Source organism: Notolepis coatsorum, assembly GCF_963971535.1.
Source record: "Notolepis coatsorum genome assembly, chromosome: 2".
NCBI classification, from domain to species: Eukaryota; Metazoa; Chordata; class Actinopteri; order Aulopiformes; family Paralepididae; genus Notolepis; species Notolepis coatsorum.
In genome coordinates, this window is record NC_140166.1 from 16,730,692 (window position 1) to 16,802,780 (window position 72,089).

The 72,089-nt window shown below is 44.2% G+C and overlaps 1 protein-coding gene across 1 annotated transcript; it reads left to right on the forward strand.

The window, feature by feature from the left end:
- The first annotated feature begins 5,428 nt into the window (after positions 1–5,428).
- Positions 5,429–56,998, forward strand: LOC311222665 (surfeit locus protein 4-like). The gene is made up of 6 exons (XM_084307260.1): positions 5,429–5,634; positions 41,716–41,902; positions 43,133–43,209; positions 47,057–47,100; positions 49,802–49,988; positions 52,320–56,998. Exons 1-6 carry the CDS (start codon positions 5,587–5,589, stop codon positions 52,584–52,586), a joined length of 810 nt encoding a protein of 269 aa, XP_084163386.1. The 5' UTR covers positions 5,429–5,586; the 3' UTR covers positions 52,587–56,998.
- Positions 56,999–72,089: the final 15,091 nt, after the last annotated feature.

The following is a 72,089-nucleotide window of genomic DNA, read 5'->3' on the forward strand; positions in this document are numbered from 1 at the left end:
AGATGCCAACTTCATTTAACTGTCATTTAATCTGTCTGTACTTGCACTTGTGCAATGACAATACATTTAATCGAATCTAACCTAATCTAGTTCCACTATTCCTTGACTTTGTACCTTAAATCTTCTACTAACGTTCCAATAACTAACATGAAACAGGAGAGGACTGTCTTCTTATAAAGAAAGAAGGCAGAGCTCTAGTGACCTCTTGTGGCCGGTCACATAACTGTGTGTTATGTTGTGCTGTGTCGTGCTGTGCTGTATTTATGTATTTATTGTGTCATGTTGTGCTGTATTATGTATCCATTGCTGGGAAGGGGGGGGGGGGGGGTAAATGTATCTATGTTCCAGTTTTATGTACTGTAGAGCTTAATACACTCTGTACCGATCACAAATACCACCAACCTGGTTGTGTGGCAATAAAGGAATCTTGTATCTTGCAAATGTACACGAGAAGCCATGAGAATACCTCAGTATTTAAAGGACCAGTCTTTTTGACATGCGTATTCCAAGTCATTCTTGCTTTGATACACAAATTAGGTTGTACTTCTTTTTTCATAATCTTGTGTTAAACACCTCATAAACCCATAAGCCCATCAAATCCTGCATCACCTACAAAACCCTCCTGATCACTTACATGTGCAAGTCCCTCCATGCTCTGGCACGTCAGTACCTCACTGACCTCCTCCACCCCCACACTCAGTCACGGTCCCTGCAATCCTCAGACACTGGTCAGCTCTCCATTCCCCGAACCAGACTGCGGACCTTTGGGGACAGAGCTTTCATCGTGGCAGCTCCCACCCTCTGGAACTCCCTCCCTGCAGAACTCTGCAACGCCCCAACTCTGGACTCCTTAAAAAAACTCCTTAAGGTGCGGCTGAGTGGCGCAGTGGGCAAGGCGCTCGCCACTAACGCAGGAGATGCTGGTATCGAGCCCAGCTCTCTGCGTTGCTACCGGCTTGGCCGGCCGTCATACTAACACAATTGGCAGTGTTAGAGGGTGGGAAAGCCGGTGGGTGGGGATTGGACATTGTGGACAGCGACTCCTACAGGTCGGTTGGGTGACGCCGGTACGGCGGAAACAGGAAGTATCGGGGGCAGCGTGAGCCTCCCACGCGTTACTCCTCGCCACTGAGAGTTCGAGCTGTTGCGGTGAAAAGATGCGACAGGCTGCCTCCTCGTGTACCGGAGGGGACACGTGATGCAAGGCTTCTATCCTCACTACAGCCGACCAGTGGGAGGCATAGTCTAGCAACGTTCAAGACATGGGAGGGAAGAATTGGAAATACGAAATTGGGATGGGAGAAAAATAGAAAATAAGGAGAAAAAGTGGATAAATAAATATATATAAAACTCCTTAAAACTCACCTCTTCAACGTGGCCTTTGACCCCTAAACCTCCTACATTGAATGTTGTGTGTCTGTCTACCATGTTTGTTATTGTTGTTTGTTGTTGTGTAAAGCGACCTTGGGTTTTATGAAAGGCGCTACAAAAAAATTATTATTATAATTATTATTATTAAAGGGGAATGCCTGTTCCTGCGCCCCAGGACAGTTCAGTCAGTATTTGTGAACATGCACCACTGTCCTAAAGCTACAAATCATCACTTGGATGTAAAATCTGCGGCTGCTCCATAGACAATGAATGAATGGCTGACTTTATTAGGCCATAAAATGTTTGTGTGAGCCATTACAATGAGGTTTATATTCTCGCTAGAAGGTCTGAGCCAGAATTAAAGCCTAATTTGTGTGTAAGAGCTACCAAACATTTCAGTAGTGATAGCTTTTTATTTTATTTTTTATATCAAGATGAGAATGACTTGGAACCCACATGTCAAAAAGAGGGGGGGGGGGTCGTTATTGCTGGCTGCCAATTACTAATAAGATGATAGGATAGCTACACAGTATCGAACTGTGTGAGTATCAAGCAGGAAGAAAGACTGTCAGGTTTTTTAAACTCTGTGGGGGGCCCAGGCCTAGAACTGCGCCCTAAGAGGGAGGTTCGAACTACAGTAATTCAGAACTACACTATTACATCATTTTACTCTGTCCATTCTATATTACAGGTTCTAAACTGTCAGGTTAAACTGTGTGGGGATCAAGCAAGAAGAAAGACTGTCAGGTTTTTAAAACTGTGTGGGGGACCGAGGCCTAGAACTGCGCGTGGGAGGTTCGAAGGGTCAAAATGGGTATCAAACAGGAGGGAAGACTGTCAGGTTTTAAACTGTGGATACCAAACAGAGAAGGTAAAGACGACTTTAAACTGTTAAACAGTAATCCAGAACTATTTTATTGCACTGTAAAAAAATATTTGATTTTATGTCTGCACTTTATGTGCTAATTTTATGTCTATTCTATTCTACTATTTTATTGCACTGCACTATTGTACTATTTTACTCTGTCTATTCTATCTTACTCTTTTTATTATTGTCTATTTTTAAAACTGAATCAAACCATAAAACCATAATCAAACAATTTGCACTTTATGATTATGTGCTCATTTTATGCCTGTTTATGTCTTTTTCTGTTGTGAAGCACTTTGAGCTGACATTTTTGTATGAAAGGTGCTATACAAATAAAGTTTATTATTATTATTATTATTATTATTATATAATTGTAGTCCATTTACCATTTACAAACTAGGCGTTGCAGATCAAATATGAATTAAGATCCATCAATTGCATATCCTATTTCTCGCCTAGAATGAGTCAGAAACATATTGTAGTGAACTGTTTAGGTGAAAAAATAGAATGTTTATGAGCTAGCCGCCATCTCGAAAAATGGATACACACACGTCAAAGACCACCCATTGTCTAATCTTTATAAACACGGGGAGGTGTGGCTTAAGGCAGAGGCAGGGCCAGTGGCACCCAAAACAAAGAGTGCTCAGATAACAACACACACAGAGGCTGTTACTCCACTATACCTTTACATAGCAAATAGTTGTTTAGTTGTTTTTTGTGAAAAATCTGAAATAGTTCTCCTTTAACACACATCATCTGAACCATCAGTCTGTTTAATCTGGTTAAATCTCAGGACACAAGGCGTTGTTAATCAAAAGGCAAACTCACACACACACAACAGAAAGCAAAGGCAGGGGAGTTTGCCTTTTGATTAACAACGCCTTGTGCCCTGAGCCCCTCCTCTACTCCCTGTACACTCATGACAGTGTAGCCACGCACAGCTCCAACATGGTGATTCAGTTTGCCGATGACACAACAGTGATAGGCTTAATCACCAACAACAACGAAGAAGCCTACAGGAAAGAGGTTGACAACCTGGTACAGTGGTGCTGAGTGAATAACCTCTCCCTCAGCGTTGACAACACCAAGGAGCTGGCCGTGGTCTACAGGAGAGGGGGAGAAAGGCTTGACCCCATCATGTGTTGTAGTCGAGTCACTAAATCTCGAGTCCGAGTCGAGTCTCGAGTCCCCATTACCCTAGTCTGAGTCCAAGTCATCAAGGTTGAGTCCACTCCACTCTGGCAGTCAAAGAGCTGACATACAAATAAAAAAAGGTCTACATTAAACATAAATGACACAGCGGTCACCATTTCAAATGGAGTTTATTTACTTTGTGACACAATAGCCCAACAAATGCACTAGTCATCAATATCTTATGCCAAATGATTATTAAATTTTTTTTTTAAATAAATAAAAAACTGTATTTATTGCCTTCCGAGTCTGAATGCAGTCAATGCTCGATTCCAAGTCCAAGTCAGAGTCACGAGTCCTGAAAATCAGTCCAGGAATCGAACTCGGGTCCGAGTCCTGGACTCGAGTACTCCAACACTGACCCCATCAACATCAACGGGTCTGCTGTGGAGAGTCAGCAGCTTCAAGTTCCTCTGTGTTCACATCAACATCAACAGGTCTGCTGTGGAGAGTCAGCAGCTTCAAGTTCCTCTGTGTTCACATCAACATCAACAGGTCTGCTGTGGAGAGTCAGCAGCTTCAAGTTCCTCTGTGTTCACATCAACATCAACAGGTCTGCTGTGGAGAGTCAGCAGCTTCAAGTTCCTCTGTGTTCACATCAACATCAACAGGTCTGCTGTGGAGAGTCAGCAGCTTCAAGTTCCTCTGTGTTCACATCAACATCAACAGGTCTGCTGTGGAGAGTCAGCAGCTTCAAGTTCCTCTGTGTTCACATCAACATCAACGGGTCTGCTGTGGAGAGTCAGCAGCTTCAAGTTCCTCTGTGTTCACATCACTGAGGACCTCACCTGGGACGAGCACACCGGCCAGGTGGTGAAGAAAACACAACAACGCCTCTTTCACCTCAGCTGAAGAAATGTGGCATTTGTCCCCAGATTCTACGGGCTTCTACAGAGACACAACCAAGAGCCTCCTGACTGGATGCATCACCACCTGGTGTGTGCGAACAAACATCCCAGAACAACTGTGGTTGTGAGCTTCCCTCCATACAATGGATACAGTGTGTCAGCTATGCCAACCATGAACTGTTTCAGCTTCAAGGCCCGGACCAGCAGACTCCAGACCAGCAGCCTCAAGGCCCGGACCAGCAGACTCCAGACCAGCAGCCTCAAGGCCCGGACCAGCAGACTCCAGACCAGCAGCCTCAAGGCCCGGACCAGCAGACTCCAGACCAGCAGCCTCAAGGCCCGGACCAGCAGACTCCAGACCAGCAGCCTCAAGGCCCGGACCAGCAGACTCCAGACCAGCAGCCTCAAGGCCCAGACCAGCAGACTCCAGACCAGCAGCTTCAAGGCCCGGACCAGCAGACTCCAGACCAGCAGCCTCAAGGCCCGGACCAGCAGACTCCAGACCAGCAGCCTCAAGGCCCGGACCAGCAGACTCCAGACCAGCAGCTTCAAGGCCCGGACCAGCAGACTCCAGACCAGCAGCCTCAAGGCCCGGACCAGCAGACTCCAGACCAGCAGCCTCTAGTCCCAGACCAGCAGACTCCAGGACAGTTTTTCCCCCAAACAGTCAGACGCCCTGTGATTGAGGGGAAACAGTGCTACCTTATAGCTGTCACTGCTACTGATATGCACACATTACTGACTTGCACACAATACTGACCTGCACATGACATACCATTGATTTTCACACAGTGCACGTAATATTGATATTTAATATCTGCTATATTTGCTATTTTTTTGTACACAGTACACATCTAATTTATGTTTTATATTATATTTGTTATTACTATGTTGCTAATTTAAATAGTTGTTATTGTTTACTGTTCTTATCGGCTGTACTACTGTGTGGTGTTGCTGCTAGGAGGCTGAGAAAATAATTTCACTCCTCTGCTATAAAAAGTCAGAGATGTGATGTGACTAATAAACTTGAAATTTGAAACTTTTGAAACACGCACACACACACACGCACACGCAGAGCGCCACTAGTCTACGTGGCATGTCTTCCCCTCCCAGCCCTGCAGGGGGCGCACTTCCACTTCCCTGCTCGGAGGATTATGGGGCGGAGGTAGTAGCAGCGAGAGAAATCCTTACCAGACTTTTGACAAAGACAGAAGAAGCGCCCACCGCTGGACAGTCCTCCCCAGCTGGATCCCCTTTCCACGGACAGAACCGGACAGCACAGCAGCGCGTTACCAGCGGACAGCAGAGATGGGACAGGACGACCTCATGGGCCAGGCGGAGGATGTGGCAGACCAGGTGAGCCCCGGCAGACAGACACGGAGCACCGGGGGGAGAGAGGGCTGGACCCGGGGAAGGAGAGCCGTGGTTGCGCGGCAGATGCGTTGTTTTTTTTCTCTCTGAAAGAATGATCTCCAAAGTAGGCCTAGATTCGTTTCGGAACACGTCGGTTCACTACTTATATTGTTGCCGTTAACCTCTCTGCCATTCCGAAGATGACTTTTTCCAAAGCGGAAACAAGTCGTATCTGAGAAGTTGAGCTGCTTGTTGTACTCTTTGTGATCCATCATCATCATCACAGTCACAGACTACTCTGAGAGTCCTCACAATGCAACCCTCACCCGAGAGTCGTTACAATGACATCATAATCCTTGTGCATTTACTACACTGTTGTTGCATTTATCCACATTACATAACTTCTGCTCTCGGGTGGCGTGCTGTGTTTGTATAATTGTCGTGGTGCGTGTGCGTGGTGTATCTCTGTCAGTTTTGATAACATGTGGCAAATGGCAATAGAGCATGGCTAGACAGTAGACACTATAAACAGCTCATTACATGCTATAATATGACCTTGTTAAATCCAACTAGGGACTGTATGCTAATTAATACCATAATTTATGTTTATATATGTTTTGTCTCGTCAGCAGTTAGGTCATGACTGCCACATACACACTTCCTCTAGTAGTCAATCAGTCAACCCTTAGGCTTAAGCCTACAGGCAAACATTCTAACGATCTAGGTTAACATTTTAATAAATCTACACAGTTAAGCCTACAAATTAATTATAAATGGTTCTGGGGAGATTACGATCTTCACTTCATTCAACCAGGGAGGCTGAGGTCACCATGGCTGCCACACACACACACACACACACACACACACACACGGCTCGATCCTCATCAGATCATACTGACAGAGAGACAACCGTATGAGTATAACTGTTTAGGCCTTTGTTGTAATTATCTGCACCTGGTTCCTTGGTCAGATGGCATGAACAGACAGGGCAAAAGTGTATCTGCATCCTCCAGGCTTTGAGTTCAATCAGATATTTGTTGCAGGTGTTTTCTCTATTCTCTAGCACCTGATATCCTCCCATCGTTAAACCTATGGGCCTACAACCAGGTGAACCATGTTACATGTGGAGCCACATCGTTAAACCTATGGGCCTACAACCAGGTGAACCATGTTACATGTGGAGCCACATCGTTAAACCTATGGGCCTACAACCAGGTGAACCATGTTACATGTGGAGCCACGTCAAATGCGAATCCGTTACCTGGAGGATATTATACTGCTGGCAAGTCAAGGACTGCTGGGTTTGAGACAGGAGAAAGATTCCCATTGAGATGAAAATACAGTCTTAGCAAGCATCAACGACACCTGTTGTTGTTGTTGTTGTTGTTGTTGTTGTTGTTGTTGTTGTTATCATCATTGTGGTAGTAGTAGTAGTAATAGTAGTAGCAATAATAGTAGTGTAGTAGTAGTAGTAGTAGTGTGTCACAGTGTCCTTGAGCGAAGTGTCCTTGAGCAAGACACTTAACCCTTAACACATTGACCGCCAATAACGTTGTACGACGGGTTTGCTGGTCATGCGAATTCCGCCAAGCCACGGCGTACGACGTTATTGAGATCATATTTAATTTTTTCGCCATGGTATTCATAATTCCGCCACCCAGCCTCTGCTGAGACAGTGGGACTCTGCACAACCGTGCAACGCTTCAATACCGCTGCCTGGTGGATGATCGGGCGAGTTACAACCGGAAATGGATCTCTGGTGATCTCGGTGCATCTGGGAAATCCGTCCGGCAGTCACATATTGTTGCGGGACTCTAGACACACATCCGTGTATATGGATCGCTGCCATAACTCAATAATCAATATGATTTGGGCGTTTATTGCGCCATACAAACCGGAAATGGATCTAGTCAATCGACGTCAAATAAGTGGGATCTTTTTCCTCCAGTCTCATCGGCGAACGGTAAGAGGACAGTAACGTTACTTTCAGCTTGATTGTTTATTTTTTTCAATGCAAACCGCTCTGATCAATATATCACCCATACTACATAAAGCATTTTACTGACGATCACGGAATTATAAACGACCCCCCCCTTTCATCCGCGCATGATGAGTCATAACGTTTAGGATCGTATTCAGTTGGATTTTTAAATATAGCGTGTATCGTGAATAAACTGCAATCGATAATCTATATTATGCGTTTAGGCTTATAACTAGCGTTCTAGGAATTACTGCAGAAAACGATAAAAACGTACTTATATTCTAGACGGTATTTTCGTATGAATCTATGAATGAAAAAGTATAACGTTCCTACATCCTGAACGATAGATAGTCGATGTTGAATGGGCCATAGTAATGTCAATTTAGCAATACAATTTAAAAAGTTATAGCCCTGCAAAGAAGGTGAACATCTCCATAGGCTTAGACTGGTGGCAGTGATCATTGATGGATAGAAGCGTGGCAGTCAATGTGTTAACTGCTCCCGATTAGCAGGTTGGTACCTTGAGTGAACGGGTGAATTAATATGAGGCATAAGTTGTAATGCTCTTTGGATAAAAGTGCTATATAAATGCAGTCCATTTACCGTAGTAGTAGCAGTAGCAGTAGTAGTAACAGTGTTTCCCACAGGATTTTCAGAGACTATGGGGGGTGAACCTCCGACTCTCTAGGGGGGTCCGGGGGCGTGCCCCCCCGGGTTTTTTTTTTTGTGTGTACATTTTAAAGTTAAATGCATCAATCTGGTGCACTTTGAGAGCAAAATAAAGAGGCTAGATCTATGATGAACTTTGTGCTCAAAACACAAAATCGACTAGAGCTTCCAAGTTCCCAATCATCTCCTCGAAGCACCCCAGCCGTTCAATGTATTTGTTAAATTCCACCACCAGCACACCTGATTCAACTTAACTAACCCTTTATTAGTTGAATCAGGTGTGCTGGTAGTGGAATTTAACAAATACATGGAACGGCTGGGGTACCTCGAGGAGAGGTTTGGGAACCACTGTACTAGAGCATACATTTGAGCCATCAAAGAAATGAAGCAAAAGTGGTTACCTGTGTTTAACTGGTTTATTTTTTAGAAAATAAAAAAATATAGTGGATTACTATTACGACTACTACCACTGCCAAATTACTACTGATACATCCCTATTGGCAAACTTTATATTTATTAAAAAAAATTGTAAAAGTATACAACTGTGGCGGGACTTTGATTGATTGATTGAAAACTTTATTAACAGATTGCAGAATGGGTACAATACAGTACAGCTCAATACACACAATTGTTAAGGGGATGCAGATCAGAGAAAGACTTTTGTCTTGTTTACATCAGGGTCCCCCATTTTCAATTCATCAGCGGGCCGCCACAGTATAGGACTCTAGGTAATTAATGGGAAACCCTGAGTAATAGTAATAGTAGTAGTAATAATAATAATAATAATAATAATAATAGTAGTAGTAGTAACAGTAGTAGTAGTATAATAGTAGTAGTCGTAGTAGTAGTGGCAGTAGTAGTAATAGTGGTGATGGTAGTAGCAGCAGCAGTAGTAGTAGTAGTAGTAGTGGTGGTAGTAGTAGTAGGAGGAGTAACAGTAGTAGATGCAGTAGTACTAGTAGCAGCAGTAGTAGTAGTAGTAGTTATAGTAGCACCAGCAGTAGGGCTGGGCGATATAGCCAAAAACGTTATCGCGATAAAATTATAAAATTATTTTCATATAACTCCATATCGATAATTATCGTCGATATAATGTCTGTCAAGTTTAATTAACTTATTATGCCCGGCGCCGATGGACTTGTTTTTCTGCTGCGAATGTCTCGAGTTGATGTCTCGAGTTGATGTCGTCATCAGTCCGCGCACGTTAGCAGTTAGCCAGAGCGAGACAATCCCATGACAATGTACTAGTAAATATCCCTAAAATACTCTGTTCCGCCCCAATAAATTGCAACGACGTCCACCGTATACCACACACTACTATAACGTGGCATCAGAATTCACGCCACATACATACTCTGCACGTAAATATATAAAATCGCGCCGTGCAAGCTAATTATCCTAGCCACGCATGTATCCAAATGTCCTAAATATCCCTAAAATACTCTGTTCCGCCAGAATACATTGCAACGACGTCCACCGTATACCACACACTACTATAACCGTGGCATCAGAATTCACGTCACACGCATACACGGCACGTAAATATATAACATAGAGCTGTGCAAGCTAATTATCCTAGCGCCAGCCTTGAGTCCTAAACCAAAACAGTGGCGCATCTGGAGCTGTGGTGCGTAAGCACGTCACGTCATCACGTAAAGCACGTTATGTCATCACGTAACGTTGGTTGTTGTTAGTGAGTGTGTTGAGCCGAGGCTGAGCGGAGCCAAACTTGGAAAATCGATATATCGAAACTTTGCGACCACGTTTCATGTTTATTTCGAGGAAATAATTTATCGCGATATTTATCGTTATCATTTTATCGCCCAGCCCTAACCAGCAGTAGTAGTAGTAATAGTAGTAGTGGTAGTAGTAGTAGTTGTGCTGGTGGTGGTAGTAGTAGTGGAAGTAGCTGTAGTAGTAGTAGTAGTAGTAGTAGTAGTAGTAGTAGTAGTAGTAGTAGTAGTAGTAAGAAGAAGAAGTCTTTAATTGTCATGCAGATTAACACAAACACATGCAAGATGAGCGACCCACAGGAACACACACATGCACTGAGTCGCCGATGAAATGTCTCTCTGCACTCTTCCCATCCCGTCTTCCTTCCCCCCAAGGGCAACCGGGAGCAGACAAGCCCGGGGACCAATCCAAGTGCTCCTGTCTGTCTTCGTTAGGGATGCGACAGTGATCTGTTCTACATGTTTTTCTATTGGGTTTATCTTATCAGGAGGGGAAACCCTTGCTAGCACGGGGAGAGAACATACTAACTCCACACAGAAAGGCCAGAGAGATACCCCACCTTAGTGGGTAACTGGCAACGCGGCAACAGAGTCGAACCCAGGACCTTCTAGCTGTGAGGTGACAGTGTTAACCACTACACCACTGTGCATAGTAGTGGTAGTAGTGGTAGTGGTGGTAGTAGTGGTAGTGGTGGTAGTAGTAGTAGTAGTAGTAGTAGTAGTAGTAGTAGTAGTAGTAGTAGTAGTAGTAGTAGTAGTTAGGGGTGGGAATCACCAGTTTCATCATGATACGATACGATATCGATTCTTTGGACAACGATACGATATTTGCCGATATCACAAAGTCTCTCACGATACAATACGATACGATTAGATTCAGGTGCCTGCGATCGATATGAGATGATATCATATGCCCATTTAACACAATCAGTAACATTTAGATCAACAAAAAAAAGGTAATGAAAATATCATTTGACATTTGTATTTTTGAGCTCTTCCAGACATTTAAAGGAAAATCAATCTATTGTTTTGAATACAAATAGACCTCCTGTTCACTGTAAAGTGCCACGTTTTTATATATTGAGCTTTAAACTTTAAGCTAAATTTTTTGGAACTTAAAACTCACAACCTCCCTCTCCCAAACCGTTCCTACAACAATTTGTTGATGTTGCATGATCATGTATAGGCCTACATTTATTATGTATTATATTGTTTATGTTTAAATAACATTTAAACATCAAACTCCTCTGACCTCATCTGGTCTTTCCAAAGACGCGCGCACACACACACACACAGAAAGGGAGAATGCTATGCTGTAACATCTACACACACGGAGCTACTGCTGTTGTTCTTGGGCGGATATGAGACTCGCCACAGGATTTTCAAAATAAGAGTATCGATATGAATCGATCTTATTACATCGCATCGATCCGATTCGATTGTTGATAATTACATCGATGTATCGATCTGGATCGATGTATCGTCCCACCCCTAGTAGTAGTAGTAGTAGTAGTAGTAGTAGTAGTAGTACAGTAGTGGTGGTGGTAGTGGTAGTAGTAATAGTAGTAATAATAGTAGTAGTAGTAGTAGTAGTGGTGGTGGTGGTGGTGGATGTGGTGGTGGTAGTAGTAGTAATAGTAGTAGTAGTAGTGGTAGTGGTAGTAGTAAATACAAATACATGAATAAATAAAAATAAAGGAAAACCATTAAGGGAAAGCTGTGATGTAGGCAATTTTTTCTTTAAGCAGAACTATTCAATTACTAAGCATATCTTACTTACATTTAAATGGTTTTACTAACATTAATACTGTATACTTGAAGTGTGCTGCTAGGAAAATACAGATATTGGAACTCAGTGTCTGCGGATACTCAATATGAATATCAGTTGGAGGGTATTTAACTCTGAGTGACAGATGTACACTTATCTTTAGGTAGTGAAGTGGAGGGTATTTAACTCAGGAGTGATGTGCACTAGGGCTGGGCGATTAATCGATTTTATCGATTCATTCGAATTCATGATTTAGGACGATTTTCAAAAATATATATATTCTTTTTTTCAAGAGTCACCTTTTATTTTACAAAAAGTGATGTTTGGTGAAAGTTAGATGTGCACTTTATTAATCCCAATAGGGAAATTCATTCTTGTTTGATGATCAAGAGGCACCTTTTATTTGTTTTAAGTGAAGTTTGGGGAAAAAGCAAGTTATTGCACTATTAATCCCAACATTCATCTTTGTTTGATCAAGAGTAACCTTTTATATAATTATATATATTATTATATATTTTTTAAGTTGTTCTCTGTAGGTAGTGAAGTGGAGGGTATTTAACTCAGGAGTTATAGATGTACACTTCTCTTTAGGTAGTGAAGTGGAGGGTATTTAACTCAGGAGTTATAGATGTACACTTCTCTTTAGGTAGTGAAGTGGAGGGTATTTAACTCAGGAGTTATAGATGTACACTTCTCTTAGGTAGTGAAGTGGAGGGTATTTAACTCTGAGTGATAGATGTGCACTTCTCTTTAGGTAGTGAAGTGGAGGGTGTTTAACTCAGGAGTGATATGTGCACTTCTCTGAAGTGGAGGGTATTTAACTCGGGAGTGATAATCACAATACATCACAATATCGTCATGTTACAATATCGTGACTAGTATTGTGATAATATTGTATCGTGGGGCCTCTGGTGATTCCCAGTCCTACTGAACAGGCGCCAATAGGACCAGTAGGAGTCGCTGTTGCAACGACCAGGACTCGTACCCCACCGGCTTCCCACTCGCCAACACTGACATCACGCAAACATACTGTTGCTTGTAACGTTCTGGGTTCTTGGCTTAGGAACCCAGCTGTCATTCTGGAGTTATTTCACCTGGTGGTTGGTATTTGCACTTTGTTTGTCACGGCCCCATTCCCGATGTGTCACTGATTGAAACTTCACCACTGGTTGCTGTCATGAGCTGTCAATTAGCTGTCACTGATAATTGATTGGAATGTTTGGTATTTGTGACTATTTATTCACTCTCTGTTCCTTTGTATTTTGAAACCCTGCATATATCGGTTGATATCGGTATCGGAAATTAAGAGTTGGACAATATCGGTATATCGGTATCGGTAAAAAAGCCAATATCGAGCATCCCTAATTATAATGGTATCAACACAGTATTTCGTTTTCCAGTACATATTACTTTTTTCTTTTTGTTTTCTTATTTTAGTTCAAAATGACCTTTTCTCATCCAATTTCCATCACAAATTGTTTACAATAATGCTGCAGTCTGCAATTTCTATATATATATACTGAATACTGTATATGGTTTAGAAATATTATGTATATTGTTGATGGCGGTATTGTAAAAAATACATACTCTATTTTATGTAAAGCACTTAAGGACAATAAACTTGTCTTGACTGACTTGCCTTGATTTAGGCCTTATGATGCACATACTGTACATCTCTCTCTCTCCCTCTCTCTCTTTCTCTCCCTCTCTAATGCACTAGCAGCTAAGATAAGATATTCCTTCATTGATCCCCTTGGAGAAATTCAGGCATCATAGCAGCATGGGGGAGGGGGGGGGGGGGTACAGGTACATGGTAATAGTAGAAGACATGATACAGGTCATACAATTATAGTACAGTGTAAACAATCTAACAATATAATTAACTGAGTATGCACATATGAGCAAGTAGGCAGTGTAAATCAAGGTGCAGATGAGGGTCTGAATGCCCTCTCAGTTATATTTGCATTACAATAAATCTAGTTACAATAGACAGTACACTATAATCTAAATCGGGCGACTGTCATGCGTCTCCATAGCAACCCTCCTGCTCTGTCTTTTATGGTGCATTGACCAGTCCGTGTCAACTGGTAGAGTCGTAAATCTGTCATGTGACCAAATGGTATATATCAGGTGATACTGTTCAAGTGGGCTAGTTAGGCAAAGTAAAATATATTGTTGGTTTCCTGTTGGTTGTCAGTTTGGCCATGGGTAGGTAGGGAATTTATTTTATTTTATTTTTTTATTTTATTCTTTCCCACGGCGACTATGGATAGGGAATTTCTTTATTTAATTAAAATGTTCACAACAACATGGATGCATGTACTCTGCCAGCATGTTTAATATCCATAATACTAAATGTTTGACTAAGATTTCTATGAAACTTTAAAATCGGATTTTTTTCTTTTTTTTTAATAATTTTTTTAAAAAACTCATAAAATATATTGGGTCGCACCTAAATCGGCAGGGTCGGTCGGCAACCGGAAACCAACTATTAATTTTGTTAGGCCTTAGATCACACAGTCAGGACTCAGGATCAATCAGATCCAAGGCAGCAGATTCAGTCAGATTATGCAGCCTTTCTTTCTTTCTTTCTTTCTTGAGATCAACCTTTAGGAATTCAAGATTTCAAGATTCAAGAGTTTTATTTATCACATACATACCAGGGCATACAGTGAAATGCGGTTGGCCATGCCCGCTATGATTGTGCAATAGAACAATAGTAATAGTAATAATAATAAAAAGATAACTAGAATAGACATGGTAAATAGACATGTTAATAAATCGCTTAGAGGCACTGGATCCTATGTACATTCCCATAGTGTGCAGTTTTTCTTCTATGTCCCTATGCTATACTTGCTTTTACTAACTACAGTATACAAACAACAGTCACAACAAGTTATTTTCTTAAAGTGTCCTTTTCCTTCCTTTAAAGTGTCCTTTTCTTGTGTGTTTAAAGTGACCTGTGGTGTGTTTGTGTGTGTGCGAGTGCAGCATGTTGTGTTGTGTGTGTGTATGTGTGTATTCATGTGTGCTTGTGTGTGGAGAGATCAGTGTTCAGTGTTCTGATGGCCTGAGGGAAGAAGCTGAGCCTTAGTCTCTCTGTTCTTCTTGCGTGTATACGGAGGCGCTTGCCTGACTGCAGCAGCTTGAACAGGCTGTTATTGGGGTGGTGAGGGTCCTTCATTATTCTGCAGGCTCTGGATTTGCACCTCCTATTGTATAAGTCCTGCAGGGGTGGTAGTGCAATTAATACCCGTAGTACGCTCTGCTGAGCGCACCACTCTCCGTAGGGCCTTCCTATCCTGGGCCGTGCTGTTTCCAAACCAGGCAGTGATGTTCCCAGTCAGAATGCTCTCTACAGCCCCGGAATAGAAGGAGTGGAGTATCTTCCCTGATACTCTGAACTTCCTTAATTACCGCAGGTGGTAGAGGCGCTGTTTCGCCTTTTTTACCACAGTGGGCTATGTGAGTTGACCATGTCAGGTCCTCTGTGATGTGAACTCCCAGGTACTTATAACTGCTAACCCTGTCTACGATTATCCACAGTGGCTTGTGTGTCCCCTCTGCTGTATTCTCCTAAAATCCACGATCAGCTCTTTGGTTTTACCAATGTTCAGGAGTAGGCTGTTATCCCGGCACCAACATGCCAGTACATCAACCTCCTCCCGGTAGGCCTTCTCGTCATTGTTAGAGATCAGCCCCACCACCACTATGGGGAAAGCCCTGAAATTATGTACCGTATATTATACATTTGCTGTAATTTCCTGCAACTTAAAAACATAATTTTTATCAAATAGAAAACACAAGGGTATGTTCCAAATAGGTTATTTAAGTACAATGTATAAGGTTGCACAATAGTTAAACGTTGAACATGAATCCCAGCATGTCAACATCATATTTCTGATGATGTCTCTCTCATGATACTCTGTTCATAATGAAGTGTGTTCGCACCATAGGGCGTTCCCCAGGATTTAACCCTTTCACTACCACACTACAGACGGTTAACCTTTCACTACCACACTACAGACGGTTAACCTTCTGTAGTGTGGTTGTGAAAGGGTTAACCCTTCGTTGTGAGTGAAATGGTTAACCTTCTGTATTGTGGCAGTGAAAGGGTTAACCATTTGGTGGTGTGGTAGTGAAAGGGTTCAAATTAAATGGTCCTGAGTCCCAACTAGGGGGTGGTCCTGACTCCTGAGGGGGGGGGGGGGGGGGGGGGGGCCGGGTGGCAAAGAAATTATATACCGTATATTATACATTTGCTGTAAATAATTTCCTGCAACTTAAAGACATAATTTCAATAAAATAGAAAACACAAGGGTATGTTCCAAAGTACAATGTATAAGGTTGCACAATAGTTAAATGTTGAACATGAAAACACACACACACACACTAAGGCTGAGCCCGAACCCTGTTTTTAGGGTTCGAACGTTCGCCAGGGTTTATCGAACGAACGTTCGTTTTTTTTAAATTTTTTAATAAAACTTTTTTTTCATTTTTTTTTCATTTTTTTTAATAATAATATTTTTTTTATTGTATTATTATAGATCCTACGGAGGGCGGCATTGCATAGTCTATTGGTGAAAAACATGTTTACAGTGGTGGCTGTTCGTGTAAACATGTAATTAAACAAAGCACTCAGAAGAAAATAAACAAGCTACTGAATCAAAGTTACTATGATAAACAATAGCCCTTGCAGTCACGTAAGGGGCTAGATAAACAACGGCATTCGTTTTGTGGCATTAACGTTATATAGTTAGTGTTACACGTTCAATAACAGGTATTCACTCTTGGTCGACGGGGAGGGGAGCCGGGAGGAGAGGCGCACGCTCCTCAACAGACCCGTCCACCGTCTACCTCGGAACGGCCGGGCTCCCAACACGCCTGCCGCCCGTCCGCCCTACCACCGTTCCGAGGTAGACGGTGGACGGGTCTGTCCACCGTGCGCCTGCTGTTGTTCCCAACGCAACCACCTCCCGCCATGAAGCTCGCGCTCCGTGGCCGAAAAAGGCTGGTATTCATTAATGATCCTTCTGCAGGTTCACCTACGGAAACCTTGTTACCGATTACTTCCTCGGCGGGGAGCTAACTACGGCTCCCCGGTAGCTACGGTAAGTCTGTTGAGGCTTCAAGCAAGCAGATCAATGGCGGCGTTGCCTGAAGTAAAAAACGAATAAACGCTTGCCGATTGGTGGTAACAGCAGAGGCGGGTGCAAGCGGTGTGACGTAATTGGCAGAATCGCCTGTCAATCAAAATAGAGCTCTGGTTGAGAAATAGTATCCCGCTGCAGCCCGGCAGACCATACTGGTTGAGCCGAGCGCCTGACGTGCCGCTTCACATCACCTCAACCCCGTGCGCATCCTTTATTTTTTTTTCACCGAACGTTCAAACCTATTAATTAAAGTCTGAATGTCAGCGTAACGAACGAACGTTCGAACGTTCGAACGTTCGGGCTCAGCCTTAACACACACACACACACACAGAGGACAGAGCAATCACATATTAGACAAGCTGGTGCGTTGTCATAGTGGCGCTGCCCCCCATACCATTATTGAGGGAAAGCCCTGCACCACAAAAGGTGAAAGGTCACCCTATACATCACAACTCGTAAACTCTGGTACCGTGGAACTTGCCTGAGTCGTTCGGCTGGTCAAGTGCAACTTCCTGGTGGTGAAGAGGTTGGCGAGCGCCTGTCAAGCGCATGGTAAGACTGAGTGTAGTGACCTGTTGGATGGTGATTGGCTGAGATGCCCTGATAGTGCTGATGTGGCTGACAGGGGGGCGGGGCTAAGCAGGGGAAGCTGACTCATTAAATGAAATACTAATAGAGGGTGTTAGGAGCGAGAGTGTGTGATGATGACAGTGTTTAGTGACGGGAAGAGAGGTGGTACAGGCTGCTGGTTCAACCAACCCTGCTGTCTGTGGCCCTCTGCCACTAGCCTGGAACCAAACTCTGTCCCAGCAAGTTATTAAACCACACACACACAGCCTCTGGGCTCAGCTAACGCACGGCAAACGCAATGAGGGTAGATACACATACACACACAGACATACACACACACACACACACACACACACACACACACACACACACACACAGCCACACACACAGCCTCTGGGCTCAGCTAACGCAATGATGGTGGCGATACACATGCACACACACACAGCCTCTGGGCTCAGCTAACGCAATGAGGGTGGATATACACATACACACACAAACACAAACACACACACACACACAGCCACACACACAGCCTCTGGGCTCAGCTAACGCAATACGGGTAGACATACACACCCACACCCACACACACACACACACACACTCAGGAAGTGTGGTTATAGACTTCCTATGCAGACAGGGAACAAAATAAGTACCCGCCAACCGCCAATGGCGGGCAGATTTAAGGTTTGGCGACTAACAATGAGAGGTCTGCCCGCCACCTGTGCGGGTCTCATTTCCGCCCCAAGCGCAGCTCCAGCTATAATATCTATGGCTCCGTCAGCTAGCAACGTTCGGTTCATATGATACTCTTATTTTGAAAAAACCCGTGGCAACTCCACGAGTCATATCCGCCCAGTCCGTGCTTCTGCTCGCATTAAAGCAGAGCAGGGCTACACAGCAGTGCGCCTATTTTGCGAGCCGAAATAAGTCTGTGGTGTTTTTTTTTTCTCACAACGGGTCAAATGCATCTAACATGCGTTGCATCGTCGCCATTCCTTTATGCCCACATCGCCCGAAATGAACATTACGTTAGCGTAAGCTAACAAGCTAATCCTGATCAGCGGCAGAGCCATAGAGAACAGCAGACAGTGTGGACTGGGGAAAGGGAAATGGGGGGGGGGGGCACTCTCCCTTTCTCTGTGTGTGTGCATGCGTTTGGAAAGACGATGAATCACTAGTCAGGACTCAGGACAGGACTCGAGTATATTATAGTAAACTGAGGATTACTGAGGATGGACAGATAATGTTGATATTTCAAATATAAAAAAGTTTCGAGAGGAGTGGAAGTTTGAAGACAGACTAGACTACATTATGATGCGGGGGTGGTGAGTTGAAACAGTGTGTGTGTGTCCCTACCCCACTTCTATGTTTCAATAAATTATTTGCATTTAAAACAATTAACGCTAACTCATTCCTTCAGTCCACTCAAAATTATGCTAATATTCCTTATGTTGTTTATGATATTAATTGAAAATAGCATATGAGAGTATTATATAGTAATAATAACACATGGCGATATACTAAAAAGCTATTTATAATTTTTGGCTGGCAAAAAATCTGCCTGGCTGGTAGTTTTTAAAATGGCTGGTAAGTCAAAAAGTGAATTTTAAAGGTTTGTATGTCATGTCAAAAAAAAATAAAAAAATTTGTTCAATTTTTTTTTAATTTTGTTCCCTGTTTAATGCAGATAGATGATCTAAGAGGCCTCAGTCATACGGAGGAGTTGGTCCTAATTGATTCTAAGATGAGATTCATTGTCTGTGAAATTTGTTTTCACAGAGGTCTAGGATTTCAAGATGGAATTCTGAAAACTTTCCAAAAAGAACTCCTGCCTGAAAGGGATAACGGCGGGCAGTGAGTCAGGATGTCACTGTGTTGTTGTGTTGTTGACTGTTGTGTTGTTGTGTTGTTTACTTGACAGCCAGGGGAACAGCAGGTCTCTGTGTTCTCCTCGCCTCCTCCCCTGTTCACACGTCACCCTCGGCTGCTCTGCCCTCCGATTGGCTGGGCAGGAGAGCTTGAGGGTTAATAATGGCAGGGCGTGTGATGTCACAGCCAGGTGTAATGTGTCTGTATTAACTAGGGATGCTCGATATTGGCTTTTTTACCGATACCGATATTCCGATATTGTCCAACTCTTAATTTCCGATACCGATATCAACCGATATCAACCGATACTGATATATGCAGGGTTTCCCCGTCCAAAAAACTGAATAATTTCAGGTAACTAATAATTTCACTGGATATATATATAACAAATATTGTTATTGTTTTTTTTTGTTTTTAAACCAATACCGATATTTTCCGATATCACATTTTACTGCCGATATCGGCCGATAATATCGGTCGACCGATAATATCGGACATCCCTAGTATTAACACATTGAGTGCCAACAACGAGATTAGTCGTGTTAACTCGCCATGCGTTGAGTGCCAATGACGAGTTCTCGTTTTTTTCTAGTGTTTGCTTTTATTAGCAATATCCATTCATTTTTCATCCATCCAGCCTGACTTTATCATTGGGAATGGGTCTGAGCTCGAAAAGGGCAAATACCGCCACCTATCGTCTCCCAGATGGTATTGCACATCATTGGATTGGATTGGGTGGGCATGTGCATCAGAAAAAAAGTCCGGTCCGGGGTTTTCCCTTCTCTGGCAAGCAGTATCTGTTACCACATTCACTGGGGAGGCTGGGAGCAGCTTTCGATTATGTGTTTTGGACTTTAACGTTGGATCAATAAATGCGATCAATATTTGTAATGGCGATCAGGAATTGGATTAATCTTTTTGCAGAACATCTGATGTGAGGTAAGGACTCTATTTTACCAGTATTGGGTTAATCAGATGTTTTTTTCTCAGCCATCAGCGTGTCTGTGTGTGTGTTTGTGTGTGTGTGTATGTATGACGTTAGTGCTGACCAGGTCATGGATAATAGATTTTTCAGCCCGCTTCTCTAGTGTGCATAAGTACACATATACTATCGATAATCAAGCATTTATTTGAAAACTATTCATAAATCAGCCGAAAAATGACAACGTGTTTTGTGTATTCCACTAAAGAGCTATTATCGCGGAATTTCTCTGGAATTACTAGAACTCTCCAAAACTATACTCGTATTCAAAACGGTATAAAACGGAAATGTACCAAAGAAAAAACAATCCGTTTCGTACATGTTGACTGCAAGCAAGTCATTGATAAGCGAGGGGTGTTTTAGACCCATAGCCATAATTTAAGATATAGTTTAAGCCTTCGCAAATTTCCCAGACCTCCCATTGACTTCCTTATTGGCACTCTAGCCCATATATGGTCAAAGGGGCGTGGCACTGAATGTGTTAATAGTTGATCATTAACCAGACTCTGTGCAGAATAGATACTTCCGCTAGAAACACAGCCGTAGATTAGGGTTAGGGTTAGAATATAAAAAATTTCGAAGTCGTGCCAGTCTCCACATTAAATTTTCATGTCAGAGTCTAATTCTTTTTTATATATATAATAAAAAAATATATATAATAATTATAATAAAAAAAGATTTAATGATGCAAACCATTCTTATTTAATTTATTTTTATATTTAGAGGCAGCCTAATTTTCATAGCCTAATTGATCTAAAAGATGCACATGCTACTGTTTCTGTTTGTTTATTAAAACCGGTTGATAGGCCAATGCAATGCTGTTATTATAGGCTACGATGGTGAATGGTGTCATTTTGATTTATTGTCGGTCAGCTGAGCCGATCAACGTTCTGAAGGATTATCTGAACTTCAGATTCTTTTTTTTTTTTTTTTTTTTTTTTTATTAAAAAAAAAAAAAATGACCTGCAACAGGGCAGTTTTAAAACCAGAGACAGTGGACAGACTTGTCTTTCTTGCCTGCAACTTAAAGTAATGGCTTTGCTTGTCCAAATGACAATACTGACCAAATTGAGATTTATTTTTCTCTTGTCCATTTATTTTGTTTGCTTTCTAATTTAAAATACAGTTTGAAACCGTCTGTACACAGTAGGCTATGTGTGCTAGCAGAACTAGACTCCCAGGGGAGGAAATTAGGCCACTTTACTCGCCAATTGCGAGTATTTTTTACGTTTGGCGAGTAATTCATGAAGAGCACTCGCCAGTCTGGCGAGTACTAGTAATTACAAAACAAAACAAAAAAATCATTCTGCAATCTGCTGATTCGCTCACTGACACAAACCGAACTCTGACTCCCCCCTTGATTCCTCCCATTTGCGCCACATAATAATCAGACCATAACCAATGAACATCATCGTTGTACAGATGCGCTCTAAGCTCCTCCAATGAACACTCGTTTTCTAGAAGATGCCGCCCATCTAGGGGAAGTGGACAGACCACTGCGCGCAGACCTACAAACTCCTGCCACCGGCAGCCGGCTTGACAACGTAGACAAACTTACAAAAACACATGAGTGGATGAAAATAATTGCATGTAGAGTCGTCGCTTTCGGATATCGGTGCGGTCTGACATGGGGGCGAACAACAGCACGCGACGCGTCTCCTTCGAGTCGGATGAGAATGACAAGTCAACCGGCATTAGCCGGCTAGCTACCTAGCATGTAACAAGCTACCATAACGCGCGTTCAACATAGTGGACGACTATACTGAGCGGCTTTGCTTAAATGCAGCCGAGTGACATTTTATTATTACCGGGTTTCCCAGCATATCACCACTCGCCCATATGCCCTTCACAACGGTGATGTTGTCATATTTGGCATTCAGAACACACCTGCTGAACCCCTAGCGTTGTCGATTCGGTTCCAATGTATTGTCATCTTACAGCACAAGTACAGTACAACCAGAATACATTTGGCATACAACCAGAGTGCAAATGTAACAAGTCAAGTTCAAGTTGTTTTATTTAGCTATTACATTACAGTGAAATGCTTGGTTCTTTCACTGCCCAACCCAGTATTGATTGATTGAAAAGTTTATTAACAGATTGCAGAATGGGTACAATACAGTACAGCTCAATACACACAATTGTTAAGGGGATGCAGACCAGAGAAGGACTTTAGTCTTGTTTACATCAGGGTCCCCCATTTCAGTCCTGTTTGCTTAATGCCTTGTCCACTTCCTCCACACTCCAATATGTTATGATGAATTGAAAATGGGGGACCCTGATGTAAACAAGACGAAAGTCTTTCTCTGGTCTGCATCCCCTTAACAATTGTATGTATTGAACTGTACTGTACCCATTCTGCAATCTGTTAATAAACTTTTCAATCAATCCCTTCAACCCTGCTCCTGTCAAACCTGCTCTTTCCATTCCCTCCATCATGTCCCCCCTTTCTGATGAATATTTCCTGCACTTAAGAGTCAGACACACATTCCTAGTAGTTGAGCTGTGATGAATGAAAACTTTATTTAACAGATTGCAGAATGGGTACAGTACAGTACGGCTCAATACATGCAATTGTTAAGGGGATGCAGACCAGAGAAAGACTTTCGTCTTGTTTACATCAGGGTCCCCCATTTTCAATTCATCATTCAGTATAACCTAGACCAGCCCAACCCAGCATCTTTCACTGCCCAGTTCAGCCCAACCCAGTCCAGAATAGTTCCCTCTTTCATGTTAATATGTGATTTAATGATGTAATATTTTGAAGAGTAGAGACAGTGTGATTAATTTACTATGATTGAAAATCAATTTAGACGAAGACGTACAAAGAAGTAATTATCACAATTAGCGATTTTTTTTGTCTGGTAAAAAATCTATTTGGCTGGTAAAAAAAATCAGATACCCGCCAGTTGGCTGGTAAGCCAAAAAGTTAGTTTCCTCCCCTGTAGACTCCAGTCACGAGTCACGGTGCACATGTGCGGTGGTTTGTCCACCAAAAAAGCGCCAAAAGATCGAAAATAAACTAGCAGAGCCAGAACTGTTCAACTCCCCTGTAGACAGGGTCAATTTTCAGAAAATCATAACCCTGAAGGCATTTCGTGTTTATTTTTGGTACACAACATTTCTAGGGGTATTAAGGGGTGCTGAATCCAAATCTGCTGTATACCAAGCTCAAAAATGTCAAATAAGGCCTCAAAATTGAGAAATCCAACATGGCCGCCAGCGCCAGGCTGAAATCTATTTAAGTGCATATCTTTTTTACTAAACAAGGTAGAAACATGAATGAAATGTGTTGGAATTTAAAATCATATCCTGATTTTAGATCAGTTGTGAAAATGTTGCTTGAAACTCATATTTATAGCAGAAACTGTGGTTGTTATTGATGCATAACTCATCAACCAAATAAGAAAGAAAAGCAGGATGATCCCAGGCCATGGATTTATTCATCAAACTCTTTTCTCTTGAATTTTTTTAATCAACATGCCATTTATGCAAATTAGATAGTCCTTAATATGCGTACAGTAGCTTAGGTACAGTAATTTATTGTCAGTCATCAATCGTATTCAGGCAGGTGTCGCAGGTGTCTTGCAGTTGCATGATTCATCCAATGCCACTTTTCCTGAATAGAATAGAATAGATTATAATATAATATAATAAAATAAAAATATTATTTTACCATATCAATATAAGTGAATGTTCAAGTTTCTTTATTAGTTGTCATACAGAATACTTTGCATAAAATGTTTCTTTCTGTGTTGCTCCTGAGAGTGTGCTAGATAATAACAAGATAGTATAAAATAAGTATAATAAGTATAAAATAGAAAGTCAAGTACGTAAACAAGTGTAAACAACAAAATTGTTCAGTGTATCTATATATATACAGTACAGCTGGTACAAGAATGGTGAAGTATAGCTTAGCTTGTGGTGCCACCTTGTAGTGGTGAGGTGCAATAAGGAATGAGAATGATGTGCAATTTCCTTACCAATAATATAAATATAAAGTGTAAAGTGTGTCTAAAGTGGTAAAGTGGGTGCTACAGTGTGTTGTTTATTTAAGTGAGTGTATGTGCGCTGTGGGTGTGTTGATGGTTTGCTTATTGTTAATTGTTCATTCATTGAGCATCCTGATGGTCTGGGGATAGAAGCTCCTTCTGAGTCTCTCTGTGCTTGCCATGAGACTCCGGTATCGCTTGCCTGACCGCAGCAGTTCAAAGAGGCAGTTGTTTGAGTGGCTGGAGTCTTTGATTATTCTCTTAGCCTTGCCCATGCACCGCTTGTTGTAAATGTCTTGGAGAGTGGGAAGCCCACCTTCAATTGTGCGTTCGGCTGAACGGGCCACTCTCTGTAGTCTGCTGCGGTCTTGTGCAGTGCCCAAGTTCCCAAACCAGGAGGTGATATTGCCAGTCAGGATGCTTTCTATTGTGCATGAGTGGAAGTTCTTGAGGATCTTCTGACTCACGTTGAACTTCCTTAAGCACCTAAGGAAGTAGAGGCGTTGTCATGCCTTCTTGATAACACTGTCAATGTGTGTGGTCCATGTCAAGTCCTCGGATATGTGGACTCCGAGGTACTTAAAACTGTTCACTCTCTCAACCGGTGCCCCGTCGATGCTGAGGGGGCTGTAGTCCCTGACCCCGACCTCCTAAAGTCCACAATCATCTCCTTTGTTTTGCTGACGTTCAGGGAGAGGCTGTTCTCTTGACACCATCCCGCTAGAACCTTAACCTCTTCCAGGTAGGCCCTCTCGTCGTTTGCAGAGATCAGGCCCACCACTACTGTGTCGTCAGCAAATTTTATGATTGTGTTGTTGTTCCGCTGTGCCACACAGTCATGTGTGTACAGGGAGTGGAGGAGGGGACTCAGTCAGGACACAGCCCTGGGGGGCCCCTATGTTGAGAGTGATGGATGAGGAGGTGCAGTTGCCTGCTCTCACCACCTGGGGTCTGCCCGTCAGGAAGTCCAAGACCCACTGGCAGAGGTCATAGTTCAAGCCCGGGTCCCTGAGCTTGGCTATGAGTTTGGAGGGGACTATGGTATTGAATGCTGAGCTGTAGTCGATGAATAGCATTCTCACATAGTTCCCCTGCCTCTTGTCCAGGTGTGATGCTGCTGTGTGCAGCACATGGGCTATGGCGTCCTCCGTGGACCTGTTGGGGCGGTATGCAAATTGCAGGGGGTCCATGTTGATGGGGAGGGAGGAACAGATGTAGCATCCGAGGTTGGTGGCAGAGTCTCTTGTGGACGGCCTTTGCAGAATAACTCAGGCACACCATAGATCTTGCAGATGAATCTCTCTGTTGATGTCACAAGATCTTCTGTGAAAGGGCCCTTCCCAAGGCCAGCAAGATCAGTGTGATGGTGCTTGAACACCTGCCAGGCTGTTTTCTTTCCGTGACCACTGAACTGGGACACACTGTCACATCCGGTGAGGGCATGGAAGGCAAGGATTGTGTCCAGTTGATCATTAGTAGCTTTCTAATGTCATGTACTGGAAAATATTTTGGATCCTTCGATGTCCCAGCTTTCATGTAGAGATGCGTACATCGGATTCTGTCATAGTGAGCCAAGAGTAGAAGCAGCACATCTGTGTCACGCGCTGACACAACGATTGTTTCCACTGGAGCCTGGATGAGAAAATCAGACGTGTATCAGCTTCCTCATGGTCAGCACTCAGAGAGGAGACTTCAAGATCTGGATCTGTTGACTTGACAGTTGTCCCTTCAGCAAACCTCTCTGATACTACAACTACAGGTTCATCATCCGGGCTGTGCTCTATCAGGTGGTTTGAGAGTAGTTGAGCGATATCTGATTTGTTGTCTTCAAGGGCCATGAAGCTCGACCAATCGGCAGGAAGTGGAACAGACTTGTTTTTGATTTCACGACGTACTGGCCTGTGGCGCTGTTTGCGTTTCACCCTTGTGCCTGTTTTGATGGATTGGTCATGGTATCTGTCAAAGACATCTACTCTGGTATTTTGCTCCCATCTTCAACACGGTGTCAGTGAACTTGTTGGCATAGTCACCAAATGTTGTAGTGTCAGGTGGCTTTCCGAGTGCCATTACCAGAGCTTGGCCATCAATGACCAGGCAGCTGGGTCCCTGAAGGGTAAGATCTGCAGGGGTTTTAACTTGTTTCGTTGAGTTCTCAATTTGAGAAATCCCGGTTATTATTTGACATTTTTGAGCTTGGTATACAGCAGATTTGGATTCAGCACCCCTTAATACCCCTAGAAATGTTGTGTACCAAAAATAAACACGAAATGCCTTCAGCACTTTATACAAGCACATTTTCTGAAATTCTGCCTAGTCTACTGGAGCCACAGCCAGCAGAGAAGCCGGTTTACTTTAGCTTTTAAACCAGCTGCAGCCTGAGAACTGGAGTGTGAGGGGATGTAACACTAAAGATGGCGGCAATGACAAAGAATTGCTGCAAAATAAAGTATTATTTTTTTTAATACTTATAACAATTCGATAATTATCGATATCGAGAAATATGATAACATTATCATATCGTTATCGCGATATGATTTTTTTCCATATCGCCCAGCCCTAGATGACGTAATCAAAACGTGGCTTCAGTCATTACATGCGCAACGTGAGCTCTTCAGTCCTGCGTTCTGCAGCCTGTGATAACTCCTCTTGGGACCATATAACGCCGTGAATTATGACAATAGTTCAAGTTTCTTTATTAGTTGTCATACAAAAATACAGAGTACTTTTATATAAAATGCTTACTGTAGCCACTACAGTAACATCATTAAGTCTGCTATAAGCTATTCTCCCTCTCATGTGTGCAGATCTTTATGCAGTTTTAAAGCACCTTGGCTTTGTTCTGAATGCACTTTGTTGTAGTTATCCTACAGAGAAAAGAAAATGCACTTGACTTTAATGCACGTTCTGTATCGTTAGGGGCTCAGCTTGGCTTCGCCTTCTGCACTATCTCGCGTACGTGCACGCGTACTGAATAAACCACAAATGTACCTCTAATACCAGTATTAGTCTGACCACACCCCTCATCAGCTTACCTTCATAAGCAGGTGTGTGGTCACCTGCTCTCCTCCTTCTCGCTTTCACCACAAGGAAGTGCCTCGGTAGTACCCCACTTGACGTGTCGTTGATAAGTTGAAAAGAGTTGTGACTAGGTTTACATTGTGCCTAACCTTTTTCTTCTCTCACTTGTTTATATAAGAAAAAGGTTTGGGTCATAATGTATTCCGCGGAGAGTAGACCCGCTAGACCTACTCTTCACCACCGATTCTCCATTCCCGCCTCCGTCGTGCGTTCCGGTGCTGGGCTGTTGCCACTCTCGTGGTTGCCGACCCAGCCCGGGAGACTGCCGGTGGATAGTTTTCCTCACCGACGAGCCGAGGGTTCGGAGCCGTCGCTCCGGCGATGGCCTGATCTCGACTCTGGTTCCTCTGTTTCTGGGGAATCGCCCGTTGATGAACGGGGGATTGTCTTAGAGCCAGGGGATTTGCGACGAAAACTTTTTGCGTCTGCTCGCTCACGTCGTCACATGGTGGCGTGCAGACGCGAACGGCCTGGGTTTGGGGAATTGCTGGAGACCAGCGAGGCCGCGTCCGACTCTGGATTTCTGATGGAAACTGAAGACTTCATGGAGGAGGCGGACGGGTTCTTGTATGATGGTCCCGTGGAGGAGAGTATCCCTCCTCCGGAGACCCCGGGGTGGGGGGAAATGGCTCCACGGGGCGCCTTGTTCGAGGATGTCGGGGAACCACCTTGGCCTCATCAACAGGATGCCCTACTGTCGGCCGCATCGGATTGTGGCTCCTTGACCAGTCGCAGCCTGCTGTATGCGAGGGATGCGGGGTCGGTGGAGGAGGGTCCGCAGGGGGAACTGCGGGCCTTGTTTCCCGAGCTCATGGCGGTAGCCGCCGCTGCAAACGGTGTGCCGCTGCCGCAGCCATTGCCTGCTCCTGTCCCTGATGACCTCATAGGCCATCCCTGGCAGCGTCCCCCGGTGAGAGGGGTGGACGTTGTCTACCCATTTTTCCCATCGATGGGGGCCTATGTTCGTCGGGGCCAGGCGGTCTCCAACATCATGGGACTGACTCCCGCCTACGTACCAGTTACGCGGGTGTCGGGGTTGGTCAAAGGTATGGGGGAGGGCGTACCTCGGCTTGACAATCCGATGGCCGCGCTCCTCTGTCCGGATATGGTGTGGGAGCCCCTATGCAAGCCGGTCCTCCAGGGGAGGTCGGCTAGGCGATTGGCTTATTGGGGTGACCAGTCATTTATCGCCGGTACACAGTCGCTGGCTGCGGCTTCTAACATCGCCCACCTGGCTAGATTTGTATCGGGGATAATGACGGGCGGCGCGGATCTGAACGAGGTGAGGTGCGATCAGATCACCCAGGCTGCGGGAGCTGTGCTGCACCTCTCCCAGGTGCTAGCCATAGCCATGGGTAAAGTGCGCGCCCTGGCCACCCTGGGCCAGCGTCACCTTTGGCTGGAGCAGGCTCGTGTACCTGAGAAGAAGAGAGCCCCTCTTCTGACGGCCGACCTCTCCGACGCTGGCCTGTTCGGGAAGGCCCTGCTATTGATGACCTCAACATGCAGAGAGATGGCAGAGGAGAGATCCATCCTCCAACCCCATTTTCCGCCTCCCGTCCTTGCCGGTGGGGGCAGAAGGCTTCCGCGACGTCGAGCTGTCTCCGTCGCCGCTACCACTGCTCCCGCCGCCGCTGCTGGCCCTGCCAAGAGGGCTAGGAGACGAGGCGACGCTTCAGCCACCGCCGGCCCATCCCAGACCGGAGGAGACGGTAGGGAACGTCGTGTCCAGCAGACTGTAAACTACCGTCCCTCCGGGGCTCCCCGGGGTGGCCAGACTCGAGCGGCGCGAGGTGGCAGGCGCCGCTGAGTGACTTTTCCCCCTCTGTGTCCCCTCCTCTACACCCTCCCCGGCCCCCCTATGATTTTGTGCCTTGATCACATATTATTTATTTAATAAAAAAGTTCTCTGATATAAGGGGGACTGTGGTTGGCCGAACAAACTGTGTGTTTCTTCAATACAAATCATGTGGTGGGGTTGTGTTTTATGAATCTACCCTGTTACGTTGGGGGAATGAGTTGTGTTGTGTTACGAGTTTTTAAGCAAGGTCTGCAACTTACACTCGGTAATAGGTTCTATTAGCTTGATACTCCACATGCAATTAGAACTGGTGATATTCCATTGCTTTAACTAAGTATGTGTTCACAACGCTGTGTTGTTAGTTGCAGTAATGCTCGTACACACTTTTCATGGCCTAGCCATTACTCTCGTTCAACGTCTTCCTATAGCTTAGGCTGCGGGTATGGGATTCACGCACAGGCGACTTGTGTTTTTTGTTGTAATCCCTTTTACACTTTGTGGGTAGCTAACATTGTATTAGCTTATGCTATATGTGTTTTGTTCTACCAGAGGTTTTCAAAATGGCTACGGTTGTTTTCTGTGTGTAGGGATAGAAGGTGTGTTTTTCGGGAGGGGGTGTCGGATAAACCCCTCCTTTACCCACTTGATTGGTTTAGAGGTTGTTGACCCTCCTGCTAAGCCAGTCAGGGCCAAGCCAGTGCTTGGCGGGGGAGGGGGGGGGGGGGGAGGGGTATTCTACCGACTCCTGTTATGACAGGATCCGGTGGGTTTTCCCCCCCCGTTATAGCGTTGTTGCTATGGCGACGCCTTCCATGAGCTGGTGTCGTAAAGATGTCGAGGGTAGAGCGCAGGACTTAACCTGCTGCGCTCGTTTTTGTGTCAAACTTGAGTCTGTTGGTCACGTGTCTCACAGTTTACATATCTTTTTCTTGACCGTGGTCTCATGTGGGAAGGTGTTTCTGGGGGAATCTGGTCTTACACTCTGATTAAGAGGAGTGACTGGATTAAAATCATGTGAAAACACAGGGTTTTTTACTCCCAGCTGTGCAGTTAGGTCATACATGTGATGCCTTTTCTTTATTTTATAAAGAGTTGAATGTTCATTCATGGAGTTGATTGCATCTCGCCCCTCTTGTCGTTTCCCTGGGCGTCTTGGGGATTCAATATGGTGGTCTAGCCGGCCTATTGTTGATGTGGGTATGTCCAAACGCACACATAGTGCTGGCTCAGGATGTGCTTTGGCCGTTGCTGACTGGCGCGCCTCGTTTGCTTTGGTGAAACAGCGTTTTTATGGAGCAATTGGGATGGGGGTTTTTCCTCTTCCGACATCCTGTGTGTTGTCGATGGGTTCCCGTTCATGTCAGGGGATGATGACGGAATGGGTCTGGGCATATGGGAAGGGTCTCACGCCCTAGGGGTGGGCCGCCGGACGCGGTTCATACCGACACGTCTGGGTGGCGCCTTCTTTTTATGTTGGGATCAGACGCGCATATCTGCCCCTTCTCCTGGGGTTGGCAGGTCGGCGTGGTTAGGGCACGGGACTGGTTCTGGTCGCGCTGGTCCAGATCAGTGCACCCGTTGTCCGCTGGGGATGCAGATCTGCTGTTCTGGTACCCTGAGGGACTTAGGGTTTTTTCGGGGGGAAAAATGCTAGGTCGATCCGGGTGTCACAGGGTTGTGCGTTATGGGACCCCTTGTTGGTACCGAGTGCGGGGTGCTGGGGGCTGGTCTTCCATATTACGCTCTTCTCTTGCGTTTTGGCGCTGAGGAGCCTGTTGGGTGGGGTTAACCTCCTTTGGGATCCTGTGCTCCCCGTATCGCCGGGCCCGGTCCGGGGTGATGCCCGTTGACCTGTAGGCCCGGGATGGCCCTGTTGGGAACCGGAACGCGGGCTGCGGTGGTACCGCCGGTGCGTTTCGGGGTTTTCCTGAGGGGTTATGGGACCAACCATTGCATGGGGTGATGCCTGGGTGGTTGGTTCTCTGGTGTGTTGCTGCAGTGTCAACTCCCGGTTCTCCGGTTGAGGGTGCCCCTGCACGTTCATGACGTCTGCCGATCGTATGGGCTTTTCTGTGGGCAGCTGTCAGGGGCCGTGTGGTCTACGGATCCCGCTCCTGACGTGCTGTTGAAAGCTTGGTTATGCGACAACGCCAGCATACGCCCCTTCCGCCGGGGCGGCTGTTTCGGCTGTCCTTTCTGGCGCCTGCCTCGTCCGCAGTTGTTCCAGGCTTGGGTTGACAGCCTGTTGCCTGGTCTTCCCCGGTGCACTGCCTGTTCCGTTGGTTAACTCTTGTGTGTTATGACCATGCTGTCTGCCTGTTGCAGGGCTTGTGTTCCAGGCGGTGTGCTGTTGAGGGGGACAGGGCCCGCTCGGCTGAGGGGCCTTTGTCCGAATACGCTGGCGATGTGAGGGGCGGGGTCACTAGGTGCCCCCCTGGTGGGGTCTTGATGCTGGCATCATGGACTTCTCCGGGCCCCCATTCCGGGGGTCCAGTCCCTTTGGTGGGTCTGGGTCTTCCTTCGCGCTCCGCTGCTACGGCCTTGCCACGGGGTTGGGTTTGCCCTTGACCCCGTGATTCTGGGGGCAGTAACGAGGTTGTTCCTCCGTTCGTTCCCGGGTGGCATGCGGGTTGTGCGTGTGTGTAGTCGTGGGGTCAAGCCACGGTCTGCTCACCCTGTGCGTTAAGTTGCTTGAGAGCTCTTCGCACGGTCGGGTCCGTCGCCTTCCCGTGAAGCCTCTAATAGGGGGGATACCCTCCATTAGGGGGGGTCGGGGGGGCTCGGCCCTCCCTGTTCTGATGGTTTTGGGGGGCTGTCAGCGGGGTGTATTTGTCAGCCAAGTGGCTCCGCTTGGCCTCCCTTGTGCAGAAGGCGAAGCCAAGCTGAGCCCCTAACGATACAGAACGTTAGGTTATGACTATAACCAAGTTCTGTTAGTTAGGGGCGAGGCTTGGCTTCGGACGGCCGCTGCAGCCCTTGACCTCACCTTGTGGTGAAAGCTTGGGAAGGAGGAGAGCAGGTGACCACACACCTGCTTATGAAGGTAAGCTGATGAGGGGTGTGGTCAGACTAATACTGGTATTAGAGGTACATTTGTGGTTTATTCAGTACGCGTGCACGTACGCGAGATAGTGCAGAAGGCGAAGCCAAGCCTCGCCCCTAACTAACAGAACTTGGTTATAGTCATAACCTAACGTTTTGTTGTATGCAAAGAGAAAATGTTTAAATTGTACAATCTTTCAGCAGTCAGTCTGGAATTAATGTATGCATTCAAAAGTGCTGAATAAATGTTTTATGGACCCATAATAGTGATTATTAATATTATTTAAGTTAAAAAACGTGTCATAATCAGGTAGCTGAACAAAAAAAGAATACATTATATATATATTTCTAATGATCATTTTCGGCCTTTCGGCATTCGGTTTTCTGCCAACTGTTTCCTATTTTCGGTATCGGTTTCGGCCAAGAATTTCCCATTCGGTGCATCCCTACTATTTATGTGCAATACCCTTTGATTTTAATTATCCATTCTATTAAAAAGAATAACTGAATTGAACTCAAACTGAACATTTTAACAAAATTTTAACTGAAACAAAAAATCGCAATATATTTTTAGGGGGGGGTCGAATATTCGGTCTTAACACATTGGGCGCCGGGCATTGTGCCCATCATTATACCCAGTCTGCCACCGCTGTAAGCCTATGGAGATGTTTACCTTCTTTGCAGGGCTATAACTTTTTAAATATTATAGCTATATCTGCATTACTATGGCCCATTCAACATCGATTATCTATCGTTCCGGATGTGGGAACGTTATATTTTTTCATTCATACATTGTTGTGTTAATACCGTCGAGAATATAAGTATGTTTTTAAGCTTTTCTGCTGTAATTCCAAAAACGCTAGTTATAGGCCCTGACGCATTATGATAGATTATCGATTGGCGTTTATTTCCTATACACGCTATATAAAAAAATTCAAGTGTGTATGATCGGTATTCATTATGCTTCATCATGCGTGAAGGAAAGGGGGGGGGGGGGTCGTTAAAGGCCTGGGCGGTATGCTTTTTTTCACACCGTTATACCTTCATGACCTAATACCCTGGTGCACGGTATATGACGGTATGACTTTCATTCATTATCATCAGCGTAACGCTTGCTTATATTGAAACACGTTGAGATTAGGGCTGTTCTTTCAACCTGAAAGTGCACTTTCTTCAACCTCGAGGTAAACAAATCTCACAGAAGGTAGACACTGCCGCCTGCCGGCACCATCCAGGTATCGACGTGAGCTAACGGTAGCTAGTTAGCCCGGCCGGCAGCCCGGCACCATGTATCAACGTGAGCCAGTTGCATTAGGATTAAAAAATGTCAACACTCACTCACCCCGTTTTATATTACATTCCCATGAAGTGCCTCCGTCTCTCGTAGTCTCGTTGTGCTGGATGAAGTCACTGGTGGCGAGTCGACTCATGGTGCAAGGGTTTTGCTTAAATCCAAACAGACTGTAGTCCTTTAATTGTCCAAATGCGACAGTGTGTGCAAGTTTAGCTCTTCTGTGGTCAGGGAGCTCATCGTGGGCTGGAGTGACGGTGGTTAACTTCGACGCTTCATCGTTCAATAACATCATATTATTAATATTATTATTGCTTAAGCTTTAGCAGCTGCTCAGAGTTAGAGAAAATGCATACAGGTAGGTTAGTGTGACGCACATCTGCTCACTCAGCTCAGCTTTGTGCGGGGAAATACGGACCGCCTCCCCTGCCCTCTGCTGGCCGTGCTGTGTGTGTGTGCACGCACTTCAACCAACTCGAAAGTTAACTCCGTTTCACTAATGGAAACCGAAACCCAATGCCGTCCCTGTATAAACTCCGTTTCAGTGGAAATAGAAACTTAAACCAAACTCTGATTTTGACGATATTGAAAATCAATACCGTCGGTATTTCTAAATACCCCGGTATACCTTAATACCGTCATACCGCCCAAGCCTAGGTCGTTTATAATTCCTTGATCGTTAGTAACGGCTTTATTTAGTATGGGTTGATATATTGATCAGACTGATTGCAAACAAAGAAATGGACAATCGGGCTGAAATAACGTTAGTGTCCTCTTACCGTTCGACTGGAGGAAAAATATCCCAATTATTTGACGTCGATCTCCTAGATCCATTTCCGGTTTGTATGGCGCAATAAACGCTGAAATCATATTGATTATTGCGTTTAGAAAGCGATCCAAATGCACTCGAGTGTTTGTCTGGACCCACGTAACAAGATAGTACTGCCGGAGGAATTTTCTCGATGCACCGATCGCCACTTCCGGTTTGGCCTGAGTGTAACTCGCCCGACCATCCACCAGGCGGCAGTATTGAGGCGTTGCAATCTCAGACAGGGTGCCGCTGCAGTCCGGAGGGAGGCTGGATGAATTATGAATGCCATGGCAAAAAAATGAAATATTGATCCCAAAAACGATTTACGCCTTTGTTGGCGTTCAACGCATGGCGTGCAATAACGACTTATGCCGTTTATGGCGCACAATGTGTTAAGAACAGTAGACTATTCTAAAAGGATTTTGGTCAGTCATGCACATCCCTACCGTAGATCCTCTACATCAGTGGTCACCAACCTTTTTAAGCCCAAGATCACTTTTATTTTTTTGGTGAAGGCAAGATCTACCTATTGAAGCGTTGAGAGAAAAAGACAGCCAAGATTGTACTTTAAACTAAATTACTTTTATTTGCCTGTATTCTAATTACATGCAATGCTTTGGTCCAACATTAAAACGTCAAAGTAGAACTATTATGTACTTTCTCAGTCAGTGCTAAGTGCAGTCATCTTATGCAGCATCACTTTTCACATCAAAACAAAAGTAGAACTGTAATGTGGACTTTCTCATATTATTAACATTGACAAACATATTTACAATTAGCATTTTATAAAGTAGAACTGTAATGTGTACTTTCTCAGTCAGTGCTAAGTGCAGCATCACTTTTCACATCAAAACAAAAGTAGAACTGTAATGTGTACTTTCTCAGTCAGTGCTAAGTGCAGTCAGTGCTAAGTGCAGCATCACTTTCACATCAAAACAAAAGTACCCGGTAGAACTGTATGTGTACTTTCTCAGTCAGTGCTAAGTGCAGCATCACTTTTCACATCAAAACAAAAGTAGAACTGTAATGTGGACTCTCAGGGTAAGATCTAAAAAAAAAAAATCAATTTTTTATTTTCATGGAAAGATCTACAGGGACAGTCTCAAAGATCGACCAGTCGATCAAGATCGACGGGTTGGTGACCACTGCTCTACATATACAATGTATTCCTGTCTTGTCACGTACAGTAGCAGTGGCAGTGAGTCAGAGTATCTTTAACACTATCAGTGCCGACCTTGTTTACCTTTTTACCCGGTTGAATGCCATCATCCACTTCAATGTTAGCGTTAAACACGCATAACCTATGTTTTAAATTATGGCTGTGTCTAATCTGCCCGTCGCTTATCAATGACTTGTTTGCAGTCAACATTGTCAAAACGGATTGTTTTTTAATCGGTTCATATCCTTTTTATAGCATTTCGAAAAGCTATCGTTCTCTCGAAAATTTCCGGGAAAATAGAAAGATTCCCCCATAAACAGTATTTATTGGAATATTCTCGAATACACTAGACACGTTGTCATTTGTCGGCCTATTTATGAATCGTTTTCAAATAAACGCTAGATTATCGATAGTATATGTGTACTTATGCACGCTATAGAGGCGGGCTGAAAAATCTATTATCCATTTCCTCAAGATCACACACACACACACACACACACACATAGGGACTAGGGGTGGGACGATACATCGATCCAGATCGATATATCGATCTATTATCAATAATCAAATAGGATCAATGCAACGTAAAAAGATCGATTCATATTGCAATACTCTTATTTTGAAAATCCCCTCGTGAGCATATCCGCCCGGCCGGAACAACAAGCTCAGCGCAGCTCCGTGTGTAGACGTTAGATAGTATTGCTTCAGAGTCCGCCTATTTTGCCCGAAATAAGTGCCTGTTGTTTTTTCCCCACAAGGGGTTAAATGCATCTAACATGCTTTCCATCCTCTCCATTCCTTTATGCCCAATATGTCGCGTTAAATACCGAAATGAACGTTGCGTGAGCTAACTATGCTAAGCACTGCAGCTAACCATGAGAGGAGAGGAGAGAGGAGAGGGGACTTGGGAAAGAGCAAGGGTGGGGGCACTGGGCAGTCTACCTTTCTGTGGGGGACTGGGTTGCGTGAGGGGCATTCTGTGTGTGTGTGTGTGTGTGTGTGTGTGTGTGTGTGTGTGTGTGTGTGTGTGTTACTGAGGATGGACAGATAATGTTGATATTTAAACATGAATACATAATATATGTATTCATGATCATCATGCAACATAAAACAATTGTAGGAAGTTTGGGAGAAAGGGTTTTAGCTTGCGTGTTGTGAGTTCCAAAACATTTTACTTAAAGTTTAAAGCTCAATATATAAAAAGTTAACAGGAGGTCTATTTGTATTAAAAACAATAGATTGTTTTTCATTTAAATGTCTGGAAGAGCTCAAAAATAAAAACATCAATTGATATTTCCGTAGCCTTTTTTTTGTTGATCTAAATGTGACTGATTGTGTTAAATGGGCACATAATATCGCCTCATATCGATCGCAGGCACCTGAATCGAATCGTATCGTATCGTGGCAGACTTTGTGATATCGGCAAATATCGTATCGTTGTCCAAAGAATCGATATCGTATCGTATCGTGATGAAACTGGTGATTCCCACCCCTAATAGGGACACGCTGTTATCTCAGTGAATACAGCTCCGATTACCCCAAGACTGGTAACATAGACTCCTTACCTTAGATCAGATGTTTTCCAAAAAAATTATTCCAATTCCTGATCACCATTCCAAATATCGATCACGCTTATTGATTGATTATTGCTGTAAATATATATTCCAGGCTGCATTCCAACTTGCGATCAGATCCCTCATCATCAGACGACTCGCCAGCACAATGGAGCCAGTTGGCTCCACCTCTACAGATATACAGATCCCAGGTCAGTCTAATCGACTGACCTGCAGTTACACAGGGATAGACGATACAGGGTGGTTTTTTCCCATCGGAGCTCCTGGGGGGGCTGCTGTACCAACGGGAGACTCGGTTGATGAAATATGAATTCAGATTGCTAATAAAAAAATCAAACGACATTTCTCGTCGTTCATGATAAAACGAGATTAGTCGTCGGCGGCATTCAAAGTGTTAAGGACAGGTCTACTGTCGTTTGGATCAAGCTGGCCAGATGACCTGCATCATGGTAACGTTGTGTTGAGAGACACCTGACACGGAGCCTCGCTGGCTGAAACCACTTCCTGTCTCTGGCTTCTCAGTGGTCCTCAGACTGGATCAGCACAGGAGACACTTTGGTCGCGTTTCCATCAACGTATTTTGAAGCATCACATTGGAAAAGCTTAATGAAAACGACATAGATTTTTTTTTTTTATTAAAGTCCACAATTGCGCATTCATTCACTTGAGGTGGATTTTGTAAATGTACATTTTTTTTATTTATTCTACATTATTTATTTGTCGAAGAAATTATGAAGTTGAGGATAAAGGCTTCCGTTTGCTCAGCTGTTTGGTCCGATTACATTCACAAAAGCTCACTTGGCTGGCAGCTGCACCGCCAGCTTAGTCAGACGTTCCTACGAACACCATGTCAGTGTTGGCGAGTGGGAAGCCGGTGGGGTACGAGTCCTGGTCGTTGCAACAGCGACCCCTACTGGTCCTATTGGTGCCTGTTCAGTAGGACTGGGAATCACCAGAGGCCCCATGATATGATATTATCACAATACTAGAGTCACGATATTGTAACATCACTGCAATTTATTACCTTTTTCCAACTGCAAATTATGTCCCCAACGGAATCCTTTGTTAAAGGAACACGCCAACATTTTGGGAAATTAGCTTACCGTCTTCTCCAGAGAGAGACAAGAAGATGGACACCAGTTTCCTCTCTGTGCGTTCAGTAGAATCTGGCTGCATGTTAGTTTAGCTTAGCACAATGAATGGAAGCGGACAGTGTGCCGGTTAGCCTTTGAGAGAGGTGTTAGTTGGACAATGCCTACGCTAACCATTCATACCATTCATACCATTCATTGTGCTAAGCTAGGCTAACGTGCAGCCAGATAGATTTCTACTCGACGCACAGAGAGGAAACTGGTATCTATCTTCTTATCTCTCTCTGGAGAAGACGGTAAGCTAATTTCCCCAAATGTTGGCGTGTTCCTTTAACATCTGCAATAAAAAAGGTTATACATCTGTTTTATCTAATAGAATAACGTCTGTTCACCTCATTCCATTCATCTTGATTGCATTGGGATTTGGGGGCGTGTCCTAATGCGCATGCTGGAAGAACACGTGATACACAATTTTCTGGGACCCATTTTCTCCTACTGTGCTCTATAGACCTGTTCACTGTATACAACAACATACCGTGTTCGAGCCAATCAGCAATACCAACTGAGTCACGTGACTAAGTTGCCCCCTAAAAAGGTAAGACAGGGCTCTAGGGAGAAACCATGACACTCCCCTGACTAAAAGTAGTTTCAAACGAAAACGGCTGGATGTCATTTAGCCAAAAGGGCTGTCTTAAATACTTCGAAGCTTCGTTCGATGGCACAAGCTTCGAACATTAAAAAAAAATCGAAGTTAAAAAAATAAATAAAATAAAATTAATGAATAATTTTTTTTTTCAAATTTTTCTTTTTCACATTTTTTATTTAATTTACATTTTTACTTCGGTGTGTGTGTGTGTGTGTGTGTGTGCATGGGGCCATTGGGTGGGGCCGGGGGACAAATACACTGGAGGAAAGTAACCCAGCTCAGCACTGCCCAAATTATATCATCACTATTGCCTGTTTGAAGGATATCATCCTCAAACACATATACACCACCTACACGCGCGCCTATTCTCAGTCCTTGCCCCACAATGGTGGAATGAACTACCCACCCCAGTTAGGACAGCCGAATCCCATCCAATCTTTCGCCGTCGACCCAAGAGACGCACTTCTTCAACCATTATCTGAAATAAAATTTAAAAAATAAAATAAAAAAAATCTAACCCTAACTAACCTTACTGTCATGCACTTGTCCTAATAAACTAACCTACACTGTAACTAACATGCAACACTTTGATGAACATTGTTACTCAGCTGATAGAGTTGTATCCTTCCTGATGACCTGTCGTACAGAACTTGTAAGTCGCTTTGGATAAAAGCGTCAGCTAAATGACTAAATGTAAATGTGAATGTAAATGCCTTGTAGAATTCCACACATAAGAAAGAAAGATACTGGGATGAATAAACAAAATAGGAAATAAAATGTAGAAATGCATGCAATACATAAATAAATATGAATCTCCATATATGAAATAGAACATTTAGATAAGGTGCTACTGAGATGTTTTGGTGAGTTCTTTGTTTTTTTTGTGGAAGTAGCCCTTCTTAAAAATGCATGAACATTCACTGATAATTGGTCTGTAGTGGAGTCTACAAGGTCTACATTGCCGGACCATGTAGAATCCGGACCTTGTAGACTGACATAATTCTGTGCATAGATTAGTCTACACAGGCCATATTTCAAATAATCAAAATCTTACTTCATTCATCTTAAACATTCTTGATTTGGGGGATTGGTAGTTCCCATGAAATCTGAAGTTGTTCAAACGACAACAGCGATCCACCTTGAATTAAATCACACTGTGTTGGCTGCGTCACAGTCACGAAAGGGGCTACTTAATTCATTAATCCAATCCACTTTATTTATAGAGCACATTTAAAAACAACAAAGTTTACCAGAGTGCTGTACAAGTCCCACAACATAAGATACAAAAAAAAATGTATAAAAAAAAAAAAAAAGTTATTAATTTCTTTTTTTTATTCGAAGCTTCGAATTAAAATCGAAGCTCGGCCCCGAAGCTTCGATTGCCAAAAAAAAATTCGAAGGTCAGCCCTGATGGCTGTGAGTGTGAGTCTTTCATCTTTTACACATCTAGCTTTGGCATGGATTGATTGTTTAGATCGCTAGCATGGTTAACAAATGCAAATATGTTGTTCTGACCAGGATTACATTCTGTTTGCCCCCTTGATGCGTGCGCACACGGAGTCTGACGTATACAGCGAATGTGTCTATATAGCGCCAATTTCATCAACTAGTGGCCAAAAAGCCCATTGGACACTGTTAGTTACCATAGTTGACCAGGTCTGAGTTCTGCCCAATGCTTTCACATTCAGTAACTTCACCACCTTGTGATGTTGTCTGTCATCTCTCTCATCTGTCTGTCTGTCTGTCTGTCTGTCTGTCTGTCTGTCTGTCTGTCTGTCTGTCTGTCTGTCTGTCTGTCTGTCTGTCTGTCTGTCTGTCTGTCTGTCTGTCTGTCTGTCTGTCTGTCTGTCTGTCTGTCTGTCTGTCTGTCTGTCTGTCTGTCTGTCTGTCTGTCTGTCTGTCTGTCTGTCTGTCTGTCTGTCTGTCTGTCTGTCTGTCTGTCTGTCTGTCTGTCTGTCTGTCTGTCTGTCTGTCTGTCTGTCTGTCTGTCTGTCTGTCTGTCTGTCTGTCTGTCTGTCTGTCTGTCTGTCTGTCTGTCTGTCTGTCTGTCTGTCTGTCTGTCTGTCTGTCTGTCTGTCTGTCTGTCTGTCTGTCTGTCTGTCTGTCTGTCTGTCTGTCTGTCTGTCTGTCTGTCTGTCTGTCTGTCTGTCTGTCTGTCTGTCTGTCTGTCTGTCTGTCTGTCTGTCTGTCTGTCTGTCTGTCTGTCTGTCTGTCTGTCTGTCTGTCTGTCTGTCTGTCTGTCTGTCTGTCTGTCTGTCTGTCTGTCTGTCTGTCTGTCTGTCTGTCTGTCTGTCTGTCTGTCTGTCTGTCTGTCTGTCTGTCTGTCTGTCTGTCTGTCTGTCTGTCTGTCTGTCTGTCTGTCTGTCTGTCTGTCTGTCTGTCTGTCTGTCTGTCTGTCTGTCTGTCTGTCTGTCTGTCTGTCTGTCTGTCTGTCTGTCTGTCTGTCTGTCTGTCTGTCTGTCTGTCTGTCTGTCTGTCTGTCTGTCTGTCTGTCTGTCTGTCTGTCTGTCTGTCTGTCTGTCTGTCTGTCTGTCTGTCTGTCTGTCTGTCTGTCTGTCTGTCTGTCTGTCTGTCTGTCTGTCTGTCTGTCTGTCTGTCTGTCTGTCTGTCTGTCTGTCTGTCTGTCTGTCTGTCTGTCTGTCTGTCTGTCTGTCTGTCTGTCTGTCTGTCTGTCTGTCTGTCTGTCTGTCTGTCTGTCTGTCTGTCTGTCTGTCTGTCTGTCTGTCTGTCTGTCTGTCTGTCTGTCTGTCTGTCTGTCTGTCTGTCTGTCTGTCTGTCTGTCTGTCTGTCTGTCTGTCTGTCTGTCTGTCTGTCTGTCTGTCTGTCTGTCTGTCTGTATTCTATTTAACGTAACGTAACTCCTCTTCTCTCCAGTTCCTGCGAGTGACCAAGCAGTACCTCCCCCACGTGGCCAGGCTGTGTCTGATCAGCACCTTCCTGGAGGACGGCTTCAGGATGTGGTTCCAGTGGGCCGAGCAGACAGAGTACATCTCCTCAGCCTGGAGGTGTGGCTGGTTCCTGGCCTCCTGCTTCGTCCTCATCAACCTCATTGGACAGCTAGGTCAGAGCCACAGACAGACTGACAGACAGACAGACAGACAGACAGACAGACAGACAGACAGACAGCTAGGTCAGAGCCACAGACAGACTGACAGACAGACAGACAGACAGACAGACAGCTAGGTCAGAGCCACTGACAGACAGACAGACAGACAGACAGACAGCTAGGTCAGAGCGACAGACAGACTGACAGACAGACAGACAGACATACAGACAGACTGACAGACAGACAGACAGACAGACAGACAGCTAGGTCAGAGCGACAGACAGACTGACAGACAGACAGACAGACAGACAGACAGCTAGGTCAGAGCGACAGACAGACAGACAGCCAGACAGTCAGACAGACAGACAGACAGACAGACAGACAGACAGACAGACAGACAGACAGCTAGGTCAGAGCGACAGACAGACAGACAGACAGACAGACAGACAGACAGACAGACAGACAGACAGACAGACAGACAGACAGACAGCTAGGTCAGAGCGACAGACAGACAGACAGACATACAGAAAGACGGCTGGGTCCGACTGACAGACAGACAGCTAGGTCAGACAGACAGACAGCTAGGTTAGAGCGACAGCCAGACAGCTAGGTCAGACAGACAGACAGACAGCTAGGTCAGACCGACAGACAGACAGACAGACAGCTAGGTCAGACCGACAGACCGACAGACAGACAGACAGCTAGGTTAGAGCGACAGACAGACAGACAGCTAGGTCAGAGCGACAGACAGACAGACAGCTAGGTCAGACAGACAGACAGCTAGGTCAGAGCGACAGACAGACAGACAGCTAGGTCAGACAGACAGACAGCTAGGTCAGAGCGACAGACAGACAGACAGACAGACAGACAGACACTAGCTCTTCCCATGTGTACGTGACATAATAGTCTGTCTAGAAAGAGATATACAGTATTAGCCTTCAAGGTCCATCTTTGTTGCGAGGAGAATGAGCCAGCTAAGCATGTTTGCTTATATTTATGTATTATTTATTGGGTTTGGGAACATCCACACTTTGGGTATGGGAACATCCACATTTTGAGTTTGGGAACATCCACATTTTGAGTTTGGGAACATCCACGCTCTCTAGCATGTTTGCCAGCAAGTTCAGAAACCAGAAATAGAACTACAACAGCAGAAGTGGGTGAATAAATACATCACAATGTTGTCTACATTGAAGGGGAAAAAACAGAGTCGCTCTCTCTTTCTTTCTCTCTCTCTCTGTCCAGGTACCTGTGTATTAATTCTCAGTAGGAACTTTGTTCAGTACGCCTGCTTTGGCCTGTTTGGAATCATTGCCCTGCAGGTGAGATATAGGCCTACTGTTGTCTACACCGCAAACACTATTCACTATTAGTAACACTATTCACTATTAGTATAGTAGGCCTACTGTTGTCTACACCTCACACACTATTCACTATTAGTAACACTATTCACTATTAGTATAGTAGGCCTACTGTTGTCTACACCGCAAACACTATTCACTATTAGTAACACTATTCACTATTAGTATAGTAGGCCTACTGTTGTCTACACCGCAAACACTATTCACTATTAGTAACACTATTCACTATTAGTATAGTAGGCCTACTGTTGTCTACACCGCAAATACTATTCACTATTAGTATAGTCTTGTGTTCATTCATAGTTAAAGACAGTAGAGGTTGAGTTATTATCTAAAGATGGTAAGTTAGAGGGTTGTATTCATTCATATTTCAAGACGGGTAGAGGTTGAGTACTTTATGTACCCAATTCACAATTAGTATAGTAGGCCTACTGTTGTCTACACCTCAAACACTATTCACTATTAGTATAGTAGGCCTACTGTTGTCTACACCGCAAACACTATTCACTATTAGTAACACTATTCACTATTAGTATAGTAGGCCTACTGTTGTCTACACCGCAAACACTATTCACTATTAGTATAGTCTTGTGTTCATTCATAGTTAAAGACAGTAGAGGTTGAGTTATTATCTAAAGATGGTAAGTTAGAGGGTTGTATTCATTCATATTTCAAGACGGGTAGAGGTTGAGTACTTTATGTACCCAATTCACAATTAGTATAGTAGGCCTACTGTTGTCTACACCTCAAACACTATTCACTATTAGTATAGTAGGCCTACTGTTGTCTACACCTCAAACACTATTCACTATTAGTATAGTAGGCCTACTGTTGTCTACACTTCAAACACTATTCACTATTAGTAACACTATTAGGGGTGGGAATCGCCAGAGACCTCACGATACGATACTACCGCGATACTTGCGTCACGGTACGATAGTATCGCGATACTAAATATATCGCGATACGCTGAGTATCTTTATTTATTTTTTATCACATTTAATTTATTACCTTTTTTCAACTGCAAAGTAAAACTTTGTCAACATGTTTTATCTAATAAAATAAAGTTCAGTCTGTTCATCTCACTTCAATAATTGTTATTGCAGAACATGGTATTTTCTCAAGCAGACAGATGTAAACACTGTAATCTGTGTTGCATGTACCTGACAAACTGAACTGTTTGTATTACAGTCATATTCCAACTTAACTGAATGCACATGTGTGTGTGTGGACTACTGTACTATTACAGGTATTGAAATGAACAATGCAACTTCCTTATAAAAAAAAATATATATATATATATATATGAATAATTAAATATCGATACTTGGCGTCTGTAACTGAGGGGTACAATTCCCTGACTGTATTGATAAGTATGGTATCATTAAACCACTACCGCTTTATGTACTTTAATTACTGGCCATACAGTACATGATATATAAATATGATGAACACTTCCCACATTGAATCGGTTCCACACAAAGGTATAATCAAGTATTTATTGCAGCAAAAGGTACATAATATACTTCTCTATTATACTTTGGATGCGCTTATAAGGCAAAGGAATGTGCGTAGGCAAATCAATAATGAATGTCCATTCTCTGGTTACGCAGGAGGTAATTATACAACCTGAATCTTAGGGAATTATATCTATGGTACACTAGTAATATATAGCGGGAGATACTGGAAGGGTCCCCCCGGTTGTAAGCCAGCAGGGGTAGAGGATCTGTCGATAGTAGAGAGTCTGGTCAACGATGACTAAGGAGACTCCAAGTACAGGAGACGGTGCAATAGTCTCTTGATCCACAGACGAATACAGCTGTTCTCCGTAGACTGTAGCTCCACAGTGAAGAAAGCTAGCCGGCCTCAGGCTCTCTGAGGCGCGGACTCGAGTGGTCTCCTCACAGGGTAAATCCAACACGTGTAGGCGTCGGCGATTCTCCGCTCCATAAATCACAGGACCAAAGCAAATATAATCCAGCCGCAAAGGGCTATGTAGTCGTCGGGTAGATTAATCCAGTGTACATGTCCACACGGTTCTCGTCTAGGTCTCCTCGGGTGAAAGCGCCATGAAAGCAGCCCAGCCTGGATAAGCACTCTAGCTGGTACGAGGAAGCGTTGGTGATGCTGGTCACTGTAGAACTTTAGCCGCACGATACACTATACACAAATAGACTATTACTGACTTAATAGAAATATGTCGCACTCGACGGTATAGCGCCAAACTCTGACAATTCAGTTATTAATTCGCACGCGGTCTCAATGCTCTATTTTGGGGCCAAACAGGCCATACTTCACCGCACGTATCGTGGGTGAGGCTTCAACTTATTGGGTAACTCTTTGACTAAGACTAAGTGCTTCTGTATTCACCTGCGCCATATTTATATGCACGGCGAACAAACTAGTGCCAATCTCATTTCTGTCGCGTATCCCTGGGCAAGGCCGGGCATGCACAGACATGTCTTGACGGTGACTTTGAACCTGACTCCGGAGGCATGGCTCTGGCGCCTGTGGACCGCTGTCCAATAGGAGAATGAAATATTATGGTCTGGGCTAAAGGGATATTCCGTGTATATGTACAAGGAATATACAAGGGATATCAAACGATATACAAATACTATGCAATATATATCAATCAATAAATATATATATTCGGTTTAATTTGATCCTTTGTTACAGCGTCCCTGTATCGATACCGTATCGCCACGCAAAGTATCGCGATACTACTACGTATCGATTTTTTTTCCCCACCCCTAAACACTACACTATTAGTATCCCTATACACTATTAGTAACATTATATAACCATATATGTTTTCAGAGTAACAATGTTTTCAAACTTTATTATCTAAATATACTAAGTTACTAAGTATCAACCTCTACTAATATACTAAGACAGTAGAGGTTGAGTACTTTATTATCTAAAGATGATAAGTTAGAGGGTTGTATTCATTCATATTTCAAGACGGTAGAGGTTGAGTACTTTATGTACCCAATTCACAATTATTATAGTAGGCCTACTGTTGTCTACACCTCAAAGACTATTCACTATTAGTATAGTAGGCCTAGTGTTATCTACAGATCAAACACTGTTCACTATTAGTAACACTATTCACTATTCATGTAGTAGGCCTACTGTTGTTTACACCTCAAACACTATTCACTATTAGTATAGTAGGCCTACTGTTGTCTACACTTCAAACACTATTCACTATTAGTAACACTATTCAATATTAGTATTAACACTATAGAACCATATAGGTTTTCAGAGGAACAATGTTTTCAAACTTTATTAGTTAGTCTTGTGTTCATTCATAGATAAAGAGGTTGAGTACTTTATCATCTAAAGATGGTAAGTTAGAGTGCTGTGTACATTCATAGATAAAGATGGTAGAGTTTGAGTACTTTATTATCTAAAGATGGTAAGTTAGAGTGTTATGTACATTCATAGATCAAGATGATAGAGGTTGAGTACTTTATTATCAAAAAAATGGTAAGTTAGAGTATTGTGTTCATTCATAGATAAAGACAGTAGAGGTTGAGTACTTTATTTTCTAAAGTTAAAGTGTTGTGTTTATTCATAGTTAAAGACATGTCAAAGTTGAGTAGTTTCTGGTGAAATAGCACATTCACACTCCCAAGTGATTTAGAATTAACTGCAAATCAACTGCAAATGTCAAAAGAAATTCTAAATGGACTTATATGGTTCTTCAGTGCAAGGGTTCAGTTATGAAAAGTGTTTGGTATGAATCATCCTTAAGCCCTCCTGGTGTGTGTCATAATACTGTATGCCATCTCTCTGCCTCCAGACGGTGGCCTACAGCATCCTATGGGACGTCAAGTTCCTCTTGAGGTGAGCCTCGGATCACACCTGACAATCATCACTCTTGTCAAGACGTTGATCTACACTCTGTCATCCAGTTCTCAATCTGTTTACTACATGTACAGTACCTTCAGGCTTCCACTGCTCTCCGATCAAAAGCACATATTCAGTCCTGTCCCGATTTTAGAATCACTGAATTCATTCACCCGCTATCATCTTCAAGTTTCAAGTTTCAAGTTTCTTTAATAGTTGTCATACAAAAGTACAGAATACTTTTATACAAAATGCTTCTTACTGTTACGCTCCAGAGACTGTGCTAGACAAGATAAGTATGAAATAAAATAGTAAAGTAGAAGTAAAAATAGAGGTCACAGTGTTCAGTATAGACATATGTACAATGTTCGATGCAGAATAGAAGTAACTGAGTTACCATACAATATACAATATACTATGCAATGTACTAATATACAATACTATATAGTGCAAAGCAGAAATAGGATGAGGTACAATTTAGGTACAATTTACAGTAAGGTGTACGAGTTGTAGTGCAAATCCTTTACCAATAAATATAAAGTGTGTTTAGGTGATCTAAAGTGTGGAGAGTGGGTGCTGCAGTGTGTTTGTTTAAAGTGAGTGTGTGCGTGTGGATGTGTGTGCTGTGTGCATTTGATGGTTGTTGCATAGTGTTTATTGTTCGTTGAGCAGCCTGATGGCCTGAGGATAGAAGCTTCTTCTGAGTCTTTCTGTGCTCGCCTTGAGACTCCGGTATCGCTTTCCTGACCGCAGCAGTTCAAAGAGGCAGTTGTTCGGGTGGCTGGAGTCCTTGATGATTCTCTTAGCCTTACCCCTGCACCGCTTGTTGTAAATGTTCTGGAGGGTGGGAAGCCCCCCTCCAATTGTGCGTTCGGCTGAACGTGTCACTCTTTGTAGTCTGCTTCGGTCTTGTGCAGTGCTATTCCCAAACCAGGAGGTGATGTTGCCAGTCAGGATGCTCTCTGTCTATTGTACATGAGTAGAAGTTCTTAAGGATCTCTGACTGACTTGGAACTTCCTTAGGCGCCTGACTTGGATCTTCCCTCTCCACCGCCTACCTCACTATCCTCTTCCCCCTCCACCCCCACCTCACTATCCTCTTCCCCCTCCACCCCCACCTCACTATCATCTTCCCTCTCCACCCCCCACTTCACTATCATCTTCTCTCTCTATCCCCCACCTCACTATCATCTTCTCTCTCTATCCCCCACCTCACTATCCTCTCCCTCTCCACCCCACCTCACTATCATCTTCTCTCTCTATCCCCCACCTCACTATCATCTTCTCTCTCTATCCCCCACCTCACTATCATCTTCTCTCTCTATCCCCCACCTCACTATCCTCTTCCCTCTCCACCTCCACCTCACTATCCTCTCCCCCCCACCTCACTACCTCTTCCCTCTCCACCACCACCTCACTATCCTCTCCCCCCCCCCCCACCTCACTATCCTCTCCCTCTCCACCCCCACCTCACTATCCTCCCCCCCCACCTCCCTATCCTCTTCCCTCTCCCCCCACCTCACTATCCTCTTCCCTCTCCCCCCCACCTCACTATCACTCCCCCCCCCCACCTCACTATCCTCTTCCCTCTCCCCCCCACCTCACTATCCTCTTCCCTCTCCCCCCACCTCACTATCCTCTTCCCTCTTCCCCCCCACCTCACTATCCTCTCCACCCGACCTCACTATCATCTTCTCTTCCCCCCCCCCACCTCACTATCCTCTTCCCTCTCCCCCCACCTCACTATCCTCTCCCCCCCACCTCACTATCCTCTTCCCTCTCCACCCCACCTCACTATCCTCTTCCCCCCACCTCACTATCCTCTTCCCTCTCCACCCCCACCTCACTATCCTCTTCCCCCCCACCTCACTATCCTCTCCCCCCCCCACCTCACTATCCTCTTCCCCCCCACCTCACTATCCTCTTCCCTCTCCCCCACCTCACTATCCTCTTCCCCCCACCTCACTATCCTCTTCCCTCTCCCCCACCTCACTATCCACTTCCCCCCCCACCTCACTATCCTCTTCCCCCTCCACCCCCACCTCACTATCCTCTTCCCTCTCCCCCCCACCTCACTATCCTCTTCCCTCTCCCCCACCTCACTATCCTCTTCCCTCTCCCCCACCTCACTATCCTCTTCCCCCCCCCACCTCACTATCCTCTTCCCCCCCACCTCACTATCCTCTTCCCTCTCCACCCCACCTCACTATCCTCTTCCCCCCCCACCTCACTATCCTCTTCCCCCCCCCCACCTCACTATCCTCTTCCCCCCCACCTCACTATCCTCTTCCCCCTCCACCCCACCTCACTATCCTTTTCCCTCTCCCCCACCTCACTATCCCCCCCCCACCTCACTATCCTCTTCCCTCTCCACCCCACCTCACTATCCTCTTCCCCCCCCCACCTCACTATCCTCTTCCCCCCCACCTCACTATCCTCTTCCCCCTCCACCCCACCTCACTATCCTCTTCCCTCTCCACCTCACTATCCTCTTCCCTCTCCCCCCCACCTCACTATCCTCTTCCCCCCACCTCACTATCCTCTTCCCCCTCCACCCCACCTCACTATCCTCTTCCCTCTCCACCTCACTATCCTCTTCCCTCTCCCCCCCACCTCCTGCTCCTCTCTCCTCCCGCTCCTCTCGCGCTTCTCGCTCCTCTCTCCTCCTGCTCCTCCCTCCTCCTGCTCTCTCCTCCAGGAACCTGGCTCTGGGAGGAGGTCTGCTGCTCCTGCTGGCTGAGTCGAGGGGGGAGGGCAGGAGCATGTTCGCCGGCGTGCCGTCTCTCCGGGACAGCTCTCCTAAGCAGTACATGCAGCTAGGCGGCCGCATCCTGCTGGTGCTGATGTTCATGACTCTGCTGCACTTTGAGTTCAGCCTCATAGCGGTAAGTAGAGGAGCTGAAGATCGTGACGACTCACAGTGGGAGTTCTGGCCGTTGTTCCCAGTGAGCCGGGCAGTTTAACACATTGGCGCCCAGCCACGGACATTTCCGTGTTTCGGCGCCATGCTTTTAAAGGGCCGGCAAGGTTGTTTTGGCTTTTATTCCATTTTTATAACCTACTCAATGTCACAGAGCGGCACTGCAGATTTACCCCACTCTTGGAATTCTGAAAAGTGCATTACCGGCCAGATCCTCATAGGGGCGCTGTCTCGATAATGCAGTGTGCCCTGTGGCAGAACGGTGATCTCTTTCTTTTTACTTTGAATGGAGTTTACTGTTAGCTGGAAGCTATGCCTGTAGCCTGTAGCTTGGAATACCTTTTGCGACGCCGAATTCACTATGCAGTAAAGGAATATATCATCAGCCAATGGACATATCGATCTACCAGATGGCGACCGATAACTGGGAAATCCTTTTGGGGATCCAACCGGCCCACGGTAAGATCTTTTTCACGTAAATTACACGCTGATCAGGCCTTGTTATGACACTCAACCAGCCGATCAGCGAATGTGGCTAGTGAGGCTAACGCCTTTATTGGTAACCAATAAACAAAAAACAACGTCCCCCGCCACCCCCTTTCATGCATTCATGGTGGACCATGAATACCGACAATATGCATTTAGCGTTTTAGCTCTAGCTTCTGTAGTGCCGAAACGCTGTTCGATTTAATGTTATTAGCTTAGCGCCCTGTATCTCGCCTTCCAGGAAATATACTAGCCCAAATCTCATATAACGCTTATATTCACAAGGCTATAAAATGAGAACGTATTGATTATTTAAAATTATTTCTTTAAGCCATTTTGAAGGGATGGTTTATGGTTTCAATTGACAGATTGAGAATGGACAGATAGCAATACTATAAAGTATAGATTTAGCTCTACAAACAGCCTCATGCCCAATGCAAGTCTGTTTTGAAATGCTTGCCGTTAGAAGGCGTGAGAATAGAAGGCCCCCAATGGCCCCGAATGTGTTAAGACAGTGAGCAGAGCGGTTTCAGACAGGCAGCTTCAGACAGTGAGCAGAGCGGTTTCAGACGGGCAGCTTCAGACAGTGAGCAGAGCGGTTTCAGACGGGCAGCTTCAGACAGTGAGCAGAGCGGTTTCAGACAGGCAGCTTCAGACGGTGAGCAGAGCGGTTTCAGACAGGCAGCTTCAGACGGTGAGCAGAGCGGTTTCAGACAGGCAGCTTCAGACGGTGAGCAGAGCGGTTTCAGACAGGCAGCTTCAGACAGTGAGCAGAGCGGTTTCAGACAGGCAGCTTCAGACGGTGAGCAGAGCGGTTTCAGACGGGCAGCTTCAGACAGTGAGCAGAGCGGTTTCAGACGGGCAGCTTCAGACGGTGAGCAGAGCGGTTTCAGACAGGCAGCTTCAGACAGTGAGCAGAGCGGTTTCAGACAGGCAGCTTCAGACAGTGAGCAGAGCGGTTTCAGACAGGCAGCTTCAGACAGTGAGCAGAGCGGTTTCAGACGGGCAGCTTCAGACGGTGAGCAGAGCGGTTTCAGACGGGCAGCTTCAGACAGTGAGCAGAGCGGTTTCAGACAGGCAGCTTCAGACAGTGAGCAGAGCGGTTTCAGACAGGCAGCTTCAGACAGTGAGCAGAGCGGTTTCAGACAGGCAGCTTCAGACAGTGAGCAGAGCGGTTTCAGACAGGCAGCTTCAGACGGTGAGCAGAGCGGTTTCAGACAGGCAGCTTCAGACAGTGAGCAGAGCGGTTTCAGACAGGCAGCTTCAGACAGTGAGCAGAGCGGTTTCAGACGGGCAGCTTCAGACAGTGAGCAGAGCGGTTTCAGACGGGCAGCTTCAGACAGTGAGCAGAGCGGTTTCAGACGGGCAGCTTCAGACAGTGAGCAGAGCGGTTTCAGACGGGCAGCTTCAGACAGTGAGCAGAGCGGTTTCAGACGGGCAGCTTCAGACAGTGAGCAGAGCGGTTTCAGACGGGCAGCTTCAGACAGTGAGCAGAGCGGTTTCAGACGGGCAGCTTCAGACGGAGAAGAACGGAAGAATGGAAGCGGATACGGACCACTAGCCCAGCTGTTGGCCAAAAACACCTCTCTCTGAGTTTTAAGTTAGTCTAGTGGACCATATCCGCTTCCATTAATTTGTGCTAAGCTAGGCTACTGTAACTCGCAGCCGGATAGCTTTCTACTGAACGCACAGAGAGGGAATTGGTATCAATCTTCTTGTCTGAGAAGACGGTAAGCAGCGATTCCCATAATGTTGGTGTGTTCCTTTTAAGGTCTCTTTTATTTCAAGTATCTTTTTTTCTCTCCATCAGATCCTCCAGAACCTGGTGGGTACGGCTCTGATCGTCCTGGTGGCCGTCGGCTTCAAGACCAAGCTGGCTGCGCTCACCCTGGTGGTCTGGCTCCTCTCTATCAACGTCTACTTCAACGCCTTCTGGATGCTGCCTTCCTACAAACCCATGCACGACTTCCTCAAATACGACTTCTTCCAGACCACCTCGGTCATAGGAGGCCTGCTGCTGGTCGTGGCCAGAGGCCCGGGGGGCGTGTCCATGGACGAGAAGAAGAAGGAGTGGTGAAGGGAGGAGAGATGGATGAGGAGAGAGGAGCCAAAGAAGGGAGGAGTGGATAGATGGATAGATGGATGGAGGAGAGGTTTAGAGGAGTAGAATATAGATGGATGGAAGGACGGAAGAGGGGTTTAGAGGAGGAGAGGAGAGTGATCATGGATGGGTGGATGGAGGATTGAGAGGAGAAGGGAAGAAGAGGAGGCAGGATGAGTCAAGGAGACGACTCACACACACACACAGTTCAGTACACAGTAAGGGTGCTTTTCCACTACATGGTACCGGGTCAACTCAACTCCACCCTACTCACTTTTGGTACCAGGTACTTCCTTTTCCACTGTAAATACAGTAGTCTTCAGAGCCAAGTGCATCTTTTAATGTAGAAAGATGAATGGTGCCTTCTTCCACCATTTTGGTCATTCTACCCTGCGGTGTTGTTTGTACCAACGACCACCAGCTATTTGTAATTGAAACAGCTGTCCTGTCATAATTAGCATATGTATGGCTGGTTCAGGACTGGTCTGTCCTGAAGCGTTTGCATTTGACCAGTGTAAATGACCAATCAGCGGTCTGCAGTGTTTGCTCTGCAAGGCTCGCTTGGAACCTTGATGGACCAAAAAAACTAAACCCGGTACCAGGTACTATCCACAAATTTTGCCCAATGAAAAACCCAAAAGTGGAGTCCAGTTGAGCCAGCACCATGTAATGGAAAGGGCCGTAAGTCTCTCTTCTTATCTCTCTCTCTCTCTCTCTCTCTCTCTCTCTCTCTCTCTCTCTCTCTCTCTCTCTCTCTCTCTCTCTCTCTCTCTCTCTCTCTCTCTCTCTCTCTCTCTCTCTCTCTCTCTCTCTCTCTCTCTCTCTCTCTCTTCTCTCTTCTCTCTTCTCTCTCACACACACACACCTCTCTCTCTCTCTTTGCAGATCAATATTTATTTACATTGTTAAACCGTCACCATTCTTCGACTAAAACAAACACCACACCTTGACCAGCTCTCGGCCAACCGGAGACGATCTGTTTTAAAGTTGTGTGTGTGTGTGTTTCTGCTGTTTTAATGGAAACTAAAGTGTCTCATATTTTCAACAAGAAAATCAGTTGGTTGTTTTACTGCCTTGCTGAAGAGGCATGTGTAGTTGTGTGTACAGATCAGTATTCATCAGGTGTGACGTGATCAACTATGCAAAGCATCAAGAATAAGGCGCCGGTCATTCCCACAGTAATCGGTGACCCTCGCTGGTCTTATCTGTCGCAGTTCCTTTTTAGTTTTTTGGCCTGTCTTGTTCTCATACTGTACAAGGTGGATGGGAGTATTGGTCCTACATAGTGATGCACGATATATCGGCCGCCGATATAATATCGGCCGATATGGCAGTTTTTTTACACATCGGTATCGGTCCGATATCAAGATAGGGCCGATATTAAAAAAAAAAAAAAAAAAAACATTTTTTTTTTTTTTTTTTTAATCTTTTTTTCTTTTTCTTTTTACATGTTTTGGCCTTAAATAGTTTCAAAATATCAGTCATTTCTGAAAATAAGTTACAAAAGTAAAGAAATTATGCGTTTTGGAAAATAGCTCTTTATTTGATTATCATAAAAAAGTGTTTTCTATACAGAGATATCGACATCGGTAAATATCGGTATCGGCCAGAACAGCAATATTAATATCGGTTATCGGTATCGGCCACAATTTTCACATCGGTGCATCACTACAAGACGGCTTTCTATCCATTGAGTTACAGCCTTGTGCCTTAGACCAGATACTGGCAGTTGTTGTCACAGTAGAGGACCAGGCTGTTTGTTGAATAGATGTAGCCTCACTCTGGGAGCCAGGGTGATCATAACACGTCAGTCAGGCCTGGAGCTAAGAGAACCAGGTGCGTTTGTGATGCAATCCGATTAGAATATACAGAATGTTACTGTTCCATTGGAGCGGCTTTTGAACAGCTCAGATAATAGACATGACGTAGGGGAGATGGATAGATTTACATTGGTTAGTTACGTGTGTCCACTCCCATCTCCTAATCCCTCCTACAGCCGTGTAAATGAAAAACCTGTGCGATCTGACAAAGATTTTTTATTTGTATTTTTTTTACTGTTGCTGGGTGTCAGCCAGAATGCTAGCATGTTTAGCCAGTTAGCTTAATACCATTAGCGTTTACAAACGTTTCATAACACTGCTGAATCATGTGTGTGAACTTTGTGCACATGGGGTTAACGGGAAAATTGTGTTTCGCCAAAGGATCGTATGTTTCGTTAACGTTCCAATTTCTAAAAGGCAAACTGCTAACCTTAAATGACCGGACGTTGCAGAGAACGCACTGACGCTGGTGACCTGATCTGCAATGCTAGGCTAGTTTGGGCTTAATGTAATGATGTCTACGGAGTAAAGAACTAAACAAGGTCCCACATGTCAGATCAGATAGGTGCACTTCTCTCCCACTCACACTGTAGTGACACTGAGGCAAATATGAACACACACTTCCCAGCAAGTCTAGCCAACACAACGCTCGATCACTGTTACAGCTGACAACAGCACAGGCTGTAGGATGTAGGGGAACATACGCCTTTTACATTATGCTCTTTGCTACAGCTGCTTTAGTCTTGTGTGTGTGTGTGTGTGTGTGTGTGTGTGTGTGTGTGTGTGTGTGTGTGTGTGTGTGTGTGTGAGAGGCGTGTTTGTGCGTGCAGTGGGCCACATCACTCAGAACATGTTCACCTTATAACTACAGGAAGTCCTTGCATGAGGGGTCATGGAGGAGAACTAAAATAAGGAGGACAGGATCTGAGAGAGCATCGTGTAAAAGGCTGATATTCTCCACCAGTGAGTTTCATTGTTACTGAAAGAGGCAGGGCTGTTGGGCAGCTTTGTGTGTGTGTGTGTGTGTGTGTGTGTGCGTGTGTGTGTGTGGCTCCTAGTATGTGTGTCCCTGTCGGAGGCCAAAACAAACCAGCTAGTGGTAACTACTGGTGCGTTAAGGCCGTTCCACGGTGGTAACTATGGTGCGTTTATAGTAGTTGCCAGCACTTCACTCTGCAACTATAGTACATGCACACACACACACTCTTACTCTCACTCTCACCATCTCTCTTCCCAGTTTTTCTTATATCAGATGAAATAGGATCTCGTACATTCGTTTTGAAAAGGCCAGCCATCCTGCTCCCCTTGCCTGAACATCTTTATTATAATATTATTCAGGTCAGAACTAGTATTCCTTCTATGAGACAGTACTTGTAAACAACACCATGTCCTGTTTACAACAGCAGGGATAAGCTCATATCCTGGCTATGAGAAACCCGAATATGATATCTGTGATATGATGCTGATATTATCTGAGATACTGAGGCATGTAAACATGTTATCCCGTTTACTGGTGGGATTTATGGTCTGTGTGAGTTCTGTTTACCGTTTATGGTTGTTAGTTACAGTTTCCATGGTAATACTATTATATTACCATCATATTTTATTTGGCTATTGGTGATCAGGATATAAAAGTGCAAGGTCTGAGAAAGCAGGCAGTCAGTCAGTCAGTCAGTCAGTCTATCTCCATCTCTCTGTCTGCCTGCCTGTCTGTCACAGATGTATTCAAACAGTTAGGTGTGTTGTGAGTTTTACCCAGTGGCTTAATAAATACATTTTAATATGTCCTGTGTTCCAGTCAACAGAGTCCCCTGACTTCTCTGTTGTGTCCCTTTTAGCATTTGTCCAACTCAAAATAACCCGTTTGAAGGTTTTATATGAGGGATGTTTGAAAATGTGAATGTGAAAGCATCAAATGTGGATTTCATTACATCACAGTTTCTAAATAACATTGAGGCAGAGGTTGTCTCTTCCAAAAAAAAAAAAAAAAAAACGTGTGTGATTTTTTTCCTCTAAAGACTTCAGTTTATATAAAGTATGACGGTGACAAATATAAATGGTTTTCTATCATGTGTTTTTGACTGTTTAATAAATACAGTAAAAATTTATTGTGGTCACTCACTCACTCTGTCACTCTGCGTGGGTCTGCAGGTGGTGTGGGTCTGTGCCAACACGGTCTCATCAGAAAACATATATAAAGTACTAATCGACCACACGAAAAAATGTACATAATGTACATTATGTTATAGCCATAAGTAATATATTTACATATTCTATTGGTGAAAGTCCAAAACAAACCGGGACCTGCGACCGGGAGTCGAACTAACAATTGTAGACTAAGTACATTTTCATGAATATGTCAATATATTACTTATGGTTATAACATAACGTACAATATGTACCTTTTTCCTGTGGGTGATAAAGTACCATATTGCAAAACTGAAAAAAAAATTTAGGGAATAGATTTTTTTCTTTTTCTTAGAAGATAGAATCTCCATCATTCCCCACCTCTTATCACTTACTGGCTTTTTTTTTTAAAGAATGATACTAATAAATCACTTCATTCCACTTCCTGCTGTTATTTCATCTGACTGAGACAAGCCCTTTGACTACTATTGGTTGGTTGAGTCAGTTTAACAAGGGCTCTTACTCCCTCTAGTGGATAACCTTTGAATCTGCAGGTTGCTATTATTGGGTAAAGTATGAACTAGTTGATGGACTTAGTAATGCCAAGTAAATACATAAATACTATTTATGATCTTATCTATATATATATATATATATATATATATATATACTTCACCCACCTTAACAAATAATAGCAACTTTGGACTGCCACCGTGGTCACACATGGCAAATCACTCAGCATGGACCTTTTGTCGGACGCATGCACAATTAGCTCTGTGGTCTGCTTGCTATATACTGTATGGATATATTGGAGTTTCCCCTTATAATATGCAGTGGTGGAAAGTATTTTTACTCAAGTACTCTACATAGGTACAATTCTGAGGTATTTAATTTCATTTTAGGGAACTTTGTGCTTTAATAACCCTGTAAGACCCTCGGTTGCAAAAAATCTTTTGCACATTTACATAGTCAATGGGTCCTGTTGTTCAGCCTCACAATGCTATTGGATAGTAAATGTGTATATAGGTCCCACATTCTGGCCTCTGAAGTTGATAATGTCAATTTAATTTGGGCTTGCACTATATCTCAAAATTAAAGATTGTTATTTTTACTTCACTACATTTATCTGAACCAATCAGTTACTAGTTACTTTGAAGAAACTAACGTATAAATTCAGATTATTTTATCGTAATTTTTATTTTTAAATGTACATACATTCAGAAAAATGTGAGATGCTTGTTTTTCCCGGCTTTTCCTAGTAGATTTATAATCATAATACACAATGTGTATTCTATCTATACAAACTATACTATAAACTAAACATAATACACAACGTGTATTCTATCTATACAAACTATACTATAAACTATAACTAACTATAAACTAAACATACTGTACACAATGTATATTCTATACAAACTATACTATAAATTACAACTAAACTAGATACACTAAACATAATACACAACGTATATTCTATCTATACAAACTATACTATAAACTAGATCAACTAAACATAATACACAACGTATATTCTATCTATACAAACTATACTATAAAAGGTGTATGTTTTTTTAACAAGGTACAACAAGGTAAAAAAAACTGCGATAAATTAAACATAATACATAATTTAGCGTTTTGTTTGTGTCAAGCTTGTCTTCAAAAACTAATAATCATAAATGTACTATAATCTATATACTATATGGGGCAACAGTGACAGGGGTAGAGCAGTTGTCTGGTAATCCGGAGGTTCCCGGTTCGATTCCTGGTCCTCCCGGGCAGCATGTCGAAGTGTCAAGACACTTAACTGCTCCCGATGAGCAGGTTGGCACCTTGCATGGTCGCCTCCACTGTTGGTGTGTGAATGTTTAAGTGAATGGGTAAAATGTGAGCAACAAATTGTAAAGTGCTTTGGATAAAAGCACTATATAAATGCAGCCATTTACCATTTACTATACATTCATAAAGATACTACTTACTGTAATCTATACTATACAATCATATAGATACTACTTACTATAATCTATAGCATAAACACATAAAGATACTACTTACTGTAATCTATACTATACAATCATATAGATACTACTTACTATAATCTATAGCATAAACACATAAAGATGAATGGTAATACAATGGCCTCATCTACTCAAGTTGATTGAGAACTTTGGTGATCTATCGGGATTTAAAATAAATTGGCCGAAGTCGGCTTTCCTTCCACTTAACACCCATGCAAAAAAAGATACAACCCTCCCAGGTGAGATACCTATGGTAAAACATTTTAGATGCTTGGGTGTGGAAATATTTCCCACCATAAGACAAACGGTGAAGCACAATTACACAAAAATACAGAACAAAATCAAAGACGACCTGGACAGGTGGGCAAAACTTAAAAACTCAGTACAGGCAAGGGTATCAATAGTTAAGATGGATGTACTACCTAGAATCAACTTCATCAGTTCAATGCTACCGTTACCCCCTCCAGAGGGTTACTGGAAAAGATTACACTCCTCCACATACAAATTTATTTGGAATAACAAACCACCACGTATAAAAAGATCCACCGCACAGAGAAATAAAGCAGACGGTGGCATGGCAGTTCCAGATTTTTTCCAATATTTTAAGGCGTACACATTAAGACCATTGACAATATGGTTTGATCCCCAAGCATTAGTATCCTGGAGAAAATTGGAAGAAAACATAGTAGCCCCACATAGACTGAAGGACATAGCACACACTAAACTACCAATCAAGCACTGTGAGCGGAAATTTGGCCCCATAATTACCCATGCGATCTGGATATGGCGTGAAACACAAAAAAAATATCCTAACCCACAAAAATGGCACAATCACACTCCCTTATTCAATAACAATGCACTCTTAATTGAAAAACGTCCTATAAGATTCCCTATATGGGAAGAGCAAGGCATACACTCATTAGGGGATGTTTTTAACAACCAGGGTTTTTGTAGTTATGGAGAAATATGCACAAAATTTAATCTCACCGAGTCCACATGGCTTTTTTACATACAGTTACAGCTATGTTTGAAGTCTCACGGTGTTCCATTAGACATACCAGTTGAACACCACAGATACCACAAATTCTTCTATGAAAGAGAGACATCGAGAGGTTTTGTATCAGGTTTTTATTATCAATTACTAACGTCCTCGTATGAAACCCTCCAACTAGACTCTGTCTGGAGGAGGGATATACCAGACCTGGAAAGTGACTTTGATTGGCAAGGAGCATGGGCAAATGTCCGTCTTACATCAAGGAACCCGGACCATCAACAAATCAATCTTAACTATATTCACAGGACATACTTGACTCCTATAAGACTGAACAGAATGGGTCTCAAACAAGACTCAAAATGCTCCCAATGTACAAATGGAGACGAAGGAACATTTATGCACATGTATTGGGACTGCCCACCAGTTAAGGCATTCTGGAAAGATGTGACCCATCAATTATCAAAACTCGTATCTTGGAATATACCAGTACACCCCTCTGTATTACTATTGAATGATGTTTTTGAGTTTGCAGTAAATCCACAGCTAAAGAGATTGGTTCTATCGGGTATCACAGTAGCTAAAAAACTGATCGCATCACGCTGGTTTCAACCGGAAAAAATGTGCCGGAAGGTTTGTTTCTTACATATCTCGATGTGATTTATCAAGAAATATCTACAGCAAGAATTCTGGGACTCAACGAATCCAAAATGTCAATGTGGTTAGAAGTGGTGGAGAGAATAAAAGCTAGCTTATAATGGTGGTGTCTGGTTAGGAGTGAGGGATAATGGAGGTACTATCCAAGGAGGGGTCCGGGAGGGGGGGGGTCGAGCTGGAGCATATGTGTGTAGGGTTTTAGATAATAGGTATTAGGGGTATATCCTGTATAAGACATTGGTACAATTGGTAATTTCGTTGGATATACACTGTATACGGTAAAATATTATTATATACTTTTTTTTGTTTTCTGTTACTGTACTTGCATGTCATTTTAGCCACCTTAATTGTTAGTTTCATTATGCATTGTGTGTTGAGTACTGACTTTTAACAATTTTGTTTTGCAATAATAAAAAAAAAAAAAATGGTAATACAAATATGGCAAACTGAGTTCAGGAGGGTTTATCCTCCACTACATCCCTGGATGGTAATACATGTTAAACTGACTTCAGGAGGGTTTATCCTCCACTACATCCCTGGATGGTAATACATGTTAAACTGACTTCAGGAGGGTTTATCCTCCACTACATCCCTGGATGGTAATACATGTTAAACTGACTTCAGGAGGGTTTATCCTCCACTACATCCCTGGATGGTAATACATGTTAAACTGACTTCAGGAGGGTTTATCCTCCACTACATCCCTGGATGGTAATACATGTTAAACTGAGTTCAGGAGGGTTTATCCTCCACTACATCCCTGGATGGTAATACATGTTAAACTGACTTCAGGAGGGTTTATCCTCCACTACATCCCTGGATGGTAATACATGTTAAACTGACTTCAGGAGGGTTTATCCTCCACTACATCCCTGGATGGTAATACATGTTAAACTGACTTCAGGAGGGTTTATCCTCCACTACATCCCTGGATGGTAATACATGTTAAACTGACTTCAGGAGGGTTTATCCTCCACTACATCCCTGGATGGTAATACATGTTAAACTGACTTCAGGAGGGTATCCACGCTGTGGAGAAGAACCTTGGAAGAGAAGAATACAACAGGTGACAGTCCTCCACAACTGTCTCTCTGATTGTCTATTTGTCTGTCACTGTCATGACTTTTTGGAAAATCAATACCAATCGATTCTGCTTCACTTACAAGAGACAGAGCGTGTGTGTGTGTGTGTGTGTGTGTGCGCGCGTGCGTGCATGTCTGAGAGTGTGTGTGTGTCAGCAGGGCAGCAGGTGTTGACCCTGGCTTCAGTTCCATTTATTTATCTAGTCTATAACAGCTTCATCCATTAGACCCTGAGGTCACAGCTAACAGCACTGGTCACAGCTCCGGTCTGCTGCTCTCTCTCTGCCTCTCTTTGCCTCTCTCTCGTTGCCGCCCCTCTCTCTCTGCCTCTCTCTCTATCTCTCTCTCTGCCTCTCTCTCTCTGCCTCTCTCTCTATCTCTCTCTCTGCCTCTCTCTTTCTCTTGTATGTTATTGTTAAGCTACAGGTCGCCTCTATATATCTCAATCGCCTACTCGAGATATAAACCCGCGGCCGCTCGATATCCCCCGGCGAGGTGCTAAACTCGCCAAGTTCTCGAGTCAATTTACTATTTCTGTCTAGATTACTTCAAGTCACTGGTCTTGTGATATCCAGTTGATATGAAATGTAATCATGAAGAGTTGTTAATCTCTTCTTGTTTGAAATAAACCGAATGTATTGTCTAGGAGAACTATTATATCATCCACCATCACCGTCCTCATTTGTGAGGAATGGTCTGTAATACTGCTCATTTGAAAGCTTGATGATATTACTTCATCGTTTAATAAGTATTACCACTGTACTAACACGTAATCATTGTTTGCACTCCCCGGCCCCTCCTGTCCTCCTCCTCCTCCGTCAGCGGAACCGACCGTCTTGAACCCTGCAGTGATTCAGACGGTCGAGGTCCCACATAAGACAGAGTCAGTCTGGACACAGAGACACCGGAACCCGCAAACAACACCCATCTACATGCATAGTATTTCTTATCAGTACATAGCATATACATATATATATATATATTTTTTAGCTGAAAAGCATTAACCAGTCAATTGATTCAATCTGTATTTCAGGACATAGTCACCTCAGAGGAAATCAGGGCGCGGCTGGTATTTGCTGGCATTGCTGGCAGGAATCAGTCCAAGAACTCAATGGATTATAAAAAGTCATTTTTATTTCAATAAAGTTACAGAAAAAGACTTGAGCGGAAATATCCATTACAGTTTAAAAGAAGTATAACACAAAACATCTCATCTGGCACGGCTTGTGCCCGCAAGCAACATCTTCCTATCTCTCTAGCTCAGTGTAAAATCTGCCTGTGATCTGGCCAGTTGCCCTTTATAAAGGGCCCCAGATCTCTTCTGCTTATTGGTCCAAATACAGCGCTGTCACCGTGATGTCATTTCACCAGCCAGTCAGTGCACGGTACGTGGGGACTGGCTCTCCTCCCTTTCTACTCCACTAGGCCGTAACTCGAAAAGTAATTGTAACATTTTTGCTGGAACAGACTCCCATTGTCTGCTGTGGAAAGTCCCTTCACTTTTCATCTCATTCAGACCCCACAAAGGGTTAACCGGTCGGAGAGCTCCGAGAAGAGGCCCTGCTGCCAGGTTGACTCCCTATTTCGGGCCTGTTCCCACAGACAACAGGCACCTTTTCTTCAGACATTAAAGGCTCATTTCCATTTTTATAAGTAGAGCCATCATTTCATTATCCTCCAGAGTTCAGTTTTTAAAGTCTATAAAAGATTATACTGGTCATATTATACGAATCAGGATGTCAATTTCCAAGAGTGTCACTTGTTGATCTGTGGCACTTCACAGTTATGTTATATGATTATATATATAGCGGCAAGGTTGTGTAGTCGCCTCACAGCTAGAAGGTCCAGGGTTCGATCCCTGCTTGGGGACCAGGTTGCCGCGTTGCCAGGTACCCAGGTGGGGTATCTCCCGGGCCTTTCTGTGTGGATTTGCATGTTCTCCCCCCTTGCTCGCAAGGGTTTCCCCTCCAGAATATAAACCCAATGGAAAAACATGCAGAACCACAGCCCATGTCTTCTCCGGGCTGCCCCTGGGGGGAAAGGACGACGGGATGGGTCAAGTGCAGAGACTAAATTTCATCGGCGATCCAAAAGTTGCATGTGTGTGTTCCTGTGTGTGCCGCCCATTGCATGTGTGTGTGTTGCTGCATGACGACATTGTCAATGTGTGCAATGAATAAAGACTTGTTCAAAAAGCCCAGTTTATTTATAATGTATTACGTATGTATATATATTGTGTATGTATTGATTAAAGTTGCACTATGTAATTTATTGATGAAGAAATATGGCTTATTTTGCCATCAAAATCAGAGTTGGGCTAAACAAGAGAAAACCCACCCAACAGTGAACCCATCAATACCAGTTATTCTGGTCTGGTACAACCAGTACCAGTAAATCCATGAAACACTATGGTCTTTGTGAGACCACAGTGGTGTTTGTAGGACTGCTCTAGTGAGGCTGAAGGTGTCTAGAGGACTGCTCTAGTGAGGCTGATGGTGTCTAGAGGACTGCTCTAGTGAGGCTGAAGGTGTCTAGAGGACTGCTCTAGTGAGGCTGATGGTGTCTAGAGGACTGCTCTAGTGAGGCTGATGGTGTCTAGAGGACTGCTCTAGTGAGGCTGAAGGTGTCTAGAGGACTGCTCTAGTGAGGCTGATGGTGTCTAGAGGACTGCTCTAGTGAGGCTGATGGTGTCTAGAGGACTGCTCTAGTGAGGCTGAAGGTGTCTAGAGGACTGCTCTAGTGAGGCTGAAGGTGTCTAGAGGACTGCTCTAGTGAGGCTGAAGGTGTCTAGAGGACTGCTCTAGTGAGGCTGAAGGTGTCTAGAGGACTGCTCTAGTGAGGCTGAAGGTGTCTAGAGGACTGCTCTAGTGAGGCTGATGGTGTCTAGAGGACTGCTCTAGTGAGGCTGAAGGTGTCTAGAGGACTGCTCTAGTGAGGCTGAAGGTGTCTAGAGGACTGCTCTAGTGAGGCTGAAGGTGTCTAGAGGACTGCTCTAGTGAGGCTGAAGGTGTCTAGAGGACTGCTCTAGTGAGGCTGAAGGTGTCTAGAGGACTGCTCTAGTGAGGCTGATGGTGTCTAGAGGACTGCTCTAGTGAGGCTGATGGTGTCTAGAGGACTGCTCTAGTGAGGCTGATGGTGTCTAGAGGACTGCTCTAGTGAGGCTGATGGTGTCTAGAGGACTGCTCTAGTGAGGCTGATGGTGTCTAGAGGACTGCTCTAGTGAGGCTGAAGGTGTCTAGAGGACTGCTCTAGTGAGGCTGAAGGTGTCTAGAGGACTGCTCTAGTGAGGCTGAAGGTGTCTAGAGGACTGCTCTAGTGAGGCTGAAGGTGTCTAGAGGACTGCTCTAGTGAGGCTGGTGGTGTCTAGAGGACTGCTCTAGTGAGGCTGAAGGTGTCTAGAGGACTGCTCTAGTGAGGCTGGTGGTGTCTAGAGGACTGCTCTAGTGAGGCTGAAGGTGTCTAGAGGACTGCTCTAGTGAGGCTGAAGGTGTCTAGATCAGTGGTTCTCAACTGGTCTAGCCTCGGGACCCAACATGTTCCTTAGTCATTAAGTCGCGACCCACATTTTTGAACCACTATGATTTATTAAAAAAATATATATATGCAGTAATACACAATCTTTCATGCACTGTTAAAAACATGAACTAAACACAAAAAAGTGCAACAAAAGTGCAACTAGGGCTAAAAATCCAATAAAATAATAATAAATTATATTATGCTTCTTAGCAGATTTCTTAGCTTATCATAACAGACCTAAGTTTGGGGGAACTAATGGGATAACTGGGGTTGCAACAAAAGTGCAACTAGGGCTAAAAACACAATGAAATACAAGAATAATAATAATAAATAATATCCTTCTCAGTAGACTCCTTAGCTTAACATCCCAGGGAACTAATGAGATAACTGGGGATGTTGTTTGCTCCTGACAAGAGTCTCAAAGTCTGGGGTGATGGTAGACAAAGCAACTCTGAGGTCATGCTCAATGTCCAATCTGTTGCTCTGCTTTGTCTTCAGCTGGACCAGAGCTGAGAAGCCACTTTCACAAAGATAGGTAGTGAAAAAAAAAAGTGAAAAAAAAAATATATATATATATATTTTTTTTTTTTGTTTTTTTTTTTTTTTTTTACACACATACACGACCCACTCAAAATGGCCCCGCGACCCACTTTTGGGTCGCGACCCCCCAGTTGAGAACCACTGGTCTAGAGGACTGCTCTAGTGAGGCTGATTGATTGATTGATTGATTGAAAACTTTATTAACAGATTGCAGAATGGGTACAGTACAGTACAGCTCAATACATACAATTGTTAAGGGGATGCAGACCAGAGAAAGACTTTCATCTTGTTTACATCAGGGTCCCCCATTTTCAATTCATCGTAACATATATGACATACAGATAGACACTGACAGTACTGCTACATCTATACATTTATGACATACCAGATTTGCAAATACAGTACGGTTTGTGATACAAAAAGTGTCCAGAAAAAAGAGTACATTTGACGTAGAAACTGTACATTGGAGGTGGTTGGGTGGGTGGGGAGGGGAGGTTGGGTAGGAGGGGTGGGTGGGGGACACTGTACAACTGTACAAGCAAAACTGTACATTGGAATATTGACAAGACCATACTTGGTAATTTACTGTACATTGGAGGGGGTTGTGTTAGGACATTTACAGGGGCCAGTTTTGAATTGCAGTCTCCCATAGGTGTTTTTTTAGAGTGTTTTTGAAAGTGGGTAGTGATTCACATTCCTTTACAGCTTTGGGTAGGGCGTTCCACATTGATGTAGCATAATTGCGAAACGTGTTTAGTCCCTTGTTTGAGCCGAATCTGGGTTTAACATGATTTGTGGAGCTCCCTCTGGTGTTGTGATCGTGGTATTCACTGACCTTTGGGGAGTATTTTGACATGTACATGGGTACCTTGGTCGTGTAGTGTATCTTGTAGACCAGGCCCATTGCAAGTTGCTGTACTCTGTCGTCTACTCTAAGCCATCCTAGGTTGTCAAAGTGGGCAGGGGTGAGGTGGGTTCTAGGAGTAAGTTCAAGCAGTAGTCTGACCAGTTTGTTTTGAGATGTTTGTAATTTTGTTTTTAGCGCCTTTGAGGTGCTTTGGTACCATGAGGTGCAAGCATAGTCGTAGTACCCTTGAATGAGTGCTCCTGCCAGAGTCTTCAGGGTATTCTTGTTTAGTAGTGAGGAGATCCGGTACAAGAATCGAGTTCGTTGGTTGACTTTTTTTTATTACATTGGATGCCATTTTGTCACAGGAAAGATTTGCCTCTAGGATGGAACCCAGGTAGGTAATATCTTCTTTCCTTGTGACAATATTGTCACCCACTGTAACTGAGAAGCCGTCGGTCTTGCTGAGTTTGTTATTTGAACCGAAGAGAATGGACTCTGTTTTGCCCATGTGTAATGATAGTTTGTTATCAGCGAGCCATATGCAGATTTTGCCTAGTTCTGAGCTGAGGGTTTTTTCAACCTGTAACTTGTTCTTGTCAGAGACCAGCAGGGCTGAGTCGTCCGCAAACAGGAACAAGTTGCAGTCACAAGCTGACGACATGTCATTTGCATAAATTAGGAACAGTAGCGGACCTAGTATGCTTCCTTGTGGAACACCACAGCTTACTGTGAGGGGGGGGGGATAGGGTACCGTTTACCTCCACCATCTCCTCTCTCCCCTCCAGGTAGGATTGCATCCAGCTCACTGATAGACTATCAAAACCAATTGCTTTTAGCTTGTCAATCAGAATGGTGTGATTGACAGTGTTGAAGGCCTTTTGTAGGTCCAGCATGACCATGCCGCAGTATTTGCCCACGTCCACCTCTTGTTTGATGTGGTCGTTTAAATAGAGAAGGCATGTGTCAGTGGAGTGGGATGTTCTGAAGCCAGATTGGAATTCGTAGATTAGATTTTTTTCCGCAAGGTATTTTTCGACCTGTTCGTATATAATTTTTTCCATGACTTTCGAGATGGAGGTAAGGATAGAAACAGGGCGGTAGTTGCCTGGGTCTAATTTACTGCCTTTTTTGTGCAGGGGTGTTACTCTCGCAATTTTGTGTCCCTGTTTTATGGAGAGGTTTATTATGTGTGTGATGACTGGGGTGATGGCGGCTGCTGAGTCTCTGAGGAATTTGGAGGGGATGTTGTCATGGCCAGTGGCCTTGTTAGGTTGGAGGGCGTAATTCTTAGTCATGTCCTGGTTCATCTGCTAGCGTCTGTGTTGATTCCGTCTCGATGCCCGGGTGGTGAAATTCCGTGGGGAGGGAGCAGGGGGCTGTGTTGATTCCATCCCGCCGGCTCCCTGCTGTGGTGATGTCATGCTGACCGGGTGGCTTTCGGTGGGGGAAGGGTAGGGTCCTCTGGCTCCGGTAGTTTGCTGTGTTAGCTTGCCGGCTACCTGCGCCACCGTCGAGTTGATTATCCCCGGTACCTTCACTCCCGTCTCGTCCTCCCGTGTGTTCCTCTGCGGCGGCGGCGGGTGTGTTGATTGCTCCGGCGTCGGGTGGATAGTAGGCACCCGATGCCATCGTTGCATCCTGTAGTGCCAGACCCAGTCGTCGCGTCTGGGTTCGCATCCTGATGGGGGTCCTGACGTGGCTGGGTCCGGGGTTTAGCTACACGTCTCCCGAGAGTAGCAGGATAAGGGACAAAAAAGTATTTCGGTCCATTCTGCCAGTCGGGGGTCTGTTCTTTCTTTCAGGATTAGCCGTTAATGTTGCGTTAACGGTCGCTGTCCCCACGGCCAGGTGCTTATGATGGTGTCTTATGATGGTGTCTAGAGGTCTGCTCTAGTGAGGCTGATGGTGTCTAGAGGTCTGCATTGCCGACCTCTGTATTCCAAGGTTCACAACAAATATTGGCAAATGTTCTTTTAAATTCTGGGGAGTCACAAATTGGAATTTGTTACCTTCACAGCTAAAATGCATTAGTAGCCGACACAATTTTAAGAAAAAAGCCAAATCATGGCTCCTCGACAATGTTAAAAACTAGATTTTAAAATGTATGAAAATGTTGTCTGATAAATTTTTTTTATTTTTTTTGATCCACTTTTTCTCCCATTTTCTATATTTTCTCCCATCCCAATTTCGTATCATTCAACCCTCCCCTGTCACGAATGCTGTTTCTTGCCTCCCACAAGCCGGCTGCAATGTGGACTAAGTCATACATAGCACAAGTCCCCTCCGGTACTTGAGGTAACGGCAGTCGCATCTTTTCACCTGCGCAGCTCGATCTCTCAGTGGTGAGGAGTAACGCATGGGAGGCTCACGCTGCCCCCGACACTTCCTGATTCCACTGCGCAGGCGCACCAACCGACCTGTAGGAGTCGCTGTCCACAACGCCCGATCCCCACCCATCAGTTAACCACCCCCTAATACGGCCAATGTGTATTAGTACGGACGACCAGCTAAACTGAAAGCAAATGTGGAGTGCTGGGCTCGAACAGGCGAGCCCAGCGTCTCCAGATTTCGTGGCGAGCGCCTTGCTCACTACGCCACGTAGCCGCCCTTGTCTGATACATTGTTGTCTGTCGCTACATTTGTACTGCACTTAAAATTGACATGTCTATGTAGTTTGTCATATTGTTATTTGTGGTCATGTTTTGTATTGCTTATCTGTCCAAGACCAAGGACCACAATGGAAAAGTCTTGACTTTTTTGTGTTTCATCCTTGATGTTTTCTGGAATCTTGAAAATTAATAATTATAATTATTTTTTTCTTTTTTTTATAAATGGAAATGTATGGTTGAAACATGCAAATGTTCAAACGCACACACACTAATAAGCATTGGAGGCTTTTAACCAGGGCCGGACTGGGGAAATCATTCAGGCCAGGAAATATAGTGCGAAATATAGCCCCAGTCAGGCCACTTTTTAAGCGGGTCTGGGGGTCCCCCACCAGGAAATGTGTTGTTACAAAGACTTCATTTCCTGCATTCTGGTGCAGGAATTTTTTTATTTGTACCCCTTTATTTGTATTGCAGCCAAAACTACCCTTGTTCTGCTCAACACCATTTACAATCGTATATGCAGATTTGTTCTTGGCTGTTCATATAACACTCATCGCTGTATCATGTATGGAAATCTCAACTTCCCTTCTCCCACATTAAGAAGGCAACAACATTGGTTACAGTTTATTTTAAATGCATTTACTTTAATTATCCTCATTACCTTAAACAGTATATGGTACCTTTCACTTCTAATTATCAACTTCGTCATTGTACTCAACACGTTTTTTCTGTTCCAAAAACCTTTAAATCAGCTGGTAAAAAATCTTTTATGTTTAAAGCTCCATCCGACTGGAACAATCTACCTGTCCACATCCGTTCAACATCATCTTTTAAATTGTTTAAAAATATGTTGTCCTCTCACGGTGAGACTATCTGCCTATGCTTTGGACCTCAATAGAATAATCTGAGATAGATTAACCATTGCTGGTGTTGCAGTTCTGTATCACACTAGCTCCCGCTCTGCGTCTCATTGCATATATCTCGCTTCAGCATATATACACTGAATAAATTTCAAAATGTACCTTTAAATGCCAGCATTCATCTGGCCACACCCCCATCCGCTTACCTATATAAGCAGGGGTGGTGCCACACACTCATCTCCTTCTCAAATTTCATCACAAGCAACGTGTTGCTATATGCCCACTTGACGTGGAGAAAAATATTTACTCTGAGGAAAGGAAGAACAAGGAGATACGTTGACATCATATCTTTATTTTCTCTCTCACTATTTTCGAGAAAATACGGCGATATTGTCTTCGTACTGAAGTGTCTGGAAGATGATGATCATTCTAAAATCCTCCACCGGTTTTCGTATTGGGAGCACGCCGCTGCATGCCTCTCAACTGCAGTTCCTTGCTGTGTTGGTTGGGGTGAAACCTTTCAGGGCACAGCTGAACTGTAGGACGCGCCGCTGTTGTGAGAAGCGGTGGGTTTCAGGTTGGGTGAGTACTGTTTGCTGGCAGGCTCCATTTGTCTGTTAGTGCTATGGGGGCTAATTGACAATGTTTATGAAAACCGGCCCCAGGCTAGGGTCCTTTGTTCAGCCTCTTAGGCGACAGAAGACCTTGGTCTGAAGCCCATTATAGTTTTAACTAGTGGGCCGCGACCATTAACACTGGTGATCCCTGTGTTTTCTGGACGAGTGGATATCTCTTCTGTCACCGTGTAGCCCCTTCTTTCATATCCAAATGAGAGTATTCCTTCACGAGGAGATATGGGCATAGATGTTCGATAGCGGAAGATCTATGTTCAAGTCAGCTACACAGGCCAGTTTGGATATTGTGCTGGCTCCGTCGGGTGTTGGTAAAATCACCGTTGTAAAGCTGTGTTGACATCTTGTTTCTCTTTTCTCTTAAAAAGTGAGGAGGGTTTCAGAACGGCGGCCTGTCTGGGTGAGTGTTATATCATTGTGTACAAGTTCAGGTGATAGCTGCTTAGTTTACGGTTAGCCAGTCAGCTGTTAGCTGCGGCGTTAGCCTGCTGTGATCACTGCATGGCCTACATATGTTGGGCCTACTGTTAGCCAGTCAGCTGTTAGCTGCGGCGCTAGCCTGCTGTGATCACTAGGAAACGTTAGCTTGCTGCTATCGGCCAAGGCCCAGCGCGGGGTAGCTCCGGCTCCTCGCGCGCCGCCGCGAGCTCCCCTCTGGTCGCGTGCGCCGTTCGCTCTGCGTCTCGCGGGCAGGGGCAGTAGCGACCGACGGTTGGACCGGCCGTTAGCTTAATGCTACTCTGTTGAACGTGCTTTGATTATAACATGTTTTAAACACTCTTGACTACGACGTCATCTTTGACAGAGGATGTTCGTCGAACCTGCCCTGGGCCAGGACGGCAAAGCCTGCGTCAACAAAGGGGACCGTAGCGACGGGTTGGAGCGGCGATGCTGCCCAGGTCGAACAACACAGGACGGCTGTGTTTTCTATGGGGCCTTGAGACTGCACTTCGTTGATCTACGCTCCGGGTAGGACAAGGTTTGGCCAGACCTTATACATGTCTTCTGGCTTTACCTTCTACATGTTTTGTAAATAACGCTGTTTTCCAAAAACGTGTGTTGCTGCAATACATTTAGGATACGACGCAAGTTTTGTGTGAATTGTCTTGTCACTGGTAATTAGCTTCTCCGTGCAAATCGGGTTGTTGTTACAGGTGTGAAAATGATCTGGTTGTTGTGTGAGAAACATCATGTGTGTTTATATGTACCGTGTACTCACAACTAAGGGGTAACTAACCTATGAAGCTATGCTTAGTGACAAATGAGTAAAGAATATTCTTTTCTCAGCCTGTGATGACAATGAACAGTGTGTTCACATATTAACAGGTTTTCCTGTTTTAACTGGCCGTATTAAGGGTAAAGTAGGAGGATTGTGTTTTTCCCCACGGTTCCCTGGGGACTTCTTCATCCTCCTATCAGACATGTTGTTGCACTACATTGTGTCTTTGTGTGGTAGGGATGCGATGTAACCCTTAGCTTGATTGCTGAGGTTGTGCTAAGACTGCTGGAGAAACTTTATTTTCCTAAAAGAAAAGATTGTTTGGTCGCTTTCGTGTGTGCTTAGCAAGGCCTGTGGCCGATACTAATCGAGAATTATGTATTCTCTCATTATGAAAAACGGCGTTCCTCTGTAGAGTGTTTTTGCCATTTTTTGTAGGTGATGATGGGTTGTGTGTGTCATGTGACCTACAACTGGGTTGGACTGGCCACAGAAGCACATGTGTAAGTTTGGACCGGGGCTCTTAGAGAGCCCTCTCTATTCTGTGTTTTTTCCTTA

Coding starts and splice junctions, on each gene's coding strand:
- LOC311222665 (XM_084307260.1), top strand. CDS start 5,587: ATGGGACAGGACGACCTCATGGGCCAGGCGGAGGATGTGGCAGACCAG. Junction 41,903..43,132: donor CAACCTCATTGGACAGCTAG/GTCAGAGCCACA, acceptor CTCTCTGTCCAG/GTACCTGTGTATTAATTCTC. Junction 49,989..52,319: donor TTGAGTTCAGCCTCATAGCG/GTAAGTAGAGGA, acceptor TCTCTCCATCAG/ATCCTCCAGAACCTGGTGGG.